Genomic DNA, 53,112 nt, shown 5'->3' on the forward strand with positions numbered 1-53,112 from the left:
ATGAAATTCTGAACCCGGGGCGAAGGACCCGCCGCGTCCGAGCGCAGATATCTGGCGGGGGAAAATATCTGTAACGTTGGTTTTTATCGCACGTGAAATATTTGTTCCGTTCGGCTGATTCAGTAAAAGGCTGTGTTTCGGAAGCCTTGTGGATCGGTCGCTCCCTCCGGCAGAGAGCGCCACGCTGGGTGGAATTCTGTGCTCTTTGGGTCTGTCTGATTTAATAAACATCACTTTTTTTTTTTTTTCTGTCTCCCGGTAACGCTCAGGTGCGAAAGACCTTTTTGAAGCTGGCGTTTTGCGACATCTGCCAGAAGTTCCTGCTGAACGGCTTTCGGTGTCAGACGTGCGGCTACAAGTTTCACGAGCACTGCAGCACGAAGGTGCCCACCATGTGCGTGGACTGGACCAACGTCAAGCAGCTCCTGTAAGTGCCGAGCGTCTCGCCTCCTACCTGCTCTCTCTTCACAAGCGGCTCCGCAGAGGTTAAAAAGTCCTGGAATTGTCTGCGGAAACATCTGGATCAACCGGTTTATTCTATTTTTAAACAAAGCGATTATTGTAAATGGAATGACAGCGAGACGAACGGCCCGCGGCTGGCGGAGATCCAGCTCATTACCGCAGATAGAGAGAAGCGCTCTCGTTAACTCGTACGGCGCTCTCGCCTCCCGACGCCGGGGCGCTCCTGCTCCGTACATTTACTTTTTCTTATATTATATATATATATATATATATATTTATAATATAGGCTATATTATAGTCTTTATTTCCACGCAGAGACCCGCGCAGGCTGCTATCTCAATGAAATAACTCCCAAAGTTTATCTTTATGCTTTAACAGCTGGATACGCTTTCTGCCCTCAGATTATTCCCCAATAACGCGGACGGAGGGACCCCCGCATTACCCTCAATGACGATGAGACGCATGCGAGAACAAGCGCGAGCGCCCAGCAGGTAACACCCCCCGTCTCCCCCAAAATAGATCCTCTATGTATTCGAAGAAGAGAAACATTTAAACCTCCACAGTCGTGGCAAAATATATCGTTCTGTGTAGGGGGAGCGAATGGTTTAACCGGCGGCGTGCGAGGGAATGATATTAAAGCAGGAGGTGCTAGCAATTCCCTGATGCTGGAATTCGGCGTCCCTTTAAACACATCGCTTTACGGAACGGAGCCGGTGGCCTCGCATTATTATTATTATCACTATTATTATGACTATTTATTATTATTATTATTATCACTATTATTAAGCACAATCCGTCCCGTCAGCCATGTATCTTCACGCGTGACGAGGTGGCAGCAGGCCGGCCCATGCGTTGGGATCCGTCCTGATATCTGCTGACCGCGTGATATGACTTTATTTCTCCTTCCGCCAGTTCCCAGCACAGATATTCAACGCCTCACGCCTTTTCCTTCACAACGCCGAATCCGCCGTCCGAATGCTCGCTGTCCCAAAGGCAGAGATCCACGTCAACACCCAACGTGTACGCGGTCAGCGCCACCATGCCGGTGGACAGCAGGCTGTTTGAGGTGAGGGCCGTAAAGTGAAGCCGACCGGGTGTAGTGAAAATGATGCAGCGTTTAGTTACCCTGCCGGTTGTCCCCGACCCTCCCCCGCCGAGCGCGTTTCTTTTCCTTCGACGTTCTGCGTCTCCCGTCTTTCTCTCTGTTCTTCCTCATTTTCTGATTCTCTGTAAGCAGAATAACTGGACGAACGCCTCCCCCCGGTCGTGGTGCCGCCGGCTCTGCTTGCCGGGAAGAGTAGGTATTGTTTGTAGTCTGGCCTTCACCGTGCTTAGTGCTTCACGGGAATGACTTAATCTGGCATGCTTGTTAAACGTGTGCATGTTGTATTCACGCGTGTGCAGGAAAGTGGCATTGTAAGTGGCTCTCGTATTACTCCTGAGAAGCACATATTTAAAAGCATTTTTTTGAACGTGTAATAAGTGGACGCCGGCACCGTCTGTGCACCGTGACCTACATACCTATTATATCCGTGACTCTTACGCTGGTGAACCGGGAGTCTTCAATCACCACAATCTCTCACCATAAAGGATTGAGAATATTTTTATTTCCCTCCCAACCCAAATCCCGGGCGGACTTGCGGGTTTATACCCCCCGGGCGAATATCGTGCAGATCGGGTCACTTTCAGCTTCCTTCGGGTTAAACGGCAGAAAGTGGCCTTTTCCGATTTCCTTTTAAACCGAGAGAAGCGCGGCGTTTATTATTTATTATTATTATTATTAAATAATCTATGCCCGGCACGCAGTCGACTCGCTTTAACTCCTCTTGCTTTTTTTCTGTAAGCCGTCTGCATGCCGGAGGCTGCCGGTGATTCCCGAGCGCGAAGTCGGACGCGTTGCTTTAATTAAAGGGCATTTCAGGTGCTTTTGTGTCCCGATAATTAACATTTCTGTCTGTTACGTTGCAGGAGGCGATGAGGAGTCACAGTGAATCCGGTGAGGGGTTTTGCCGATTTCTATCTATTTACGATGGGAAGCGTTATTTCGTTTGGTTACTGAACCTCTCTCTTGGCTTTTTCAGGTAGTCCCAATAACTTGAGTCCGAGTGGATGCTCTCAGTCTAAGACCCCGGCGCCAACTCACAGAGAGAAGTCTGCAGCTGCCAGCACTCAGGACAAAAACAAGATTGTGAGTTTTACATCCGCCATTCTATGGTCTCGTGCACTCTGCACACGCGTGTTCGTTCAGTACATGGGTGACTCGTTTATGTAATGGCCTTAAACATTACGATGCTGAATGCTCTGCGTTGTGCGTTAACGCGTTATACGTACTGCTGCATGTTTTACGGACCGCCGTGTCTCTTCTCAGTGGTCTCGTGGCCAGAGAGATTCCAGTTATTACTGGGAAATCGAGGCCAGTGAAGTGATGCTGTCCACGCGGATCGGGTCGGGCTCTTTCGGGACGGTGTACAAAGGCAAATGGCACGGTAAGTGATCGTGTGCTTCCTATCTAGCCCATCCTTGCCTCGCTTTATCCAGCGTCCCCCAGTGTGCTCGGTGCCAAAGGTCCGCGGGGTCCGGCTCTGCGCGATGGTCACGTGGGACGAGGCCACGAGACGCGATGTCGTGCAATGACGCAGATCCAGTGGAAATGCCACGGGAGACGATTCGGTACGGATAGCGTCCTCACTGCGTGGGCGCCGGACCCTCGTTTGCTCCAGGAGAAGTGTCAGCTCTTGGCGGAGAGCGTCATGTTGCGCGTTGTCGTGGAAACGGGAATGAGATCACACGAGACAACGGCTTAAAAGGCTCCGTCCTGACACAGAAATTGAAAACATCAATCCTTGTGCCGAGACGAGGCTGCGGCCCCCGCGTGTAATAAAAAGCTCGGGCTGCGGCCCCCGCGTGTAATAAAAAGCTCGGGCTGCGGCCCCCGCGTGTAATAAAAAGCTCGGGCTGCGCCCCCCCCCCCCCCGTTGTAATAAAAAGCTCGGGCTGTGGCCCCCCCGTGTAATAAAAAGCTCGGGCTGCGCCCCCCCCCCCCCTGTAATAAAAAGCTCGGGCTGCGGCCCCCGCGTGTAATAAAAAGCTCGGGCTGTGGCCCCCGCGTGTAATAAAAAGCTCGGGCTGCGCCCCCCCCCGTTGTAATAAAAAGCTCGGGCTGTGGCCCCCCCATGTAATATAAAGCTCGGGCTGCGGCCCCCCCCGTGTAATAAAAAGCTCGGGCTGCGGCCCCCGCGTGTAATAAAAAGCTTGGGTTTCGGGTTTTGTTAACCTTTTGCATGAAACGGCTTTTATTTCGACGAAGTTCCCGCTCGCTGCAGCCGTGTATGGAAGGAACCCCCGGTTTGGCTGCTGCCGCTCCCTGTTTGTCTCCCCGTCGGGACCCCCGTTAGTCAGGAGCTGATATGTATTTGCTGTGGGGGTGACACCCGGGGGCTGATCGAGGGCCGCCTCGGCCCGTTATTTCTGTATCTGAGGCTTTTTATTCTGTTTTCTTTGCATTGCTTGGCTTTTGGCGGAAGGCCGTCGCAGGTACCGTCAGTGTTTGTGTCGTATGTATGACGTGTGCACCCCATGTAGATCTGTGCCGTGTGTGTTCACCAGCATAAGTCACCACGGGAGCCGCGCTCTGGGGCCCGCTCGCCCAGATCATTGCATTAAATCATGTTACGGGGCCGGCACCCCGCCGATGAATTGAATGCTTTGTTGTACTTTGTGCCGCAGGCGACGTGGCCGTGAAGATCCTGAAGGTTACGGACCCGACGCCGGAGCAGCTCCAGGCCTTTCGAAATGAAGTGGCGGTTCTCAGGTGAGCAGACGCCTCCTGTCCTTCCCGGCCCTCGTGTGTTTTATTTATGAGTTCCTTTTAAAATAAACGATGCCGGGACCGGCGCTGCTGATTCCGAAATCCCCCTCGGAAAGTCGGCTTTTTGTTAAAATGATATTTTGCCTCTTAGGAAAACCAGACATGTTAACATTTTGCTGTTCATGGGCTACATGACGAAAGATAATCTGGCCATCGTCACGCAGTGGTGCGAGGGGAGCAGCCTCTACAAACACCTGCACGTCCAGGAGACCAAGTTCCAGATGTTTCAGCTCATTGACATCGCCAGGCAAACGGCGCAGGGCATGGAGTGAGTACACTGTCAGCACCGGGCCGATCTATTTCAGCTTCCGGCTGCAGGCGGCCCCCGAGGGCCCCGTCCGTATCGGGAGGGCATTTTCTGGATGTTCTCGTTTGACGGCTTCACCTCCCTGACGAGGATTAAAATATAAACGGCGGCTTTCGGGGCTGCCCAGAATCGGCTTGGCGTGTCAGAACTTGTGCCCGTGTTTAATGTTAAAGTCACGCAAACATACAATCCCGCCATCAGGGGCCAGAACCGCTAAACAGGAACACGGGGCATTATCTGCTGCCTGCGGCATACATCGGCTTGTCCCGGGATAATTGAGAGCAGAAACATACGTGTTTTTCTGTGTTTTGCAGCTATTTACACGCAAAGAACATCATTCACAGAGACATGAAGTCAAACAGTATCCTTCTGAACCTGTTCTGTAGCTTGACGTGACATGATCCACGTAAAACATGCGTGACGCGACATTCTTACACGTAACATACATGAGTGCGCAGGATCCTTAACCTCTGCCCAGATATCTTTCTCCATGAAGGGTTAACGGTGAAGATCGGTGACTTTGGCCTGGCTACGGTTAAGTCCCGGTGGAGCGGCTCGCAGCAGGTTGAGCAGCCGACCGGCTCCATCCTTTGGATGGTAAGAAAGAGAGGGGGCAATTCGCTGGGGCAATTCTCTGCCGCTTGCTGAATGTTTTAAAGCAAAGGATCCCAGCCCTGCGTGTGCTGCGCATGCTGCCGCATGCATGCGCCGTGCCGTCCGGTAACACGCGCCCGAGTCCCGGCACTGGCAGGGGGTTTCATAAATGTTTTCTTTCCCGGTAAATGCAGGCGCCAGAAGTGATCAGAATGCAGGACAACAACCCGTACGGCTTCCAGTCCGACGTCTACTCGTACGGCATCGTCTTATATGAGCTGATGACCGGAGAGCTGCCGTACTCTCACATCAAGGACCGGGACCAGGTGAGCGGCCCCCCAAATCCCGGACCCGTTCCCTGCGGACTGTCTGGACGGGGGGCTTTTCTGCCGCGCTTTTATCAAAAGGGAGATCTAGAGCCGGCAGATCCCTGGAACAAGCGTGTGCGGCATTCCCGAAATATCTGTGGCCCCCACACTCTGTGGCCCCCCCGCGCTCTGTGCCGTTTTGTCACACGCTGCGTGTATTTCCGTCTCTCGCACAGATCATTTTTCTGGTGGGCCGCGGCTGCACGGTGCCGGATCTCAGCAAGCTGTACAAGAATTGCCCCAAAGCCATGAAAAGACTCGTGGCGGACTGCGTGAAGAAAGTGAAGGAAGAACGGCCTCTCTTCCCGCAGGTGAGCGCGAGCCTCTCGTGGCATCACATGGGCAGTGAGCGTACGTGTCGCGGCCCTCCCGGACAGGCTCCATTGGCAGATCCGTGTTCTGGAGCTTGCGTTTATTTCTCCCCGTTAATAACGACACGTCAGACTCCGTTCATCCAGGGATATCATGCCGTAAATCTGTGAATCCCGGTAGGAGACGGAGCGACCCGGGGCCGGTAACTCTGCCGTGGGGGGGGGGGGGGGGGGTGTCTTTTCTCTCCTCTCCAGTGAGGCCGTTTTGTCCCCCGTGGTCGTTCCAGTTTTTAACCCGAATCCGTGTCTCGTTTCTCTGCAGATTCTCTCCTCCATTGAGCTGTTACAGCATTCGTTACCCAAAATTAACCGCAGCGCGTCGGAGCCTTCGCTGCACCGCGCCGCGCATACCGAGGACATCAACGCCTGCACGCTGACCGCCACCAGACTCCCCGTCTTCTGAGAGGCTTCACGCAGGTTCCGGGGCCGGCAGGAATTCCATCGAGACTCTGTTATCGCTCACTTTTATATCACTCTTAAGAAAATGCTGCTATCGTCGCGTTTCCGAGGCCGCGTTTCCGTGGCAATCCGCTCAGCAACACACAAGCTCGACGTCCAAACGGTTCCAGCCGGCGGCTGCTGAGCGAGAACCTTCCGGTCGCAACGCTTCGCCCGCCGCCGAGAGAATGCGCCGAAGCGAGAGCCCGGGAGAGAAGGAACTCTCAAAATACACCAGAGCCACGGATGGAACGCAGCGTTTTCTCTCTGAATTTCCCCCAATGCTTGTTTTGCGCCGTTATGGAGCCGGAAGAACTTTGATTTCCCGGGGTCCGCGTTGGATGATTTTCTTTGGTACTTGTCGTGGCCGCGTGGTCTGCGTGTTACACGTCAGGCTCGTAGCGGAGTGCGCGGCCACGTCTCTGTGTGTGTGTATATATATATATTTCCCGTAGTTTGTTTGGAAACACCTTAAAATCTGAAAATCTGCACTATGGGGGGGGGGGGGGTTCACGAGGCTTTTGATTTGGATTTTAATTGGTTCATTTCTTTATTTTGCTGAATTTCTCCTGATTACCCTATTTTAATAAATTAAATGTTTCACAGTTTGATCCTGTGGTTTTTGCACGTGGCAGGAGCTTCCGTAGCTGTTCATTACGGCGGATTCACTGAGGTTCAGGAGAGTTGGTAACGTCGGCGCTTCTGTAACTCCCCCGACGCCGCTTTATAGAAGACCCCTTAACCTGGAACGTGGACGGTATCCCCATAAGTGAAATTTGCTTAATCGCACTGAGTGGGGTTCGGCCGCTGAGCTGACGCTTTAACCCCCTCCAGAGACTGGCATCCCGAGGGAATTTTACTCTGGTAGAGCGTTGTCGGGTGAGACGTTTCCTGCCACGTGTAACTGAATGAAGCTAGTGGCTTTCAGCCGAGTCTTAACACTCCCACAGAGCTCACGCGAGGTGAGATTCGCTGGCGAGTGGAGGGGGAGTTTCATTGACTGGGAGCAACTTTCGAATAAAGCGGTGGCTCGTCCCCGCCCGCCCCCCCCGGGGGCTCTCGCTCTCTCCCCTCGGACTCTGTTCCAATTTCTGCTCTCCTGAAGCGTGGGTTTCCTGCCACGTTTTGAATGCCCCGTGGAGGAAAGCTTGACTCTCCGGTGAGAATAAACCGCATGAGCCGAGAGGACACTGCGTGGGCTCTGTGGAGGGGTTTCTCGTGGTAACAGGTGAGTTCAGGGAGCCGTTAAACAAGAAATCTGCACTTATTAGTAAAGAAACCACTATTTTGGGCAACAAATATTGTAATTCTGTTTTATTTTCTCTGGTGGCAGCAATTTACAATCCCACATAAAAAAATAAATATGTCTGTGGTTACGAGGTCCACGTCCAGCGCCACGCCAGGGAGGGAATCGCGTTCAGAAATACTGACATAAATCCGCTTCAGCAGGAAACGTGTCCACGTATCCCACGCTGCACATGTTCACAAGACCTACCCCTGGGAGCCATCAGGACGTGGACTTTCCGTGGATCTGAAGACGAGAACCGGCACTCATCCCAGTAGCGTCAACTGAAAAACTACCTGAGTCATCTCACAAAACCCGGCATCATCCCACGAGCCCCAGGAGGGCCCATGACAGGCGTCCATCTTAACCCAGAGATTGGCGCATGACTGCCCACCAATAAGGGCGGTAATAGGGCCACGCGGCGTGTCAGACCACTACGGGGTAACTCAAGCTGGGAGTTTTAGTTAAAGCTTTTTGGCATCTCAGGGTGTTTTATGTTCCTTCTAATACAGAGAGAGGTTTGTACCCACGAGACGTGGTACCTGCTCACACGGGCCGTGGACACTTAACATTCTTTTCTTATGAAGAGACACTCAAACTACCGTCCGGTCAGTCGTGGTCCTCGCGTGGCTTCTCTAATACGGAGCTTTAGTTATTCGGGGGCGGCGTCTTCACGATCCACTCCCGACAGGTGCATAAAGAGGTCGCCGAGATCCGCCACGTCGTCGCCTTCGTTACCCGTGGCGCTCCGGTTTTCTCGATCTTCGATGAAGTCCCAGAGCCGGACAGAGTTAAAGAACTGCATCGGGACCAAGAAAACGTGATGAGGCCACGACTCGAGCCACAAATCCCACCGTACAGCAATACCCTGTACTCACTATCAGTCCTGGGGGAGGAGCTGCACACAGACAACCCCCCAGAGCCACTAAACCCGGCGCCTAAACAGTCAAGTCACGAACACGCTGCCAGCCTTACCCGGACAGTGCCCTCGGAGCCCAGTTGCTTCCGTGGTTTCTCCGGTTCTGCCCTCGTGCCGTCCGGATACGCGTGGAGATAAAGACATTTACCGCTGAAAGGGCAAGTCCCTCGGCCCTGATCAAAATACTTGCAGGCCTTTTTACTGAAATACAAGAGACCACGACTGATTTGCAGGGTATTACACGTGGACAGTACAAACGTGTGCGATGGGCATGCAGGGTAACACGTGGACAGTACAGACGTGTGCGATGGGCATGCAGGGTAACACGTGGTCAATACAGACATGTGCGATGGGCATGCAGGTTAATGTGGATAGTACACACGTGCGATAGATGTGGCCACGTATACATGACAGCGAAGGTTTATATCAGACTAGACCGCGATATATTTAAGTCACGTAGTGTAAGGGTATGAAACGATGACATGTAGGTGTTGTGGGTCACGTGTCGCGGTGACACATGTGGTATGATCACTCACCCCATTCCCTGCTTAAACGCCTCGATCAGTTCATTTTTCTTACTTTGGTCGTCGACCCAGTACACGCTCGGGATCACGAACTCCGATACCACGCGGCACTCGGGACACGACCTGACGAGGCCAAGAGGAACAAACTCAATGTGACTGCAACGGTCCACGGCGCTAGGGGCGGAGTTACCATCGCGTCCCCTCCGCTAGAGGCGGAGCTACCAACACTAGGGGCGGAGTTACTACCACAAACCAGGGCTCCAAACGAGTACCCGGGGCCCGTCCCGTTTTCCATATATATATATATTACACATGGCCCAGGGGCCCCCCATGCGTTGTTATACGCCACCGGCTGCACCAAAGGTTCTATCAGGGCCACGGCCCTGCCTTGTAGACACACAGCCGGCACGGCCCTCCAGTCCCACGTCCGTGGCGTGCAGCGCAGAGGGTGCCACGGGACTCACTTTATGACAGGGTTGTCGAACTGTTTGGCGCATCTCCACTGCCTGATGCAGGACAGACAGTAAACGTGGCTGCAGCTGGAGAGGATCCCGAACCTCCTCTCCGTGGCCAACGGCTTCTCGTAGACGACCTCCATGCAGACGCTGCAGACCTTCTCCTCGCTGGCCTGGAACGCAAACGCCTTCTCCATGTCACGCTCAAAGGACGCCATGCACAGCTGCAGCGAGAGACCACGCGTGTTACCCGGCGGAGACCCCGCAGACACGCCACAGATCCCCCCCGCAGACACGCCAGGAATTCCCCCCCCGCAGACACGCCACGCGCACCTTTTCATGCGCCATCCTCTGCTCCTGGTCGTGAGGATGAAGCACTTGCAGGCCGCATATTCCGCAGGCGTCGCCGTGGAGATACACGCATTCCTCGCCATAATGGCAGCCCCCCGCAGCCGCGTACGGACAGAGCTGCGAGGAGTCCGGGGGGCGCGTCGGGGTCACCTCCACCTCCTCCAGCCCCGTGCAGATGGCTTCCAGGTAAGAGTGGGGTTTGGCATCACCCTCCGTCCCGTGGGCTTCGTGGCCGTGGCCCGGCACCGGATCCCATTGGGGGTTTCCCTCCGACAATCCACAGAGATCTAACGAAGGAAACGGTGAGACTGAGTAAACCCCCCCCCCAAAACCTTCTACAGATCCCTGCTCAGACTACTCAGTAAACGAGAATAATTACAAACCCACAGACGCCATCAGCCGTTCCTGTTCTAAAACAGCGCCCCCCCAAACAATCCCCAGTTTCTGCCCCCTGTGCCCAGTTACACTGACGTGGCATGTCGGGGGGTTTACGAGCTGGGGTAAGAGACGTGGCTGTCCAAGGGTAATTAGCGATTCCAGCTTTCCTAATCACAGCATATAATGTAGGCTCTTTACAGCTCATCCGTGTCCAGCAGGGAAGAGGTGGGAGGATTTATCTAGCTTGGGGGGCTATCGCTGTCACGCAGCGAGTGTGAAACGCCCCAAACAACCCCCAACTCTGCCACACGGGTCACGCGCACCCACCGCGACCAGGCGCACTCACCGCGATCACGCAGGACGAGGGATTTCTTGTCTCTCCGCTGGGGGGTGCTTGTGGGGGCAGCTTCGGTGGCTTCTTGCCCCGGGGGTGGCAGTGGGGGCCCCTTCCATGCGGCACATGAAGGGTCCGGGATCCAAAGCCCCTGAGGAGATCCTGCAGGCTTCACGTGATCGTATCTACAGGGACATTCTATAGATGTTAGAGCCGCGCGGGAACTTCCCGCGTAATCAGCACTGGCCCCCCTCGGCCCCCATTAACTGCCGGTTCATCAAATCCCTTTTATGACCGGGTTATGTAACCCCGACTGCTCCCCAGAGGGGGGGCTCCTTTACCCCTCCGCTCCCCAGAGGGGGGCTCCTTTACCTGCAGCGCGTGCCGTACGCACATTGGCCCTTCTGGTAAAAGCGGCAGATCGTAGACGGTTTGCTGGTCGCTAAATCGTGTGAGAAGAGGCAGCGCGGCCCCTCCCTGCAAACGCCGTGCAAGAAATATCTGCAAAACGGGAAAAACACAAAAAGCGCAAAATAACGCTTATTTCCCCAGAATCCGCAGGCGGCCCCCGGGAGCCCAAACTCCACGTCAGCGGCGCGGAGCTCTAAAGATGTCGCGCATGCCTTCACCGGTGTGATAACGACTCTCGGGAACCGGGTGATGGGAATCCCCTGATGATTACCCCCCCCCCCCTCCTCGTCAACTGCCCCGGGGTATTAACATCTTCCAGCGGGGTAACTGCACTCTCTGCCCCGGGGTATTAACATCTTCCAGCGGGGTAACTGCCCTCTCTGCCCAGGGTATTAACATCTTTCAGCGGGGTAACTGCCCTCTTTGCCCCGGGGTATAAACATCTTCCAGCGGGGTAACAATGCTCTTTGGCGGGGTATTATCCCTGCTGAGGTCACCGTGACCTCTGCCCCCACCCTATCTCTCTGTGGCCCCCGGGGGTCCCACCTGCAGGTCACGTGTCTGGTACTCATGGCGATGGCCGTTCGTTCCCCACGTCACGCAGTATACTCCTCGAGAATCTCTCACGGAACCCTCTGTTCAAGACACGCCCTCTCCTACGTCACGATGTGCTCAGCCCCGTCAGAGCTCCGGGCGGAAACTCTTGGCGGACGCTTGGGTTCCGGCGCCCCTGCTCTGCTCCGGGGAAGAACCCCGGAAATCCTCCGCTATCTGTGGGCCTCAGTGACTGACATCAACCCCTGAAATCCTCTAAATGCCCCAGGGACAGACCAGGCGCCACTTTACCCCAAAACTCACCCGGGGGGCCGTTCCAGGGGCCACACGTTCCCTTCCAGCATTCTGACCCCGACAGAGAGAGCCTCGGGAGCCGCCGCAGAGCTTTTATTCGGTGTTTTATGTAAAAGGCGGATAAATCTGTTCCTCGGGCTGGAATTATCAGGGCGACTCCTAAATTCAACCCTTGTGGATCCGCGCGGTTCAGCTCCAGGGGCCCTGAAGGACCGGCGCTCGCTGCGCGGATCCCATTTCCAGGACGCTTTCCCGTTAAGCTGCTGGTTGCGGTGTTGGTTGCGTCGGGGGCCCCGCTGCCTCCGTCTGTCAAAATGCTGCCTTTAGCTCAGGGGCTCCTTAAATTCAGCCACTGCCAGCGGGACGTATTCTGCAGCCGCGTGCCCCCTCTCTGCCCCATCTGCGGGCAAAGCACCGTCGCCTCGTGGCGGCTGGAGGAGGCCCCGGTGCACGTTCCCTGCCCGTTTGTGAACGGGCACCGGGAAAAGTGCAGCTTCCTGGTGAAGCCGACAAGAGGCGAGTTCCTGGGGTGAGTTGATAACCTGCGCGTGGGAGTACGAGCAGGAGTGTGAGTGCAGGTGTGTAAGTGCGACATAGCACCGGCCGGCTCCGGGGAGCCTCCTGTACCGTGTAGATGCGTATATTTCCCTGCCCCGCGTAGATGCGTATATTTCCCCGCCCCGCGTAGATGCGTATATTTCCCCGCCCCGCGTAGATGCATATATTTCCCCGCCCCGCGTAGATGCGTATATTTCCCCGCCCCGCGTAGATGCGGTATATTTCCCCGCCCCGCGTAGATGCGTATATTTCCCCGCCCCGCGTAGATGCGTATATTTCCCCGCCCCGCGTAGATGCGTATATTTCCCCGCCCCGCGTAGATGCGTATATTTCCCCGCCCCGCGTAGATGCGTATATTTCCCCGCCCCGCGTAGATGCGTATATTTCCCCGCCCCGCGTAGATGCGTATATTTCCCCGCCCCGCGTAGATGCGTATATTTCCCCGCCCCGCGTAGATGCGTATATTTCCCCGCCCCGCGTAGATGCGTATATGTCCCCCCCCGCGTAGATGCGTATATGTCCCCCCCCCCGCGTAGATGCGTATATGTCCCCCCCCGCGTAGATGCGTATATGTCCCCCCCCGCGTAGATGCGTATATTCCCCCCCCGCGTAGATGCGTATATTCCCCCCCCCGCGTAGATGCGTATATTCCCCCCCCCCCCCGCGTAGATGCGTATATTCCCCCCCCCCCGCGTAGATGCGTATATTTCCCCCCCGCGTAGATGCGTATATTTCCCCCCGCGTAGATGCGTATATTTCCCCCCCGCGTAGATGCGTATATTTCCCCCCCGCGTAGATGCGTATATTTCCCCCCCGCGTAGATGCGGTATATTCCCCCCCCGCGTAGATGCGGATATTCCCCCCCCCCGCGTAGATGCGTATATTCCCCCCCCCCGCGTAGATGCGTATATGCGTATATTCCCCCCCCCGCGTAGATGCGTATATCCCCCCCCCCGCGTAGATGCGTATATCCCCCCCCGCGTAGATGCGTATATCCCCCCCCGCGTAGATGCGTATATCCCCCCCCCGCGTAGATGCGTATATTTCCCCCCCCCCGCGTAGATGCGTATATTTCCCCCCCCCCGCGTAGATGCGTATATTCCCCCCCCCGCGTAGATGCGTATATTCCCCCCCCCGCGTAGATGCGTATATCCCCCCCCCGCGTAGATGCGTATATCCCCCCCCGCGTAGATGCGTATATCCCCCCCCGCGTAGATGCGTATATCCCCCCCCGCGTAGATGCGTATATTTCCCCCCCCGCGTAGATGCGTATTATCCCCCCCCGCGTAGATGCGTATATTTCCCCCCCCCCCGCGTAGATGCGTATATTTCCCCCCGTCATGTTTCCATATTTTTCTTTCAGGGACTACGACGGAGACTCGGATCTTCACGTCGGGATAACGGATACTTCCGGTGGGTCTGAGCCGTCGGGTGCGTCGGTTCCTCTTTACAGCTCAGGAGAGCGCGTGGTCGGCGCGGCGTGACATTAATGCGGACACGAGGCGCTCAGGTCACGTGACGCATAAAATATGTTTACGCTGTGTTATGACATCGCTGACAAGTAACTAGAACGGCTTCTGTACGACCCCAGCTCGGAGGTCGGAACCCCCCTCGGGTGGGTAACAGGCTGGTGGGCAGTTTTTGGGGCGAGTGCGGGGGTCTCGTGGGGGGAAGTAACGCCGGCTGCCGGGTTGTTTTCCAGGTGTCGTGTATCATTACAATGAGACGGGTGTTCACGGCGACGCGCTGGGCTGGGAGCAGTGTGTGAGCGTGCCGCTGGTGCCGCCAGATAACTACGCGCTCATCAACCAATGGGACGGCTACCTAACGGAACACGCCGCTTCGGAGCAATGGCTGCTGCGCAGGTCTGGATGAGACATGGTTCATGTACTTCCCAGGGGATTGGTGGGGTTGGGTCACATGGTTCATGTACTTCCCAGGGGATAGGGTCACATGGTTCACATACTTCCTAGGGGATTGGCCGTGTTGGGTCACATGATGTATAAGCAGCTTGGGGGATCGGCTTAGCCATCACATGGTGCATGTACCGCTAAGCAATTTGTTGTGTTGCATCACATGGTGAATGGAGTGCTGTGGGATTGGCTTTGTTGTGTCACATGGTGCATCTGCCCCAGGGGGTTTGGCTGTATTGCATCACATGGTGCATGAGCTCCCTGGTGATTGGCTGTGCCGTGTTAATCCTCTCCCGTGTGTAAATTGTTTTTCTCAGATACTGCGAGCGAGATCACAACTGCTGCTCCTTCGCTCTGAGATTCATCAACCGGATCCTGAGTCTCCTGGAGAAGCCGCCGCTCGGCCCGACCCAATTCACCGAGCGCTTCGTGCTGCCGCGGACCAGGCGGGCGTCGAAATACCTCAGTGTGTGCCGGCAGGTCTCCCAACACGGCTTCTACGCTGTGCACAAAGAGGACAGATAGTGAATGTAAATCGGATGACGCGCGCTCCGCCGGGTAATCGGATGACGCGCGCTCCGCCGGGTAATCGGATGACGCGCGCTCCGCCGGGTAATCGGATGACGCGCGCCCGCCAGTCTCTCGTGGCGTGGATTCCAGATACTTGTGGCCAGAATTTTTGTTTATCCACCAAACAGAAGGTGATCATTTTTGTCCAAGAGCGGCTGTTAGAACAAGCGCCGCTATGTTACCTGCGGCAACGAACCGACAGACCCCTCGATGTTACCCAAGTTCATGCCATAATATACCCAGCATGCACCTGGCATCCTCTTGCTGATTGGCTGAATTCATTTGCTTCAGTTGTACTGGCGTGGGACTCGCAGAAGAGGAGGAATTAAATCTACACAGTAGAGGGTATCGGACTATGGAGGTGGACAGGATAGCCAAGGCCTCATAAACGTCTGTACATGTAGTTGGAGCAGGGGCTGCCGCACAGTTATTGTGGCCGAGGGTCTCTTCAACTAAATAAAATGATTTATGGAAAAAAACATTTATTGTCTTAAATTGTCTTAAATATATCTTCATAAACCCCGAACATGCTGCTCTCTCGACCCCCCGACCCCCCTGTTTATCGCAGCAGCATTTCTGTGGTTAGTCACAAACTTCGTGTACTTCCGGAAATTGTTCCCAGTTTACGGATTCTGCACAAACCGACAGCGGCCGGGGAGCCGCTTCCCAAAAGCCCAAAGTATCCCAATTGACTAAAAACACGCAGAGAATGTGCGGCTCTCAGAGCTCCTCCTCCTGGTCCGATCTCTCGCGGGACGAAATCCAGCGACTCAAAATTAACTCCTGCCGTGAGAAGTATAGGGTTAAATGAGACTTGCTCTGGTGGTTGTCAGTGTAATTATCTGCATTTACATGGAATCAGCACTCAGAAGAAGGGTCTCATCGATACCCCCACTATCCCCATGAACGCGTCTGTGCGCCCCGGGAGTAGTGGGCGCTGTAAAGGACGCAGCCCTTGGGGAAAGCGGGCAGAGTGTGCGGCGCAATATAACAGAATAGTACATGACTCTGCGATATTACACTATATAATAATAGTATTGCAATATTACACGATATAGCACAAGATAACAGCATAGTATATAATGCCATACTGCACAATATAATGTGATATAATGCGATATTCCACCAAAGCATAGTACACAATATAATATCACAATGCGATATCACTATACATGATGCGATATCACAGGATATAATGGAATATCGCACTATATAATATGATGCGATATTGCAGGATATAATGGAATATTGCAGAATATGATATGATGCGATATCGCAGGATATAATGGAATATCGCACTATATAATATGATGCGATATTGCAGGATATAATGGAATATCGCACTGTATAATATGCGATATCGCAGGATATAATGGAATATCGCAGAATATAATATGATGCGATATCGCAGGATATAATGGAATATCGCAGGATATAATGGAATATCGCACGATATAATGGAATATCGCACTATATAATATGATGCGATATTGCAGGATATAATGGAATATTGCAGAATATGATATGATGCGATATCGCAGGATATAATGGAATATCGCACTATATAATATGATGCGATATTGCAGGATATAATGGAATATCGCACTGTATAATATGCGATATCGCAGGATATAATGGAATATCGCAGAATATAATATGATGCGATATCGCAGGATATAATGGAATATCGCACTATATAATATGATGCGATATCGCAGGATATAATGGAATATCGCAGAATATAATACGATGCGATATCGCAGGATATAATGGAATATCGCACTATATAATATGATGCGATATCGCAGGATATAATGGAATATCGCAGAATATAATATGATGCGATATCGCAGGATATAATATGATATAACGCGATATCGCAGATCCGATGGTGACTTTATTCTCTCGGCTGGTGGGCGCCACTGACTTGTTTGCATCTCCGAGCGCAAGATTTAAATTAAAAGCAACCGGCAGTTACCTGAACCTTGAAGGTTTTTATGCACTCCGGGGTCCGCAGGTCTCTGTCCGTAAAAGCTGGGGGTTTAATTAAATAACAGAACAGAAGCTCCTGCAGAGCAACAGAAAAATGATGTCATTCATTACATTTTATCAAAAACACAAAATCTACTAATTGTGCCCTTTTACGTAAATACCGCAATATTTTTAAGCGCAGCTCTTACAGTATGCAGCGCCAGCGGCTCCTCGCTCGTCCGCCCCGTAACCAAAGAGACAGAGCGTCGCCAAAACCGCTCTGTACCCCCAGCGTACGGACTGCTCACGGCAAACCTGCGCAGAAGACGGCTCCGGGGCGCTGCTTTACCTTCGAGACATTGACAGTTGTTCTGTTCAGGCCGGCAAGTGCTTTCCACGTCAGGGGCCGCAGGGGAGAGCCTTCAAAATTAGAGTCAACGAGTTCCACGAAGACAGAATAACTGCAACGAAAGGAAGGAAAACGTTTCACAGGGTAAAAATAATCAGGGGTGGGGTAAAGATATACCAAGAAAAAAACAACCTTACGAGTGGCAGCAGATGGAGCCCGCCATCTTACGAGTGGCAGCGGATGGCGCCCACCATCTTACGAGTGGCAGCGGATGTACAAGCATTAAAACCGTTTATGTAATAAAAGGACACAAACCTGGCGTGGTAGAAAGGGGGACCTTTCCGGTATAACACTGCAAGAAAAACACAGACAGGTGACGGACGTGGGTTTAGAGACCCCCCCAGGAGGGGCAGGAGCAGCCCACCCGTTTATTATCCTCCCAGGAATGATATTTGTGATTAGAATTCAGCAGTTTACACATTAAATAAGATGAGGAACATTAATGGAAGCTGCGCAGGTTCGGCGAGTCACCTACACAGATCCGTTCCGTATTTCAGGCCAACTTTGGGCACCCAGCCCTTGCTTCGGAAGTGATGATACGCCATGTACGTGGCGGGAAAGGTGGGCTGCGCGGCAACGAAAGCCTCCCACAGCTCCAAGATCGTCAACGGCTCCTGCCAACAGAATAAAGTGTCACGTGCTTGGCGGGTGGCTGTGACGGCGCGACCGCGAGATCCCCAGCATGACCACGAGATCCCCGGCACGACCGCGAGAGATCCCCGGCACGGACGCGAGAGATCCCCGGCACGGACGCGAGAGATCCCCGGCACGGACGCGAGAGATCCCCGGCACGGACGTGGATGTGACAGCGCAGACACCGAGACATGCGCACGGACTCTCCCCATGCATCGCGAGTCACCTTTTTTTGCCGTTGGACTCATTTTTAATATCGTGGAGGATGTCCAATCCACGAGGAGACCACGCGGCACCGAGGACGCCCCCTCGCTCAACAATAAACAGACGGCTCCCTACCTTATTATAAGAGACGGACAGACAGCCCAAGGCGTACGTCAGGAAAAACGCCTGAAACAGACACAGGACGGAAACATCACCCTGGAGTCGGCTGGTGAGAGGCGCTGCCCCCCCGGGGGTATTAGGGGGCGACACTCACCTCCTCCCGGCTCAGCTGTAAATACTCCAACAGCCTGAAAGGATTCCTCCGGCACACGAGGAGCCGCCGCACCCCGATCTCCTGCAACGAGGAGTAAAGAATCCATGAAACCTACCGTACGGCGCGATATCCCAGAGAGCTCACCGCGCCCCTGACCGGGGAGGAATAAGGAGAAAATACTGCGCCGGCGATCTGATAATTTATTTTATTTCCACTTTTAACATAAGGGGTTAATTCCACTATGTGGGGATGCGCGGATGCATGGACCGGAGCAGGTGTGTTACGCGGTTGCGTGTTGCCAAGGAAACCGTCCTTACACCGGCAGCGTCTGCCGTCTCACTGGTCTCTTCCTCCTCCTCTACCAGCACGTACTGGTGTCTGTTTCCTGTTGGATCCGCCGGTTCCGGTTGGTTTGGTTTACTCCGTTTTTGGGTTCTGCAGCCGCAGTGGATGATGAGGTCGTCGTGTTTGTGACAATGCATCTCTTGCGGCGTCTCCGGGGCCCGATCTCCCACCTCGTCGCTCTCCCGCACAGCATCCAGGCCGTACCGGGCCAGAGGGTCGTGTGCCGGGTCCCCCTCCCGAGCGGCTTCATCCCCAGCACCGGCAGCGAGCCCCGGATCCGCATCTCCGGCCGGCACATCCAGGGGACGCATGTAATCGGCCAGGATCCGGGATACGGAGTCAGAATCCAGACCCTGAGCTTCCAACATTCCTCTCGCCCAATCAGCATGAAGCCGGTACCTGGAGAACCCGACAGGAAGAACCCGACTGTTTACCGGAAATACCTCACAGAATAAAACGGCTCTCCGCAAATACTAAACATTCTACTCATAAAGAGCTCTGCCCCGCTGCCCCTGCCCCGCTACCCGACAGCTATCCCGCGCCACGCACAGCTACCCGGCAGCTACCCCGCGCCACGCACAGCTACCCTGCGCCATGCACAGCTACCCGGCAGCTACCCCGCGCCACGCCCAGCTACCCCGCGCCACGCCCAGCTACCTGGCAGCTACCCCGCGCCACGCACAGCTACCCCGTGCCACACAAGCTACCCGGCAGCTACCCCGCGCCACGCACAGCTACCCCGCGCCACGCCCAGCTACCCCGCGCCAAGCACAGCTACCCGGCAGCTACCCCGCGCCACACACAGCTACCCAGCAGCTACCCCGCGCCAGTGCCCCGCTACCCTGATCCCCGCAGGCCGCCCCCTCTATGCTATCACGGCACCCTTGATATCACCGGACACTCCGTTTCTCCGCCTCGTTCTGATTAAAACGTTGGAGAAGATGAGAAAAATAAACGCATGCTATTTCCGCAGCACCCCCACCCCCCCCCTCTGATGCGGTTGCCGTACAGCAGCCTCATGTGATTGGCCGGTTCAGGTGCTGAAGTTTTACTCACTTCCTGGATGAAATAACTGGAAATTTCACTTTAGAAGCTGGGGGAAAAAAACATGAAGAAGGATCAACCCTTACAATTATAAGAAGCCCCCACGTCCAAGATTGGCCCCCACGATCACCCCCCGCATCACGGAACTGCCCCCAAATCCTGAGATTGGCCCCCACGATCGGCCCCCGCATCACGGAACTGCCCCCAAATCCTGAGATTGGCCCCCACGATCAGCCCCCGCATCACAGGACTACCCCCAAATCCTGAGATCACGCCCCACGATCACACACCCCTGCGTGCTTCACAGGACTGGCCCCCAAATCCTGAGATTGGCCCCTGCTACAGGGTTCTAGTAAAGGGCTGGCATATTTAAGCCCCGTACAGCGCAGAGCGCACTACACGGAACGCACCTCTCCAACGCATCAGCAGCTCCCGCTCCGTAACATCATACTGCGGACGGCTTCTGGACAAAATACCCTTCCCGAAATAACCCTGGGGAGGAACAAGAAGGGGTAACTACCCTTCCACGGCTGACAGCGCGCGGAGCGGAGTCCCAGCGGCGGTACCTTGGTGTAGAGGAGCTCGATGTCCTCGGCGCTTCTCACCGTCACATGATTATTAATGATTTCCGCTCGGCAGACGCGGAAGCGGTTTGCGTGTGAATCATGTGACAGCGGCAGCGGAAGCGGGGATTCGTACGCCTCGTACACAGTCCTCTTCCTCCTCGGAGCGTGGAAAGCTGCCTGCATTCTGATTGGCTGACGGCAAAAAGCAAAAGAGTGCGGTTATTATACGGACCCTGCGCAAACACCTAAGCGAATCACACAATCCCTACAGGGAGGAGCTTCCCCCAATATGACAGCTGTAGGGAGGAGCTTCCTATTAAGATGTGGGGGTACTGGGAGGAGTTTCCCCAATATATGGGGTGCAGGGAGGAGCTTCCTATTAATATGTGGGGTGCAGCGTGGAGCCCCTCCGTGCTGCACTGCTTTTAACCCCTGCCTCCCCATGCAGTTTGTTCACCTCTATTGCTGGGACCCGGAAGCATCAGCCACGTAGGTGCACTGGGTGATGAAGGCACAGACAGGGTCACATGACTACCGTATTTACAGTAATAGCCGGGCCCATCTACCTTAATCTTTCTGATATGGGAGCATCAGCACCCTGAACTCCTATAACATCAGACACCATGCCCACCCTGCAGGGGGTCCCCAAAAAACCAGGGATACAGAGCTGGAGGCCGGGGGTAACAGCTGTGCATACTGTGCCCTTCCCTTCTGGCACTGAAAGGGTAAATCCCCTATCTTGGTCCCTTTAACTCTTTTCATTTGGCCACCAGATGTCACCATTTGCCGCCGGTAACTCCATTAACCCCAGTAACCCCATTAAGATCAGTAACACCAGTAACTCCATTAACACCAGTAACCCCAGTAACTCCAGTTACCCCATTAACCCCAGTAACTCCAGTAACCCCAGTAACTCCAGTAACTCCAGTAACCCCAGTAACCCCAGTAACTCCAGTTAGCCAAATTAACCCCATTAACCCCAGTAACCCCAGTAACACCATTAACACCAGTAACTCCAGTAACTCCATTAACCCCAGTAACTCCAGTAACTCCATTAACCCCAGTAACTCCATTAACCCCAATAACTCCATTAACTCCAGTTACCCCAGTAACACCAGTAACTCCATTAACCCCAGTAACACCAGTAACTCCATTAACCCCAGTAACTCCATTAACCCCAGTAACTCCAGTAACTCCATTAACCCCAGTAACTCCATTAACACCAGTAACCCCAGTAACTCCATTAACCCCAGTAACTCCAGTAACTCCAGTAACTCCATTAACCCCAGTAACCCAGTAACTCTAGTAACCCCAGTAACTCCATTAACCCCAGTAACACCAGTAACTCCATTAACACCAGTAACTCCAGTAACCCCAGTAACCCCAGTAACTCCAGTTACTCCAGTAACTCCAATAACCCCAGTAACTCCAGTTACCCCAATAACCCCAGTAACACCAGTAACTCCATTAACCCCAGTAACTCCATTAACCCCAGTAACACCAGTAACTCCATTAACACCAGTAACTCCATTAACCCCAGTAACTCCAGTAACTCCATTAACCCCAGTAACTCCAGTAACTCCATTAACCCCAGTAACCTCATTAACTCAACCCCAGTAACTCCAGTTACCCCAGTAACTCCAGTAACAGGCGCTGTCTCCCCGCGGCTTCCGCTGACTGTCCTGACGTTAGTAAATCATTCACTTTCTCTGTATAAATTTTTTTAGAATTTATTAAAGAAACGAGCAGCGGCCGGGACACAAATTCTGCGTCTTTTTGTGTTTTTTGTCATTTTCTGCTGCTGTTTAGTTTTGTGTTTTCTGCGCACTTTATTCTGGGCTGTTTCAGGTGTGACGTCACAGTAACATGGGGTGACGTCACAGTAACATGGGGTGACGTCACAGTAACATGGGGTGACGTCACCGTAACATGGGGTGACGTCACCGTAACATGGGGTGACGTCACCGTAACATGGGGTGATGTCACCGTAATATGCCGCGGGGGTCAGAAATGTGTAGGAAAGACCCCCATGTTAGCTGACGGCGGCTCGGCTGGCGGACGTCGTGCTGATGGCGCATGACGCGGTTCAGACATTTTTTTAACCATCTCCTACCCAGCGCCACCCCGAGCCGTGCTGCCCATGAACCCCCGTTCCTTGTTTAGATTGTAAGCTCCGGGGGATCTCCCACCGCCGGAGCCCCTGTTGTGTCTCTATCACGTCTTACCAGAACGCCGTTTACCCCCTCAGAGCCCCCAAACTCCTTCACATGCGAGCAAAGGGTTAATCCTCTATAAAACCATATGGAATAAAAGCGCTTTCCTGGCCGCTCGGGGGTTAATCCTGTATTTTTATCGCAGGTTTTATAAAATAAATTGTGAGAAATTTCCGCTGGACAGATGTCATTTCTCGCATTTGCGCCGCTTTCCGCTTTTTTAGTGTCAGGAAGAGCCCGACGAGTCCTCCGGGGATCGTTTCATTCTAGAAAACGTTCGCAGGTTAAAAAGCCACGAACCACAACAATTTTTAATTGTAAAATCACATATTTTGAGAACATTCTTTGGCAAAACGGCTTAAATCCGAAGCGATAAATATTTGTATAAAGGTCTGGATTACAAGGAGCGGCCGCCCGGCCGAGAATTACCGTAAAAACCTGCTAAATTAACCCGGAACCCACCGCAGAACGGCCCCTTCCGGCCCGCCGACTCTCTACAGACCTTAAGCACCCCGACCCCATGCATGTTTAACCCCCCCACACTGTATTACCCTCTACCACGTCTGCTGGGAAGCTGTTCCACTGAACTACCCCCTCTCTGTAAAGTAAAGCGTCCTTTCAGTTATTAATCCTCGTCTTTTTCTGCATGAGATCCAGCGGAGTCCGGCTCCGGCCCTCGAAGAGATCAACTCGGATAATGGGAATAATTATGGCAGATAAACGAGTGGTTGACGCCTATAAGTGCCAAAGATGGAATCAGTGATCTGTCGGTGACCTACTGGTGATCTTTTAGCGTTCTGCTGGTGATCTATCAGTGATCTGTTTGTGATCTGTTTGTAATTTGTCAGCGATCTATTGGTGATCTGTTAATCATGTGCAGGTGATCTTTCAGTGATCTGTTGGTGATCTGCTGGCGATCTTTCAGTGATCTCTTGGTGATCTTTCAGTGATCTGTTGGTGATCTTTCAGTGATCTGCCGGGTGATAAGACGCTCTGCAGTCCATGTTATTGGCAGGGAAGCGGACGCCCCGGCTGCTCATTTGATTCTCTTTCTATATGATTGACATGAAGGAGACCGGCGAGGCTCTTTGAGGCGAGGAGGGCGAGAGCGCCGCGTGAATCTTTCTGAGGAATATGTTTGAGGTTCTGGGGATCTGTTGGTGGCCCTTTCGGGGGCCGCACTCACTGCATTAATTATTTGTTGCCTTTTTTATGTTATTTTTATTCATTTTGTAAAAATAGATTTTCTGGGTTTCTGGATAAAAACTCATGAATTGGAGCAGCCGCTGGGGGTTGGTAGGAGACAGCTTCTTGTGCAGCGGTGGGTGCGCGGGGTAGCCTCCCAGCGGAGCTGGGAACGGCTGGTGGAGTGGTAGGGTAGTAACCGCGCCGTCTCGTTAATGTTTAAGAGAATTTTATGAATCACAATTTACTGATAAAAAGGCAAACAACGCGATCCCGTAAAGAATCCGATTCCGCCGACCAGCCCAGCTGATAAAGAGACACGCGAGCGAGCGCCGGGAAACCTCAGCAGGGGAGATGAATTCGCAGAGTCCCCTGCCGCCCGCTGGCTGAGCCTTTTGGGTTGGGAGTTGTGGTATCAGAATAGGCTGTCCATGCGCGGCGGGGGCACAGAAGCCGCGTTACGCATTAATTGTTTTTGTGTGCGTGACATTATGAGCTCCTTCCTCTCCGTGACGTCAGGGAGTGGCCCCCGGGGGCCGCTTCATGATAATAATGACCCCTTTTTATTCCAATTCACAAAGATTTCATATTATTGTCTGCCGTCCGTCTTCCTCCATTACAGCGCAACCCACAGGAAGCATTCACGATGCTCTGTGACGACGGGGGAATGCACAGAGCCGTCTATGGGGTAAAAGCCGCCGGGGCCCCGAGACCTGGAGGAATGACGCGGAATTCGGAGCCATTTCTGGGTTTGACTTCTGCCTCTGTTTGAATTTCTAATTCTACTTTATTTTCCCCCAAATTAGCTGCGGGTCGCGGCAGGAAGGGCCTCTCCCATTGGCTGTTGCTGTCTTGCGGTGAAGCAGCTGTCGGGCTTTTTCCGTCTTCTGTGGAATCGGCACTCTCTGTGGACTGGGCACTCTCTGTGGAATCAGCACTCGCTGTGGACTCAGCCCCCTGTGGAATCGGCACTCGCTGTGGACTCGGCCCCCGTGGACTCTGCACTCGCTGTGGACTCGGCCCCCGTGGACTCTGCACTCGCTGTGGACTCGGCCCCCGTGGGAAGCCGTGGCCGGTGGTTCTCAATCACGTCGCTGAAAATAAGAAGTTTTTGGAACGCGTTGGGCTTCAAACATTTTGTCTGCACGGTTCCTATAGCAACCTGACGCTCCTTAACCCCTTCCGCTCCAGATACCTGGCACTGGAAGGGTTTATTATAATATAGTTTGCACGTTAAATAAAGTCTTATGTGCCCAGCGATCGGGTTATACCCCCCCCCACTTTTTCTGAGTTGTATGTTGTGGATCTGCCGCCCAGCTGCCAAATATCACAGAATTTACAACTCACTGAACGCGCGCTCTCTCCATTGTGTAAGATCCTTCTAGATCCTCCAGACGGTCCGTAGGGGGTCCGCACAAATCATCTCTGGGAGACCGGGGGTCTCCATATGTATTATAAGGAGAGGCTGAGGGGTCTCGATACGTGGGGGTCAGAGAAGCCAAAGTGACCAATACCCCCGGCCCGGCCCTGCCCCTTCCCTGCCCCGGCCGGGGGTAAATGTGACACAAACTCTTTTTATACTTTAACCCCGCGTGTCCCCGCAGGTTTGGTGAGATCGATTCTGTTTAATGAAATAAGATTTAGAATGATAATATTTGTACAGCGCTGCGGAATATGATGGCGCTACCTGAAACAAGAAATAATAATACTGATTTGTGACGCCGCGCCCCGGGGAGGAATCAGGGGCTTCCTGTTAATTCTCGTTTTATGGCCTCTTATGGGTATTTGGCCCCCGTGGGGGTTTCAGGTTTAATTCCTGGAGAGTTTCCCCCTGAAAATCATTATTATGGGTGGAGCGGATTTGAGGATTTTTTGCCAGAAATAAAGCAACTCAGAGAGGACTCATCGGTCTCCATCTGTCGAAATGAGCCAGAAGTGAGGCCGTTCCCGCTGGCAGAGCCGGGGGCCTCAGCGGACAGCCCGGGCCCTTCCAACTCTCATTTAACTCTTATTAGCCGGGACGCCCTTCACAGGCCGAGCGCCCTGTTTGCCCCGAGGTTAACCCCTTAATGATCGGTATTGACTGGGAGAAGAAACATGAAAAGTGAGATTGTAATAAAAACTCCACCCAATGACCTCGACGTGAAGCTGCCGGCTATCCATCTGCCCCGCATCTGCCCCACATTTACCCAACATCTGCCCCGGTGCCCCATTTACATCCCCGGGACTCCCGAATCGTACAGCACTGGCCGGATTAAACCCACTTGGCTCGGGGTGCATCTTATTTAGTGCCCGGTCACTGTTGCCCCCCCCCGGTGAGACGAGCCAGAGACTCGGGGTGCATTTTATTTTGGGCCCCGTCACGGTTGCCCCCCGGTGAGACGAGCCGGAGCTTCGGGGCGCCTTTATTTCACGCACTCTCCCTGCTTGCAGCGAGGTGCACATCACGCGCATGTTGTAACATCTCCCCGGGATGAGGTTATTCCGCTTTAATCGCAGTCAGCGACGGCTCTTCCCAGCGTGCAGACCAATGGGGCTTCTCGCCCCCTCCCCACCCCTGTCCCCCGGGGCCCCCTGTTGGGTAACTGAGTGTAAGGAGCGCTGCGACACCCCCTTGGCCGAGGAGAGATGTCCACAGATTGAACACGAGACGTTTCCACATCTGGACTGCGTCTCGCGAAGCTCTCCTTGAACCGGCGCTTTAAATCATCTTAAAATGCCCCAAAAATGACAGCGCCCTGTAATTAGCTTGCAAAACGCTGATAAATTGCTCTGCAGCCCCGCGTTCCGGAATATTACTAAACGTGGCGGCGTGAGCTGCGTGCGGACCGTCTGCCGGGCGCGGGGGTCTCTCCGGGGGGCTTTATGAACGGTTGTTATTAGCGATCGATTGCTTTTATTGACGGCTAATAATCCCGATGGGCACGGGCCGCACGGCTCGTTATCGAGGAGTTCTGGGAATCGCTCCCTGAAAACAATTCTTTTAATGAATGTTTTGTTTCGATCCCCCCCCACCACCTTTAAGGAGATCATGACAGGTTCCTGTGTCAGATAATTACCCCTGGGCAACATGGGGTGAAAAAAAGGCATGAACAATAGTTGAAAAAAGAGCTTTGAGCTCAAATGGTAAAACATGTTGGGGGGGGCGCTGGTGTGTTACGGGCTCCTCAGGGCCCCGGCCCCTTTCCGGCCCTAAAGATAACGTTTTGGAAGCCAGAAGGATTTGGCGATCCTCGAGCCGAGGTCTGGAATCTGTAAACATTTGGGGGTCTCATCTTCTGCCTCCCCCGGGAGCCCCGGGTCCCTGCTGTGGGGTAACAGACGATTAAGGGGTTAATAAATCCTGGCCGCTCTTTCTGCAGACAAATCAGCAAAATAACAAAAATGTGTAATTCCCCCCAAAACACAAATATATATATATATATATACGGCCGCATATTATTATTAAGCATGAATTATTATTATTATTATCACTGTAATTATTGTTGTTTTAATGTTATTATTATTTGGAAATGATTATTATTATTAGCATTGTTGTTGTTGCTGCTGTTTCTGTATTATTATTGTTGTTGTTTTTATTATTATTACTATTATTATGATTAGTATTATTATTACTATTATTATCATTGTTGTTATTTTTATTATTACTATTACTGTTATTTGGCATGAATTATTATTATTATTGTTGTTATTATGATTAGTATTATTACTAGTATTATTGTTGCTGTTATTTTTATCACTATTATTGTTGTTATTGTTTTTATTGTTCCTATAGCTATTTTGTTATTATTATGACTATTATTATTATTGTAGTTATTATTACTGTTATTGTTGCTATTTTGTTATTATTATTAGTATTATCATTGTTATTTTTATTAAAACTGGTATTGTTTTTAGCGCTGTTATTATTACTCAATTATTATTATTATTATTGTTATAATTATTAGTAAATTAGTAGTAGTATTATTGTTGTTATTTTTATTATAACTGTTATTGTTATTATTGTTGTTAATATTATTAGACTATTAGTAGTAGTAGTATTATTGTTGTTATTTTTATTATAACTGTTATTGTTATTATTGTTGTTAATATTATTAGACTATTAGTAGTAGTAGTATTATTGTTGTTATTGCTATTTTTTTATTATTATTGTCGTTATTATTATTAGTATTATTATTGTTGTTGTTATTTTTATTATAACTGTTATTGTTATTGTTGTTATTATTAGTCAATTATTATTATTATTAGTAGCAGTAGTATTATTGTTGTTATTGCTATTTTTATTATTATTGTTGTTATTTTTATTATAACTGTTATTGTTATTATTGCTGTTATTATTATTAGTTTATTATTAGTAGTATTATTATTGTTGTTATTATTATTAGTCTATTATTATTAGTAGTAGTATTGTTGTTGTTATTATTATGATTATTCAATTATTATTATTATTATAACTGTTATTGTTATTATTAGTCTATCATTATTAGTATTATTATTATTGTTGTTATTTTTATTATAGCTGTTATTGCTGTTTTTTTTATTATTATTGTTGTTATTATTGTTGTTGTTATTTTTATTATAACTGTTGTTATTATTATTATTATTATTATTATTATAATAATTATTAGTCAGCTATTATTATTAATTATTATTAGATTGAGTTGTTTTTGTTGCGTTTCTCTCTGTTTTGTTCACGTCCTTCCTCGGCTGTTTCCTGTATTTCTCCTCCACATGAAATGACCTTCGATTAATAAAAGTATTTAAGGGTTAAATCCCCGGATCTCCCCCGGTTTTGCCGAATGTCTGTCCTTCACCCCTCGGGCCGGGAATCCTGCGCTGTTCAGGATATTCGCAGCCTCCGGGGACCCAGCCGCAGCCCCCTCATTATCAGAGGGATTCCAACCCCCAGCAATCCCAGCCAAACGATCTGGCCCGGGAATTCGAGCCGCACGCGGCGGTGTGGAAGGGAGAGAATGGAGGAGAAGCGCGCGGGGGGGGACGACGACAGATATTTTATATCCTTCGCGCCGCGGCTTCTTGCGTATTTTCTGCGGGACGTCATTTTATGGAGATTTCAGAATTGCCAATAAAAGCTGATAGCCGGCGTTTAACTTTTACAGGCCGCGGCTGGACTGTTTCTGCCCCGTTTTATATCCATTTATTGATCGGGTGACTCCCGGCCGCCGGGGCCTTTCATTCTGCGCCAACGCCAGCCGCGTGACCTGCGGCAGAGCCAATCACAGGCCCTCTGCTGCGTAAATACATGCGCAGCGCGTGGAATGGACCGCCATACATTATACATATATACATACATTATACAGGGCATCTCACTGATTTAACTATACATTATACAGGGGCCGGTCACTGATTTATCTATACATTATACAGGGACCGGTCACTGATTTATCTATACATTATACAGGGGCCGGTCACTGATTTATCTATACATTATACAGGGGCCGGTCACTGATTTATCTATACATTATACAGGGGCCGGTCACTGATTTATTTATACATTATACAGGGGGCCGGTCACTGATTTATCTATACATTATACAGGGCATTTCACTGATTTAACTATACATTATACAGGGGCCGGTCACGGATTTATCTATACATTATACAGGGGCCGGTCACTGATTTATCTATACATTATACAGGGCATTTCACTGATTTAACTATACATTATACAGGGGCCGGTCACTGATTTATCTATACATTATACAGGGACTGGTCACTGATTTATCTATACATTATACAGGGGGCCGGTCACTGATTTATCTATACATTATACAGGGGACCGGTCACTGATTTATCTATACATTATACAGGGGGCCGGTCACTGATTTATCTATACATCATACAGGGGGCCGGTCACTGATTTATCTATACATTATACAGGGGGCCGGTCGCTGATTTATCTATACATTATACAGGGGCCGGTCACTGATTTATCTATACATTATACAGGGGGCCGGTCACTGATTTATCTATACATTATACAGGGGGCCTGTCACTGATTTATCTATACATTATACAGGGGGCCGGTCACTGATTTATCTATACATTATACAGGGGCCGGCTCGCTGATTTATCTATACATTATACAGGGGGCCGGTCACTGATATATCTATACATTTTACAGGGTGGGGTAACAGAACCTAGTCGTCTGGATATCGTGAGGGGGCAGAAGCCCGGCCCGGGGCTATTCTAACAGAGGTTATGAAACCCTGTCTGCCCGTGTCTGCTAAGTGGTGCTATCTTCAAGGCTTCCATATCTTTAACCATTTCATGCATGGATTCCATACCCTGCCTGCGGCGTCCGTTTCCCCGTAAGGCGCTCGTTTTGCGGGGGGGGGGCGTACGTGGCAGAAAGCGGTGAAATTCTCCCCGACGCGGAGGAAACAGATCCTGGAATTATTCTAGGCCGGCGGCCAAACTCTCCGCTCGCGACTCCCTGCGAGGTCCTTCATCCCGAGCCGCGGCATCCACTTCCCACAAACCCTGGAACGAGACCCCCGCGGGAGACGCCGGTGGTCACCATCGGAATTTCCCAAATGCCCACTTAGACCGTTAGACCCCCGGAAAACCTCCCTGCGTTTAGACTCCGTGCGGAGACCCCGCCGGGCTGGCGTCTTCTTCCGGCCGACTCGCTTTTGGGAAATTCTCATTTGGATTTTGGTTTTGGGGAGAATTCTTCCAAAATGTTTTCACAATAAACACAAACGTTTCTGAAATATTTTCCCGGAAAGCGTCTGATATTCGCCGTTTCATCACAGAGCAGGGGACGGCGGTATTACTAAGCTGGGGGGGTAGTTAGAACAGTGTATCCCCCTACATTAACCCTACGTTATCCAGCTCAGCCCTTCCGCCGCACGAGACACAGAGCACCAAACTCTCATTTTAGTAAAGCCCACGAGTTACGGTGGGAGATAGCTGCCAACTGTCCCGTATCCTCTGCTTACTGGAAATCTGGTGGGGTCTGCCGACGTTTCTGCCAGGTATTGGCGGCGGGGGGTATCATTACACTGGCAGGATGGAGGCTATTAGGGTATTAACCCCCCCGTGCCCTATTCGGGGAGTTTTTGTGCAGAGCGGGCGCGTTTACTCTTTAACCCCTTAATGACAAAGCCCGTACATGTACGGGCTCAAAATGCATTGTTTTCAATGGGTTTAGGGACCACCCATTGTCCTTAAGGGGTTAAACAAACTTAAGGTCGAAAGAGGCAATAAAAGGTGTTTAGGGCTCTGCTGTTTACACCCAATAAACAGCTTCAGGGGTTACGTCACCCGCATCGCGGTTTATTGAAGCGCAATCTGTTTCCCATAAAAGCCGATCCGCCATAAAGCGCTGACACGGCGATTAATGTTTAACCCGAGAAAGCAGGCCGTGCCAGACCTCGGCGTGACTCTCTGACTCCTCCGTCAGCGGAACCCTTTCTTATGTCGCGTCGGTGCGGATTCTACATCTTTCCTACTCTCTCTGCGGCATCCCCTGGCGTCTCGGCTGGCCGAGTCCTCTCTATAAACACCTGCACGCCGGCCCTCGTTGGACAGCAGGTCGCCCACGGCACGACTCTCCCCCATTTTATTTGCCCTGAAGTCTCGCTATTTCACGGCCTCCATCTTGGAGCCCAGATTTCCCCTGGTGAGGAACAAGACTTTTGGGCCGGGTCTGGGGCGAGACATCAGAATATACCATATATATATATATAATCTGGGCGGCGGATGCAAAACGTGGATGAATAAACAGCCCGGGGTCCGTAGGACATTTTAATAGTAAAAGGAGTTGTACATGCGCTCGTAGAAACCCGGCTAAGGCTCGGAGACAGCGGCGGGCGGAGGCTCGGAGACAGCGGCGGGCGGAGGCTCGGAGACAGCGGAGGCTCGGAGACAGCGGAGGCTCGGAGACAGCGGCGGGCGGAGGCTCGGAGACAGCGGCGGGCGGAGGCTCGGAGACAGCGGAGGCTCGGAGACAGCGGAGGCTCGGAGACAGCGGCGGGCGGAGGCTCGGAGACAGCGGAGGCTCGGAGACAGCGGCGGGCGGAGGCTCGGAGACAGCGGAGGCTCGGAGACAGCGGCGGGCGGAGGCTCGGAGACAGCGGAGGCTCGGAGACAGCGGCGGGCGGAGGCTCGGAGACAGCGGAGGCTCGGAGACAGCGGCGGGCGGAGGCTCGGAGACAGCGGAGGCTCGGAGACAGCGGCGGGCGGAGGGTCGGAGACAGCGGCGGGCGGAGGGTCGGAGACAGCGGCGGGCGGAGGGTCGGAGACAGCGGCGGGCGGAGGGTCGGAGACAGCGGCGGGCGGAGGGTCGCCTCTTAAGGCCGCTTCACAGTTATGATATTTTGGTTATTTCATAAAAATAGTGCAAATTGGAGAAAATACAGAAGTCTGGGCTCAGTACAAGTCTTTGTAGATCTCCTGCAGCAGGGGGTGCAGACACATGTCCGCCTCCGTCTTCCTGATCACCTGCAGTAGCTGCACGTGTTCCGTGACCACCTGGCGGAGATCCGTCATCTTCTGCAGCACTTTGGCGAAGAGCTGCGACGAGTCGGGGTGATTGAGCCGAAGCTGCAGCTCCAGCGCCTGCAGGAGGTTCTCCTGGATCTCCTCGATGGGCTTCACGTTTAACAGGCCCGGCCGGTCTGCGAAAGAAACAGGCGATTAACATCAGCGGAGCGACACGGGGAGCGACACGCGAAGCGACGTTAACGGAGTCACGGAACCGAGAGGTGGCTGCTTGGGAAATGAGAAATAAAAAACACCAGGAATCGGCATTGAACCCGAGCCGCTCGTTCCCCAACCTCTAAGTCCCGTCATTAGGGCAGAGAGGGACCCCCTCCCCCAACCACGTTTCCGGTCTGATGTCACGTGAAGAAGTCCAAGTTTTCCGCGGGTCGATGCGTTGCCGCCGTGACCCGACTCTACGGACACCGGCGACCAATCCACGAGTAAGAGGCCGTGGACTGCAACTCCCAACAAATCAGCCAAACGAACAGCCAGCCTAGTAACCCCACCGTATTCCCACCCAGAAATGCCAACAAATCCCTGAAATAAACCCATCGAAAACTAACATTTTTCTTTGGAATAAATCTGTACCGATAAACGATTAACTTTAAGATAAAACATTTACTGGAAACATTTTGTGCCACAATTTACCACTATTATTATTATTCATATAATTATTCCCATTTATATTATTATTATTCATAGAATTATTCCCATTTATATTATTATTATTCATAGAATTATTCCCATTTATATTATTATTATTCATAGAATTATCGTTATTTATAATATTATCATATTTATTTATATTATCATTCATATTATTATTTATATTATTATCCTTATTTATATTATTATTTAGATTAAAAAATATTCATATTATTGTTATTGTTTCTATTATACTTTGTATTATTATTTATATTATCGTTATTTATATTATATATATTATTATTTATATTATTGTTATTGTTTCTATTATTATTTTTATTGTTATTTATATTATCATTAATATTATTATTTAGATTCTTCTTCTTATTATTATTATGTTACAGGCTCCTTTCAGCCGCCAGACCTGCAGGGTTCATTCACCTGAAGCTGTCCGGATCCCGCGGCCCGGGTCGGTGCCGGTCTTAGCGTGTAAAGCGGCGTGCGATGCGAGGGCCTGAGACTCGGCCCTCTCCCTGTGCCGCGGGAGAGCCCTCTGAATGGCGTTATTAAGCGACTCTAGAAATTACCCAGAAGATTTCAGGCGAAGATAACGCGTATTTTCTGACTCACCCGGTTTGGACGCCTTGAAATTTCCTGCTTAATTGGTTTAAAACGCAGATAAAGATTTTAAAAATGAATCGTTTTCTGGCTTCAGAAACTTCTCATGAATAACCGGGTGAAAAGATCACTTTATTAACTATTATTATTATTTAATGATTATTCATCTCATTTAGAAAGACATTACTTTGGATCGGATTTAGAAAGACGTTACAGGAGATAAAATAACTAAGTTCCGATTTTCTGCTGGTTCCACCCGATCCCTCGTTATTAGTCCCAGCCGGTGGAATCTGCCCTCGCAAAGCATCACGTGGGGGAAGGGAAAGGACTCGGCAGAGTAAAGACGCCCAACTCGGGCTAAACCAGCGAGGAGGAGGAGAGACGGGCGACGGACCCGAAGCACGATGGGCGAGAGGAGAGACGGGCGACGGACCCGAAGCACGATGGGCGAGAGGAGAGACGGGCGACGGACCCGAAGCACGATGGGCGAGAGGAGAGACGGGCGACGGACCCGAAGCACGATGGGCGAGAGGAGAGACGGGCGACGGACCCGAAGCACGATGGGCGAGAGGAGAGACGGGCGACGGACCCGAAGCACGATGGGCGAGAGGAGAGACGGGCGACGGACCCGAAGCACGATGGGCGAGAGGAGAGACGGGCGACGGACCCGAAGCACGATGGGCGAGAGGAGAGACGGGCGACGGACCCGAAGCACGATGGGCGAGAGGAGAGACGGCCGAAGGACCCGAAGCACGATGGGCGAGAGGAGAGACGGGCGACGGACCCGAAGCACGATGGGCGAGAGGAGAGACGGGCGACGGACCCGAAGCACGATGGGCGAGAGGAGAGACGGGCGATGGACCCGAAGCACGATGGGCGAGAGGAGAGACGGGCGACGGACCCGAAGCACGATGGGCGAGGGGCGAGACTACGAGACTCCAACCAAGTTCTGTTCTTGGTTAAAGAGATTGGTTCTGGACCTTCTCTCTTTGTGCTTTCTAAACATCGGGACACGTATGTTATCCCCGGGACATGTATATTAAGCCCCGGGGACAGGTATGGTTATCCCTGGGACACGTAGTTAACCCCCGGGTCACGTATGTAATCCCCGGGTCACGTATATTAAGCCCCGGGGACAGGTATGGTTATCCCTGGGACATGTAGTTAACCCCCGGGTCACGCATGTAATCCCCGGGTCACGTATATTAAACGCCTGGGACAGGTATGGTTATCCCTGGGACACGTAGTTAACCCCCGGGTCACGTATGTAATCCCCGGGTCACGTATATTAAGCCCCGGGGACAGGTATGGTTATCCCTGGGACACGTAGTTAACCCCCGGGTCACGTATGTAATCCCCGGGTCACGTATATTAAACGCCTGGGACAGGTATGGTTATCCCTGGGACACGTATGTAATCCCCAGGTCACGTACGGTTATCCTCATCTGACACTTGTGTTCATCTTGGCAATAAGCGCGGTTATAGTTTAACCATTACTTCTGTCCAGCACCGAGCCAACTGCCATAAACCCGAAGCACCGGCCTCGGCACGAACGCCGCGCTGCAGATGATTCCCCCAGATGGGGCAGTTACAGCCGCATCGCACAGACAGGGAATTTAACCCCGTGTGGGTCAGGAATCCAGAACATTCGATAAGAACAGGGGCTGAGCAGAGCGCGAGCGGCCGACGGCTCGAGGACAAAGAAGCTGCCGTATGAGAAGACCCGGAACGTGGGGTGGACTCGGAACTTTTACCCCCCCGGGGCAGTAGCCTTGTTTCTTTTCTGAGTATTTTTTCCGACCCCCCTTTATGCTCCGTCACCCCAGTGAGTAGGACTTACCGCCGCTGAGTATGATGACCGCCACGAAGACGGCGAGGTCGCTGTCGTCCAGCTCCAGCGCGTTGAACCTGATGGCGAATTCGAACTTGTGCTCCATGAATTCCCCAAACGGCTTCCGCAAACTCTTCAGGAATTCCCGCGTCATAAACCCCTGCCCCTCGGCCACGAGAACCCCGTCCTTATTCATCAGCGACGCCAGCATGGTGAATATTATCTCGTGGACGCCGTACTTCAGCAGAGTCACCTGATCGTTCAGGTCCAGGCTGACGAAGCCGGGGATGCTCTTGGCGAATTCGGTGATCTCGCGCACGGCCTCCACCGAGCGGGACTGGCAGCGCTGGAAGATGCGGATGGCGACCTCTTTGTTCTGCTCCTGCGCCGGCGTCAGGTAGTGATACGCGATCTGATCCTCGCCCATCATCAGGGAGTTCATGTCGTGGATCACCACGGGCTGGAGGCGAAACCACAAAGAATTCAAAACGAGAGAGACCCAAAACCCAACAATTTTACCTAAAGAATTCTACAGAACCGCTGCGTTTATCAATCCCATAATAACCAGAAAATAATCAAATAATAATAATAATCGGATAATAATATTAATCGGATAATAATAATCAAATAATAATAATAATCGGATAATATTCAGATAATAATAATCGGATAATAACAATCAGATAATAATCGGATAATAACAATCGGATAATTATCAGATAATAATCGGATAATAATAATAATCGGATAATAACAATCAGATAATAATAATCGGATAATAATAATCGGATCATCTGTGATGACGTCACGGACGCCGCTCATTCTTTTCCGTGTAAAACGTCAAATCAATCAACTTTAAAATAAAACACTTACTCTAAACGTGTTTTAACACAATTTGCCGTTTTATTATTATTATCATTATTTATAAAATATAGATTTTTCCTCTTCATTACGACGAATCTAACGATCCTATTTTAACGTAATTCACTAATTAGCAGGAAATTCCTTAATATCTCTCACGGCTTTGAGTCCGTTTCACGCAGAAGCTGCTATTATTTATTTATCCGATTTACGTCATTTTACAAACTCCGTCACGTGGCCGGCGAGGCGAAAGCAGGCGGACTTTACCCCGGCAGAGTAAAGCGGGTTAAACACACGCAGGACACACGCCAACTACACGCAACATGGAGACTAATGTGAACCCAGATTAAAGCTGCCGTCCCACTGACTGAACGTAACGCTCATGTAAGACGCCCTTAGGAGGAAAGAATAACAAGACGGACCGGCTGGGGGTTACTCGCTTAACGTACTAGAGAGACGTTAAGGTTTTCTCTAAGTGGAACAGCAGCTTTAATGGTGAGAGCGACACGGGGAGGAAAAAAGTGAACCCCGACGACCTCCTGTCACCCCGGAGTACTTAACCCCCTAGTTGCTGCGGAGGGGCTATTCATTCACATTAATGACAGCGGATTTATTGCAGTCTTGTAAACGGTTTCTTTTCTTAGGATATAAACGGAGATCGCGTTAATATTAGAACTTTTAGAGCGTAATCGGCAGCAGAAAGCGGTTACTGAGCGCTGGCCGCAGACGGGAGGCTAATAAAGCCGTCGTTCCGGGTGTTTGCAGCGAAACTTCCCGTACAGTAAACAGAGCGAGTCGCCGGGGGCAAAGTCCACCCCGCAGCGAATATTTACTGAACGCGGAGGCCGCCCTGTCCACCGGGGGCTGGCAGCATCGACTCGAAGGCAGAAAACGGGTCATAAAATAAAATAGAACATGCAGGAAATGGGCAAAAAAGGGACTTTAATCACCAAACGGAAAGGGGTTCACAATAAAGCGGGGACCGGCAGCTGGCCCCGGGGCCACCGTAACTCACCGACTTATCACTCGTCCTTCCCGTCAGGATGGCCCTCGCCTTGGCTTTGGTGAGCGGGAAGGATTTGAGATAGGAGTCGTATAAATGCTTGGCCAGGACCCGCTGGTCGGCGCTCTCCGGGTTCAGCTGCTCCATGTCGCTGGAGATCTCCGCCAGCAGCTTCTCCTTTTCCGCCTGCGGCATTCGCCCGAACCTGATGGCTGAAGAGCAGATGGGGCGAGATTGAAGCCCCCAACGGGGTCATTACGGTGAGAAGCAATAAACACGATGCAATAAGAAGAACAGCGGCTCGGCCGGCGGGGAGGAAGAACGCGCCATTAACCTTTTCCCACCCGGGTTTAGATGCCGGATTACGTCGGGAGTCACTAACGGTCATCGAGCGATCAGCTGAAGCCACAAACCCGCTTTATCTTCCACCCGAATTCCTCATTTAGAGATTAAGGGCCGAACGGGCCGAGAGAGGCAGGGGGCACATGCTGACAATATTACAGCGTTACATATTATATGGCGCCAGCACATGCCATAGCGCTGGGCACTGGAAAACAACAACAAAACTGACAATAACATGGGCACACATGGACAGGACGGGAGGGCCCAAGAGCTTACGATTTATTGGGCCCCTCTCCTCAATTCCTCGGTAGCCTCTCTCTCACACCTTCTGCCAACTGCCCCCCCACCTGCCCTCCCCACCGTCTCCTAATCTATATGAGTCTGTTTTGCTATCGCATTCGTTATTTTCTGTCTGTGCCGTAATTCTACTTTCTATAAATAAATGTGCGGCGGAACGCGTGAGCGTTACTTCAACCCTCGCTTCATCTTGTGATAGCCTCTGAAATTCTGCAGGAAAAGGCAAAAATAAGCATTTTCTTCCTATCCCGGCCCTGAGGTCTCACAAAGGGGAAGTTTTATCACCACGAGGTTTAATTTACTCACAGGAGCAGCTCCGTGGTAGGAGGGACGTGGTATAACGGGGCGCGATATTATAATTATTATATGACCTAACGGGGCACGATATTATTATTATTATATAACCTAACGGGGCGCAATCTATCTATTGGGGCACAATATATAACCTAACGGGGGCGCGATATTATTATTATTATTATATGACCTAACAGGGCGCGATATTATTATTATTATTATATAACCTAACGGGGCGCGACATTGTTATTATTATTATATGACCTAACGGGGCGCGATACTATTATTATTATATAACCTTACGGGGCGCGATCTATCTAATGGGGCACACTATACAACCTAACGGGGGGAGGTATATAACCTAACGGGGCACAATATATAACCTAACGGGGCGCGATATTATTATTATTATATGACCTAACAGGGCGTGATATTATTATATAACCTAACGGGGCACGATATTATTATTATTATATAACCTAACGGGGCGCAATCTATCTAACGGGGCACAATATATAACCTAACAGGGCGCGATATTATTATTATTATATGAACTAACAGGGCGTGATATTATTATATAACCTAACGGGGCACGGTATTATTATTATTATTATATAACCTAACGGGGCGCAATCTATCTAACGGGGCACAATATATAACCTAACGGGGTGAGGTATATAACCTAACAGGGCACAATATATAACCTAACGGGGCACGATATTACTATTATTATTATTATATAACCTAACGGGGCACAATATATAACCTAACGGGGTGAGGTATATAACCTAACGGGGCACGATATTATTATTATTATTATATAACCTAACAGGGCACAATCTATCTAACACGGCACAATATATAACCTAACGGGGTGAGGTATATAACCTAACGGGGCACAATATATAACCTAACAGGGCACGATATTATTATTATTATTATTATTATATAACCTAACGGGGCGCCATCTATCTAACGGGGCACAATATATAACCTAACGGGGTGCAATACATAACCTAATGGGGCGCGATATTATTATTATATAACCTAACGGGCACAATAATATTATTATATAACCTAACGGGGCGCGATATTATTATTATTATTATATAACCTAACGGGCACAATAATATTATTATATAACCTAACGGGGCGCGATATTATTATTATTATTATTATATAACCTAACGGGGCGCCATCTATCTAACGGGGCACAATATATAACCTAACGGGGCGCGATATTATTATTATATAACCTAACGGGAAGCGATATTATTATTATATGACCTAACAGGGCGCAATCTATCTTATGGGGCGCAATCTATAACCTAATGGGGCACAATTTATCTAACAGGGTACAATCTATACCCTAATGGGTCGCAATATCTAGCCTAACGAGGTGTGATATATAACCTAACAGGGTGCGATATAGTTAATGGGTTGCAATTAGACTTGCAGAAACAGCAGGTGAGGAGGGCTCTGAGCCCAGGAGCTTACAATCTACAGATAAAAGTAAACATACAGCGCAGTCTGAAAAGTGACAGAGACTGGGGCAGCACATCGAGAGTTAACAAACGGACAATGTTTGCAAAACTCTAAAGTCCATGAAAATAACAAGTAAGTCAGCGCATGCCACGCGCATGCACGGCCGTCATACTATCCCCTGTACACGGAACCCTCAGAGCTTACTTCAAACCGACACAGTACCGACTAAGAACAAACACCTAAGACTGCCCAGTAATGCCCCGCAGTGCCCAGTAATGCCCTGCAGTGCCAAGTAATGCCCTGCAGTGCCAAGTAATGCCCCGCAGTGCCCAGTAATTCCACGCAGTGCCCAGTAATGCCCAGTAATGCCCCGCAGTGCCCAGTAATTCCACGCAGTGCCCAGTAATGCCCAGTAATGCCCCGCAGTGCCCAGTAATTCCCAGTAATGCCCCGCAGTGCCCAGTAATTCCCAGTAATGCCCTGCAGTGCCAAGTAATGCCCTGCAGTGCCCAGTAATGCCCCGCAGTGCCCAGTAATTCCACGCAGTGCCAAGTAATGCCCAGTAATGCCCCGCAGTGCCCAGTAATGCCCCGCAGTGCCCAGTAATTCCCAGTAATGCCCCGCAGTGCCAAGTAATGCCCAGTAATGCCCCGCAGTGCCTCCTGCGCGACTGCCAGAAAAACAGAACGTCTTATGATTCCTCGTCATTTTATTATTTTGCAATCCCCGTGGCGGAAAACAAAATAGCGGCTGCACATCCCCGGCCCCCCGCGGGGCTCATACCAGCCTCAGCCAGATGATGCACAGCGTTTCCCAACAACCCTCACGCTGTTACCCCTCGGGCCCCCCAACCCCCTCATACCGACCGGTACAGACTGTTACCCCCTAACCCCCCTCCCATACAGACAGCTACCCCCCAACCCCCCACATACCGACCGGTACAGACTGCTACCCCCTAACCCCCCACATACCGACCGGTACAGACTGTTACCCCCTAACCCCCCTCCCATACCGACCGATACAGACAGCTACCCCCCAACCTCCCACATACCGACCGGTACAGACTGCTACCCCCTAACCCCCCACATACCGACCGGTACAGACTGCTACCCCTTAACCCCCCACATACCAACCGGTACAGACTGTTACCCCCCAACCTCCCACATACCGACCGGTACAGACAGCTACCCCCTAACCCCCCCACATACCGACCGGTACAGACTGCTACCCCTTAACCCCCCACATACCAACCGGTACAGACTGTTACCCCCCAACCCCCCACATACCGACCGGTACAGACAGCTACCCCCTAACCCCCCCACATACCGACCGGTACAGACTGCTACCCCTTAACCCCTCACATACCAACCAGTACAGACAGCTACCCCCCAACCCCCCACATACCGACCGGTACAGACAGCTACCCCCTAACCCCCCACATACCAACACATTTTGAGCGAGTGAATTACGGTTTAGAGCCTAAATGCCCCGGGGTGGGGCTATTATCAGCTGCCACTTGCCCATGAGCTGTTTTCAGTGGATTCTGTGAGTCCGGTGAACCTGCCCGGCCGGTCGGAGGAATGAGGTTCTACCGGATCTGCCCAGCATTGAAAAAACAGGCATTTCAGGTGTTTTTCCTCGCAGTTTGCACCTGAGCGGCCGGTCACGTAGGCCCCGCATCTGCGCACGTTCCGGGGAATCCCACATAAACGTACACACATACACATATACGTGCAAAAACATACGTGTTATAAACATATATACTGCGTGGCTTCACTTTATACGTATTTAATTGGTTAATGTGATCACACGGCGCATGCAAGACCCCCCGTCGCCTCCATCGCCGGCACTGAAAGGGTTAATGCCCTTCTCTATAAACGTACGATCGGCGAAAATCACGTTAATCGATCGTTTCAAAACGCCAGCAATATACTCAGCAAGACCCCCCGCCGACCCACCGGTGGAGACCCCCCCGCCGAGACCCCCGGTAACGGGCCGGTAACTGGCTGGAAATGGCCTGAACCGGATTGAAAGGCGCTTGCCGGCCGGCACTGCGGGGTGAAGGGAGTTTAAGGAGCTAATTTGAGCTGAAATGTGATAAGTTAAGTAAACAGCGTCCTGCGGGATTCCAGCAGCACCTCCCGCGGCCCCCCGTGGCCACGCAGCACTGACAGCAAACACCGGGAGGTAATTTGACTCCTGGGTGTCCCTTTTGGGGGGAATTTCCACGATTCTGAGCCTGCAGGAAAACGTCTGCCGTTCTTGGAGCGGGAAGAGTTAACGGCGCCGGCGCGTTTCACGTTACATATACAGCTTTAACGTTCCGGGAAATGTATCATGACATACAGAGAGGTGGGGGCATGGAACAGCCTCCCGGCAGTGGGGTCACTTACCGTTATGGGACATCCCGACCGCCAGGCACTTCTGGAACCGGCAGAACTGACACTTGTTTCTGCTCTTCTTGTGAATCCGGCAGTTGAGGTCACAGCGTTCGTAAATCAGCTTCAACCGGATCGTCCTGCGGAAGAAGCCCTGAGAAACCGGGCGCAGCGGGGTTAATTCACCCCAAACCACAGACCGTTACCCCCGTAACAAAACACATTTACCCCAAACCACCGTAACATAAGCGCTTGGGCCGGATTTATTGGGGGTTCCGGGCCGGATTTATTGGGGGTTCCGGGCCGGATTTATTGCGGTTTCCGGGCCGGATTTATTGCGGTTTCCGGGCCGGATTTATTGCGGGTTCAGGGATCGGTTGCCGTTACCTTGCAGCCCTCGCAGGCGTGGACCCCGTAATGGAAGCCGGACGCTTTGTCTCCGCAGACCCGGCACTCGATGGCGATGAGGGAGTTGGACGTCTCGTCCGGCCCTTTGCCGAGTCCCTGGGACTGCTCGGGGTAATAGGGGGGTGAAGGGGGCTCCATTTTTATTGAATCTGAGGGAAAAAAAAGAAGCCGGTCACGTGACGGCTGCAGTTGGTTGTCAGAGCAACCGGCGCGGCTTCCATGTTGGTTCCGCTCATTCCCACGCAGTAACCGCGCTCTCCAGCCACCCGTCAGCTCTAAAGGGTTAATCGCATAAAAACAACAAACTTCAAGAAGCTTTTCCGGCTGCTACGGCAACAACCTATCAGTGCCTGCTCCTGTGTCACGTGATAAATAATTACTGGGAATTCTAACTGTTTAACGCGAGGGAAATCCTCTTGGCCCCTCGGACGGCGGCTCCAACCCGTCGGACGGCAGCTTTAGGGGGGGGGGACCTGCAATAACAATACTATCTGCGAGTGCGATCTGCGATAGCTACCAACTGTCTGGAGCCAATCTTATAAGGCTTGGCCACCAGATTCCTCCTACGGCACCGGTGCATTACTGCGACGGCCGGCCGGCCCCCTGCGCTGATTGAGGGCCGAGCACAGGCCACGTGACCAGGTAACGGCTGAGCCCCCGGTGATGCCCCCGTTATTGTCCCCGGCGATGCCCCTGGTAATGCGTACTTTGGCAGTCCTGCAGCCTCAGGTCGTACTTGAAATCCAGAGACGTTTGGTCGTTTCTCAGGAAAGTTTTATCGTCCAGAACGTCTTCGTAGTTTGGGGCGGAAATACTGGAAAAGTCCACGGTGGGGTACGGCTTGATGTCGTAGGAGTGGGAGTGATCGTCCACGCCGGGCAGCTCCATCTGGCTGACCCCAAAGCTCATGGGCCAGAAGGGCATCTCGGTGTCGACCATGACGGCTGCTCCCTGAAAGACAAATGAGATGTTAATGATTACCGGGCTGCGGGGGGCAGATTCACAACCTGCGCGGCAAATAGCCCCCCCGCACCCCTTATCAAATCAGCCGCAGTGGGGTCTCCCCGCGCCCCGTATACCCTGGCCGGGGCGGCTGGATCTGCCCGCGAGGGGCTTCTGGTAATGAGGCATCATGTGGTCGGCGACCGGAGCTCCCGGGTCACATCAGGACCCCAAATATTTCAAGAGGTGGGAAATATTCACTAAGCGGAGCATAAGCGCAGCCCCTGGACGGAGCCGTTTAATACCCCGCTGTCTCCTGGGGCATGCTGTGTGGGGTAGATTTAAATGCCACCCAACAGGGTGACGGTCGGCACCGGCTGCGACCTCCGACCTCCCGGGAAGGGAAAGAATCTGATTCTAGATTTTTTTACATTAGAATTTATTTAGTCAATTCTGCGAAAAACAAATAACCCTCCCTGATGACATCATCCAGAGATTATTGCCCCTCTAGCCAGCATTTGCACCACAGAGGCTCTGCTCTGTTGCCCGGTTTCGCTGCGTGGTTCTGCTCTCCGGCTCTGCTGCGCGGTTCTGCTCTTCGGCTCTGCTGCCCGGTTCTGCTCTTCGGCTCTGCTGCCCGGTTCTGCTCTTCGGCTCTGCTGCCTGGTTCTGCTCTCCAGCTCTGCTTCGCGGCGCGGCGAGGGCCACGGGCTCCGTAACGCGTGTTGAGACTTGATGTGGGAAGCGGCCGGGTTCCGAGGATGTAACCTTTCCCTCACTTTCCTGATGTAGGACGGAGTCATTATCCCCGGGGGAGAAGGGCTGCTTCCTTCGCGGCAACAAATACGGCAACAGAGAGTCAGCGGGGGGGGGGGGCGCGGGGTCCCCAGCGGGGGTCTTAAAGGGGAACCCACCCCAATACCCCCCCATAATAAAGGGGAAAAGTCCGTGTCGCGCACAAAGACACCCGGGACCCCTCGGCACTCAGAGGGTTAAGTCTATATGCGTGTGCATTGTGAGTGCATTGTGAGTGCGTTGCGTGTGTGTTGCGTGTGCGTTGCGTGTGCGCAGGTATCGCGGGCTTCATGGTCTGCAAGGCTCATTAATGTCTGGAATAATTGTGATTTTCTGCATTTGATGCGTCTGTAACGGCTCCGCCGCCCGGCAGAGAACTTGAAGACGTTCCGTTGCTCGTCTTGGGTTAACGTTCCGCGTCTTTCTTTTTCTAGAGCCATTGCTGCTGGTTACAGATTAACCCCCCGCTTGCTCCGGAACGGCCTTCAAAGCGTCGCTGCTCTACGTGGAACAAAAAATGGGCGAGCGTCACAACGATCCGCAGACACGGAGCCTTCCGCGCAGGAACGGAACGCATCGGCTGTTATTTACTAAAGGAGACGCCTAGACCGCCACGGGAATCTAGAACCTGCAAGACGCAGGCACAGGCGCATTGATCGAGAACCTGTAAGGGCCGGAACCTCGTGTACTTTGTGCTGCGGAACGCGCCGGGCTTGTTGTGTGATTGACCTTCCTGCCTCTCACCGCCGTTGCCCCCCCCACTCTGGGGCTGAGACCCACATCTGATGTCAGCGAGCGGCCGGCGCGTTCCGCGTCACGTAATGATTTCTAGCGTGTCACACGCGGCGCGTCACATGTGCTCAGAGACTCTTCCTACACGCGGGGAGGAAAGGGAAGTTGTGCAGAGGTCACCACGTGGGAGCCGGGCCGTGACTAACGTCCTGAGTGGGCTCCGCGTCCTCCCACTCAGTCACAGAACGACAAATACACGGAACCCAGCGGGGGGACTGCGGGGGCCACCAGACCCCCCCCCGGTGCCCATGTCTTAGCAGCAGGCCCCTGCGTCACGGAGACCTCCACACGCGAGACGCCCGACCCCACGCGAGACACCAAACCCCACGCGAGACGCCCGACCCCACGCGAGACACCAAACCCCACGCGAGATGCCCGACCCCACGCGTGACGGCTCAGCAGTGATAAGGAACCCGGCACACGGAGCGCAGACTTACCACGGCGGGACAGGAATGATTTCACCCCCATCATGTTACACGCAGACACCACGCGTTCCATTTCAGAGAGTGCACGGACAGAGCGCGCACGGACATAGAGCGCACGGACAGAGAGAGCGCGCACACAGAGAGCGCACGGACAGAGAGCACACGGACAGAGAGAGCGCACGGACAGAGAGAGCGCACGGACAGAGAGAGTGCAGACAGAGAGCACACGGACAGAGAGCACACGGACAGAGAGAGCGCACGGACAGAGAGAGCGCACGGACAGAGAGAGTGCAGACAGAGAGCACACGGACAGAGAGCACACGGACAGAGAGCACGGACAGAGAGAGTGCGGACAGAGAACACGGACAGAGAGCACGGACAGAGAGAGCACACGGACAGAGAGCACACGGACAGAGAGAGCGCACGGACAGAGAGCACGGACAGAAAGAGCGCAGACAGAGAGCGTGCAAACAGAGAGTGCACGGACAGAGAGAGCGCGTGGACAGAGAGAGCGCGCGGACAGAGAGAGCGCATGGACAGAGAGAGCGCGGACAGAGAACACGGACAGAGAGAGCGCGGACAGAGAACACGGACAGAGAACACGGACAGAGAGAGCGCACGGACAGAGAGCACGGACAGAGAGCACACGGACAGAGAGAGCGCGCGGACAGAGAGCGCACGGACAGAGAGCGCACGGACAGAGAGAGCGCGGACAGAGAACACGGACAGAGAGAGCGCGGACAGAGAACACGGACAGAGAACACGGACAGAGAGAGCGCACGGACAGAGAGCACGGACAGAGAGAGAGCACGGACAGAGAGCACACGGACAGAGAGAGCGCGCGGACAGAGAGCGCACGGACAGAGAGCGCACGGACAGAGAGCGCACGGACAGAGAGCGCACGGACAGAGAGCGCACGGACAGAGAGCACGGACAGAGAGAGCGCACGGACAGAGAGAGCGCACGGACAGAAAGAGCGCAGACAGAGAGCGTGCGAACAGAGAGTGCACGGACAGAGAGAGCGCGTGGACAGAGAGAGCGCGCGGACAGAGCGCACGGACAGAGAGAGTGCACGGACAGAGAGAGCGCGGACAGAGAACACGGACAGAGAACACGGACAGAGAGAGCGCACGGACAGAGAGCACGGACAGAGAGAGCGCACGGACAGAGAGCACACGGACAGAGAGAGCGCACGGACAGAGAGCGCACGGACAGAGAGAGCGCACGGACAGAGAGAGCGCACGGACAGAGAGCGCACGGACAGCTCACACACCACGGGCGCACGGAACGTTCCTCGTTGCTCTTATCAGTCGGGTCCAAGAGGTCGCGTTTAGTGAGACATTAGCGGCCGCCGTGGCCCTTTAACCCTTTAAATGCCGGGGAAAATCCACCCGGCGACCGCTTTATATCAACTGACGTGTGTGGGCGGGGAGTCCGCAGGGGCCGGACGGCTTAACGGACATTTCCACGCGAAGAAGAGATCTCTGAGATCCCCAAAACAGCAAAGCGTGTTCAGAATTCGGCCCCCAGATCTAATACTGGCCAGACCTCCCGACGGGGAGGAAAAACTCTGCCGGGCGTCTTATTACCCCCCGCAGCAAAAGAGCTCATCTGACCGAATGTGCGGGCTGCTTAGATTTTACTGAGTGGGTGGTAGATAACTGGAGCAGCCTTCCGGCAGAGGTGGTAGAGGGTAATACAGTGAGGGTATTAAACATGCATGGGATAGACATACGGCTCCTGAAGACGAGACTGATGAGGTTTTTGAGTCTTCGCAGACCAGACGGGGTCATTTTATGTTTCCCTGGGATATTGTGGTCCGGCTCAACACATAGGAGCTCGCGGCTGGCGGATGAAATAAATGGCGGAAATCCCCCCGTTTATTAAAGTTATTTTAAATCTGCCCCAGGGCACCATTATTGCCCCCGCAGCCCCCAACCTTTCCAGGTCTCAGGGGTCTCTTCCTCAGACGGCATGTGGATTTAAGACTGAGACCTCTGAGACCTCTGATCTGACTGCGGCATCACAGACCACCACGGCCCGGGGGCAAAAAGAGCAACATGAGCGCCCCAGACCACCGAGGAGTCACATACCCCCCCCCAGATATAACAACCCCCTCTGCACCCAATACATGCCCCACAATGTGCCCGATATCTACCCCACCATATCTACCCCAATGTATCTACCCCACCATATCACAGTGTACCCCATATCTACCCCACCGTATCTACCCCACCGTATCTACCCCACCATATCACAGTGTGCCCGATATCTACCCCACCATATCTACCCCACCGTATCTACCCCACCATATCACAGTGTACCCCATATCTACCCCACCGTATCTACCCCACCGTATCTACCCCACCATATCACAGTGTGCCCGATATCTACCCCACCATATCTACCCCACCGTATCTACCCCACCATATCTACCCCACCATATCTACCCCACTGTATCTACCCCACCATATCACAGTGTGCCCAATATCTATCCCACCGTATCTACCCCACTGTATCTACCCCACCATATCACAGTGTGCCCAATATCTACCCCACCATATCACAGTGTGCCCAATATCTACCCCACCGTATCTACCCCAGCGTAATCACCCCACCATATCTACCCCACCATATCACAGCGAGCCCGATATCGACCCCACCATATCTACCCCACCATATCACAGCGCGCGCGATATCTACCCCAGCATATCTACCCCACCGTATCTACCCCAGCATATCTACCCCACCATATCACAGTGCACCCAATATCTACCCCACCGTATCTACCCCACCATATCGATATCTACCCCTGTCATGTCACAATTTGCCCAAACCGCAACAATCTGCCAAAAATGTTACTCTCGAATATTTCAGAATATAACAATTGGTCCAATAAATGCCCCGCACATCACAATCTGTCTGCCCCAAGCATGTGACAGTTTGCCCAATCACCCCAGTAATTATCCCTCCAATAGGCACTGGAATAAGTGGGTAGTAATACCCCAGGGGTGTTTTTGGGGGTAACTGACCTGCTGCAGTGCTGGCTAATTCAGTGCAGGAATCCCTGTGTGTAGGCTGCTCTTTCTGCCATAAGCCACCTCTGCTGGGAGGTGGATCCTCTGCGTGGAGAGCCCCTGAGCAGCAGCTGAACAATCAGAGCGCAGCGCAGGGACTCAGTCCGTAGTCTCTCCCCTGCCCTCTCAACCACGCCCACTGCTCTCTGCCACTCCCTCCTGCCCCATTCATAGCCTGTGTGACACTAGGTACCCAGCTGCCCCCGGTGCCCCTCCCTCCTGCCCCAGCATCCAGTGGCCCCATCTAATGCCTCACAGCGCCACCTGCTGGCCGCCTCGGTAACGACTCTTCCTGCCACTTCATCCATACAGAGTGTATTACACACAGTGCGGGGCATTTCCAGGGATCGGCACGGGGTAAGATGCGGGGCAGTGCGGGGCATTTCCAGGGATCGGCACGGGGTAAGATGTGGGGCAGTGCGGGGCATTTCCGGGGATCGGCACGGGGTAAGATGTGGGGCAGAGCGGGGCATTTCCAGGGATCGGCACAGGGTAAGATGCGGGGCAGTGCGGGGCATTTCCAGGGTTCGGCACGGGGTAAGATGCGGGGCAGTGCGGGGCATTTCCAGGGATCGGCACGGGGTAAGATGCGGGGCAGTGCGGGGCATTTCCAGGGATCGGCACGGGGTAAGATGCGGGGAGATTAATTAATCGCCAGGGATCGTGGGGCTGACAACAGACGAGAAGCCGTCAACCGGGGTATAAATTATGAGATTGGGGTAAAATATGGACAAAGCAGAATGTCTGACCCCGAAAATCTGCCCCTTCACCCTGCGATCCCAGGACATACCTGCCACCCACAGGGGCTTTAATTATATAACTGCACTTATTGTACCTCCCATTATTATACTGTACAGTGCTGAGTACATCGGTAAGCACCATTTGGTTATGGATCCCATTTGAGTCTCAGCTGCCTCAGAACCTCTTCTTCACTGAGCTCCGGGGACTGGCGGTGGAACTCCCTTTGGGACACAAAGAGTTGAAAGCAAGAGTTGGCAAAGCCGCGGAGCCTCTGTATAGGTGAGATGGGTTGAGGGCAGAGCCTCTGTATAGGTGAGACAGGCTGAGCCTCTGTATAGGTGAGATGGGCTGAGGGCGGAGCCTCTGTATAGGTGAGATGGACGGAGGGCGGAGCCTCTGTATAGGTGAGACAGGCTGAGGGCGGAGCCTCTGTATAGGTGAGACGGGCTGAGCCTCTGTATAGGTGAGTTTGGCTGAGGGCGGAGCCTCTGTATAGGTGAGACGGGCTGAGCCTCTGTATAGGTGAGTTTGGCTGAGGGCGGAGCCTCTGTATAGGTGAGACGGGCTGAGGGCGGAGCCTCTGTATAGGTGAGTTTGGCTGAGGGCGGAGCCTCTGTATAGGTGAGACGGGCTGAGGGCGGAGCCTCTGTATAGGTGAGACGGGCTGAGGGCGGAGCCTCTGTATAGGTAGTGAGATGACGAGGAGAGGCTGGGCTGACGGGTCGGAGGCCGGGGGGTCACCTGAGTTCAGTTCACAGACTCGCCCCTCCCCCTTATCAGTGAGAAGCTTACACTTTGCACCGGCCCGTGAGCCGAAATCTGACAGAGAAAGTGCTTCACACGGAGTGTGTCCCCACAAACACGGACTTTACACGGAACACAAATCATCTCTTTATACAGTGATTCTGGATTATTACATTACACACCATTACACACATGTTACAATACATTACACCACATTACATGTGTGTTACAATAAATTACACCCCATTACACACGTTACAATACTTTACACAACATCTCATGCGTGTTACACTAAATTGTGAATTGTGGAAGAAGCTGTATATAGCCCCGGGGTAGCTGTCATGGTGTTGCGGCGTGGCTGTCATGGCGTGGCCAGGGCGGCGTGGCTGTCATGGCGTGGCCGTGGTGGTACCGTTGCAATGTTCGTTATGTGATTCACTTTCAGGATCTTACGCCGCCCAGCCGAGATGGTAACTGCTCATAACAAGGAAACCGGAATAAAATCTACGGAAGCCAATGAGTGATCGTCAGCACGAAGCGCGTCTCCTGCGCGTCACGCCGGAGCTCCGTGGCCCTCGTGGCCGCTTTGCTTTGTCTTCCGCAGCTGAAAGTCGATATTTTTTTGTAATAAATAACAGTTTTGTCTTTTCTTCTGCTGCGGATTTAACCCCCGCAGTTCTAGGGGGTGAGGCGGCCCTTTGCCCTGGGGCTGGTTTTGGCGCTCGCGGGGTTAAGTGCTGCGCGCTCTGATGTGACGCCCAATCGCATTGTTTGTTAAATAATATGCGCTATCGGGGTGACCTTCCACGCCAAGGACACGGATCGGAACCCAAAACACGCAGCGGGAATCAAGGCCGGGATGCAAAATGTCAACGCGATTACCACGGTTACTGCGATGGCCACAGTTACTGCAATTACCACGGATACCGCGATTACCACGGTTACTGCAATGGCCACGGATACCGCGATTACCACAGTTACTGCGAGGGTCACGGTTACCGCGATGGCGCCCTTTACCGGTTTCTTCCTGTTGGAGGAATCGCAGCGCTTATTTCATGAATTGGCTCGTCCAGTAATAAAGGGGCCTCCGTTACAGGAATCACCGGTCAGTCCCTCATACGGAGCTCCTGCTCTCCACGGGTCAGTCAGACCGCCATTCACAGTAAAACAAGAACTTTATTTACAAACACACAGAACTTTATATATAACCTCAATTCAATGAACACCGAACCCAACCCCCAATCCCATCACCCCCATCCCATCACAAATCCCATTGGTATACAGGGGATGTATCAGGTGAGGGGGTTAAGGGATACAATGGGTTCCCCCACCTGTGTTATCCCCCCTGTAGTGCGGGGGCCGGCGGGGCAGACGGGGCTGTGCTGGCTGATTAAGAGCCCCAGCCGGGTTACCTGATCGTCTCTTTGAAGGCCGGAGCTGCAGCCACATTCAGTCCGGTTACACAATAAACACACAATATAAAATATTACCGGGTCACGGGATACGGAACCGGACACAGACGCTGCGTGACCCGGCTAAACGTCACACGGACATATGAGCCAGCTAGTCTGGCCCTGTCACAGTGTCACATCATGCTACACGCTGTCACTACACGCTGTCACATCACGCTACACGCTGTCACATCACGCTACACGCCGTCACTACACGCAGTCACATCACGCTACACGCTGTCACATCACGTTACACGGCGTCACATCACGCTACACGCTGTCAAATCATGCTACACGCTGCCACATCACACTACATGCCATCACATACTACACAACATCACATCTACACACCGTCACATCACGCTGCAAACCACATCATACTACATGCCATCACATCTACACGCCATCACATGTACACGCTGTCACATCATACTACACGCCATCACATCTACACGCTGTCACATCACGCTACACGGCATCACATATGTGGAATTTGGAGACTGCTGGTTTCCGATCAGTTGATTCTGTTCTGTCTTTAAATGGTTAATACGAGGCTTTATCCGCTATATCCGCAGCACTCATCTGTGATCTCCTTCCCCCCGGAGGTCTCTGCGCAGTCACCCCGGGGGGCTCTCATCTCTTTTGCCCTGGAGGTCTCTGCGCAGTCACCCCGGGGGGCTCTCATCTCTTTTGCCCTGGAGGTCTCTGCGCAGTCACCCCGGGGGGCTCTCATCTCTTTTGCCCCGGAGGTCTAGGCACCTGTCTGTGGCTGAGATTTATGAGAGGGGTGGTTGGGGGCATTAACCCCTTCTCTTGATTGAAATGATATAACCCCAAAACGGTGGCCATCTAAACATATTGACCAAATGTCCACAAACCAGCAGAGATGGTATTTGTTGTAAATATTATGAATCAGCAGAGTGTGAGCTCCGCGGCAAGCAGCAGAACCGGTTCCTGCTCATTATTCTCTCTTATCACTTTTCCTTGCTGTTAACCCTTTCATGGCGAGCAGGGCCATAAAGCACGTGGCCCGGGGCAGCCCTGCGACCGCGGAAGGGGTTAAAGGGGCGGTTGGCGGCAGCACGTGAAGGCTGCGCAGGTTTCGTTACTCATTAGCGAGCACTCGGGAGCCGGAGCATTCCTGGGGAATCGCTGAATCACGCTGACGGCGGCAAACGGGCTCAGGCGTCGGAGCGAGCGGCTAACGAGGAGTTAAACTCCCTTTAAATTCCCGCGTGGCCCCCGTTCCACATCCGATGCCACGAGACGCTAACACCATACACTCACGTTAACACCATGCACTCACACTAACACCATACACTCACACTAACACCATACACTGACACACACTCACACTAACACCATACACTCACGCTAACACCATACACTCACGCGGGCATGAAAAAACTGCAATACTGCACTTTTACTGCATTTGTACTTCACTGTACTGCACTTTTACTGCACTTTTTTTATATTGCAAACCTACAGTTGTGCTTCAATGTACCGCAGCTTTATTGCATTTGTACTTCCGTACAAAAACAACTGCAGTAAAACTGCAGTACAGTGAAGTACAAATGCAGTAAAAGTGCAGCATTAGAGTTTTTTCATGTCCAAAAAACTGCAGTATTACTTCAGAAAAACTGCAGTAATTTTTTCGTAAGGTACACCATACA

The 53,112-nt window shown here is 52.3% G+C and overlaps 5 protein-coding genes across 9 annotated transcripts in view; 2 read left to right on the plus strand and 3 right to left on the minus strand.

Annotated features, from left to right (window-relative positions):
- LOC149277334 (RAF proto-oncogene serine/threonine-protein kinase-like) overlaps positions 1-6,373 on the plus strand; it is a 7,999-nt gene extending 1,626 nt beyond the window's left edge. The window contains exons 4-17 of one of the 5 annotated variants that reach the window (XM_089502997.1): positions 270-427; positions 864-953; positions 1,375-1,528; positions 1,700-1,759; positions 2,431-2,458; positions 2,523-2,650; positions 2,831-2,948; positions 4,189-4,273; positions 4,422-4,598; positions 4,952-4,998; positions 5,116-5,234; positions 5,426-5,576; positions 5,759-5,910; positions 6,233-6,373. In XM_089502997.1, the coding sequence (XP_089359123.1) occupies positions 270-427; positions 864-953; positions 1,375-1,528; positions 1,700-1,759; positions 2,431-2,458; positions 2,523-2,650; positions 2,831-2,948; positions 4,189-4,273; positions 4,422-4,598; positions 4,952-4,998; positions 5,116-5,234; positions 5,426-5,576; positions 5,759-5,910; positions 6,233-6,373 (1,608 nt within the window). The remainder of the gene's footprint in view (positions 1-269; positions 428-863; positions 954-1,374; positions 1,529-1,699; positions 1,760-2,430; positions 2,459-2,522; positions 2,651-2,830; positions 2,949-4,188; positions 4,274-4,421; positions 4,599-4,951; positions 4,999-5,115; positions 5,235-5,425; positions 5,577-5,758; positions 5,911-6,232) is intronic. The other 4 variants (XM_089502998.1, XM_089502999.1, XM_089503000.1 and 1 more) reach the window with 4 other exon arrangements.
- A 1,972-nt stretch (positions 6,374-8,345) lies between these two features.
- Positions 8,346-11,637, minus strand: LOC149277335 (E3 ubiquitin-protein ligase makorin-2-like). Its single transcript, XM_089503018.1, has 8 exons — positions 11,612-11,637; positions 11,027-11,155; positions 10,667-10,839; positions 9,925-10,229; positions 9,601-9,815; positions 9,149-9,259; positions 8,669-8,813; positions 8,346-8,492 (listed from the first exon to the last, which is right to left on the minus strand). Exons 1-8 carry the CDS (start codon positions 11,635-11,637, stop codon positions 8,346-8,348), a joined length of 1,251 nt encoding a protein of 416 aa, XP_089359144.1.
- Positions 11,638-12,228: 591 nt separating this feature from the next.
- On the plus strand, positions 12,229-14,910 carry LOC149277336 (MKRN2 opposite strand protein-like). Its single transcript, XM_089503019.1, has 4 exons — positions 12,229-12,443; positions 13,836-13,885; positions 14,175-14,337; positions 14,703-14,910. Exons 1-4 carry the CDS (start codon positions 12,229-12,231, stop codon positions 14,908-14,910), a joined length of 636 nt encoding a protein of 211 aa, XP_089359145.1.
- A 765-nt stretch (positions 14,911-15,675) lies between these two features.
- Positions 15,676-20,584, minus strand: LOC149277337 (tRNA-splicing endonuclease subunit Sen2-like). Its single transcript, XM_089503020.1, has 11 exons — positions 20,402-20,584; positions 20,246-20,327; positions 19,848-19,884; positions 18,764-19,190; positions 18,447-18,524; positions 18,308-18,358; positions 17,811-17,949; positions 17,591-17,627; positions 17,276-17,387; positions 16,934-17,023; positions 15,676-15,738 (listed from the first exon to the last, which is right to left on the minus strand). Exons 1-11 carry the CDS (start codon positions 20,582-20,584, stop codon positions 15,676-15,678), a joined length of 1,299 nt encoding a protein of 432 aa, XP_089359146.1.
- Positions 20,585-32,196: 11,612 nt separating this feature from the next.
- On the minus strand, positions 32,197-43,411 carry LOC149277338 (peroxisome proliferator-activated receptor gamma-like). The gene is made up of 6 exons (XM_089503043.1): positions 43,180-43,411; positions 42,452-42,621; positions 42,080-42,218; positions 37,281-37,480; positions 35,414-35,864; positions 32,197-32,444 (listed from the first exon to the last, which is right to left on the minus strand). The coding sequence occupies exons 1-6, from the start codon at positions 43,409-43,411 to the stop codon at positions 32,197-32,199; spliced, it is 1,440 nt and encodes a 479-aa protein (XP_089359169.1).
- Positions 43,412-53,112: the final 9,701 nt, after the last annotated feature.

This window comes from Sceloporus occidentalis, unplaced genomic scaffold, assembly GCF_023333645.1.
Source record: "Sceloporus occidentalis isolate IW3139 unplaced genomic scaffold, rSceOcc1.0.p SCAF_216, whole genome shotgun sequence".
Classification (NCBI taxonomy): Eukaryota; Metazoa; Chordata; class Lepidosauria; order Squamata; family Phrynosomatidae; genus Sceloporus; species Sceloporus occidentalis.

Coding starts and splice junctions, on each gene's coding strand:
- LOC149277338 (XM_089503043.1), bottom strand. CDS start 43,411: ATGGTCGACACCGAGATGCCCTTCTGGCCCATGAGCTTTGGGGTCAGC. Junction 37,481..42,079: donor GGTCGGGATGTCCCATAACG/GTAAGTGACCCC, acceptor TCTGCTCTTCAG/CCATCAGGTTCGGGCGAATG. Junction 35,865..37,280: donor GAAGGACGAGTGATAAGTCG/GTGAGTTACGGT, acceptor TTTCGCCTCCAG/CCCGTGGTGATCCACGACAT.
- LOC149277335 (XM_089503018.1), bottom strand. CDS start 11,637: ATGAGTACCAGACACGTGACCTGCAG. Junction 11,156..11,611: donor ACCAGACACGTGACCTGCAG/GTGGGACCCCCG, acceptor CCCGTTTTGCAG/ATATTTCTTGCACGGCGTTT. Junction 8,493..8,668: donor GCTCCGAGGGCACTGTCCGG/GTAAGGCTGGCA, acceptor GTCCCGATGCAG/TTCTTTAACTCTGTCCGGCT.
- LOC149277336 (XM_089503019.1), top strand. CDS start 12,229: ATGCTGCCTTTAGCTCAGGGGCTCCTTAAATTCAGCCACTGCCAGCGG. Junction 12,444..13,835: donor ACAAGAGGCGAGTTCCTGGG/GTGAGTTGATAA, acceptor TTTTTCTTTCAG/GGACTACGACGGAGACTCGG. Junction 14,338..14,702: donor GAGCAATGGCTGCTGCGCAG/GTCTGGATGAGA, acceptor TGTTTTTCTCAG/ATACTGCGAGCGAGATCACA.
- LOC149277337 (XM_089503020.1), bottom strand. CDS start 20,584: ATGCAGGCAGCTTTCCACGCTCCGAGGAGGAAGAGGACTGTGTACGAG. Junction 18,525..18,763: donor AGACGGCAGACGCTGCCGGT/GTAAGGACGGTT, acceptor TCGTTGCAGGAG/ATCGGGGTGCGGCGGCTCCT. Junction 17,388..17,590: donor CCCCCTTTCTACCACGCCAG/GTTTGTGTCCTT, acceptor CTTTCGTTGCAG/TTATTCTGTCTTCGTGGAAC.